This window comes from Helianthus annuus, chromosome 14, assembly GCF_002127325.2.
Source record: "Helianthus annuus cultivar XRQ/B chromosome 14, HanXRQr2.0-SUNRISE, whole genome shotgun sequence".
In the NCBI taxonomy this organism is placed as follows: Eukaryota; Viridiplantae; Streptophyta; class Magnoliopsida; order Asterales; family Asteraceae; genus Helianthus; species Helianthus annuus.
In genome coordinates this window covers 148,504,516-148,576,604 of record NC_035446.2, presented here as the reverse complement: position 1 = coordinate 148,576,604, position 72,089 = coordinate 148,504,516, and the positions used below count along the sequence as shown (strand labels likewise).

Below are 72,089 nucleotides of genomic sequence, written 5' to 3'. Positions count from 1 at the left end.
TGACCAAGGAATTGAACCTCTTTTAACCAAAATTCGCACTTGGAGAATTTGGCGTATAGACATTCAGTATGAAGAAGTTGAAGGATAAGACGCAAGTGTTGCTCATGCTCTTCTTGTGTCTTGGAATAGATAAGGATATCGTCGATGAAGACGATCACGAAACTGTCCAATTACTCTTTGCACACGCGGTTCATCAAATCCATGAAAACAGCAGGTACGTTGGTCAAACCAAAGGGCATGACCACGAACTCGTAATGACCATAACGTGTACGAAAGGAGGTTTAGGTACATCTTCTTCGAGGACTCGAAGTTGATGGTACCTAGAACGAAGATCGATTTTTGAAAAGCAGGTCGCGCCTTGCAATTGATCGAAGAGGTCGTCGATGCGAGGAAGAGGGTATCGGTTTTTGCCAGTAAGCTTGTTGAGCTCACGATAGTCAATACACTTTTGGAATGACCCATCTTTCTTTTTGACGAACAAAATGGGAGCGCCGCAAGGAGAAGTACTAGGCGTATAAAGCCTTTATCAAGAAGCTCTTGGAGTTGACTCGAGAGCTCTTGCATCTCAGAGGGTGCTAGAAGATAGGGAGACTTAGCGACAGGCGTTGCGCCAGGCACTAAATCGATGCGAAAGTCAACAGAACGAGCAGGAGGAGGACAAGGAAGATCGTCGGGAAACACATCAGGGAAATCATGTACCACGGGAACGTCGCTTATACTTGGGCCTTTGTCCTTCTTTTCCACAATGTGGGCGAGAAAGGCGAAGGTACCCTTGCGCAAGCATTTGTTCTCTTGGATACACAACATAAGCTTAAGACCTTGAGGGAATCACCGTTTGGAAGATGAAGACGAATAAACTTCTCCGAACAGACAACTTCAGCACGAACTCGCCTAAGCCAGTCCATACCTACTATGAAGTCGAAAATACCCATTTGCATAGGTATAAGGTTGATTGAGAACGTATGATCGTTAAGGATCAAAGAACAATTGGAAAGAACAAAATCGACAGCGATGGTTTTACCATCAGTGACTTCGACAGCGAAAGATCTTGGCAACTTAGAGCGTTTACACTTAAGCAAAGATTCGAATTCTAATGACACAAAACTCTTATCGGCGCCAGTATCAAACAGACAAGAAGCATAAACATGGTTCACAAGGAACGTACCAGTAATGACGTCGTTCGCGTTTTGAGCCTGAGCAGTAGTGAGAAGAAAAGCTCTGCCTCGAGCGGGTTGTTGAGCATGATGTTGTTGTTGCTGTTGCGGTGGCTGTTGCTGTTGTTGGTGTTGATGCTGGTTTCGTTAGGGACAGACGTTAGCCATATGGTTGGGATCACCACACTTGAAACACGCTCGCACAGGAGCGACTTGGTTCTGAGCTTGGTTGAGGATAGGGTTATGAGCTACCATGGTTTGGTTTTGATTGGCCATAGGCGACCTGCGGCAGTGTTGAGAAAAGTTCCCATTTAGATTACAGTTGGCGCACTTGCGGCACGGAACGTTAGAAGGGTGATGGTATTGGCATTGGCCACACTTGGGTTGTGTCCCAGTGTAACCCTTGCGTGTAGGGTCAACGTTTGAAACGGCAGGCATGGCTTGCAGGGGTTGAGGGTTTGGCGGAGTGACAACCGCACAATTCTGGCTCGAGGCCTTCCGCTTCTTACCTCGGTTTTTCTTGGTGGATGAGGAGGGTTCAACAGCGGGTTCAACGGTGGCTTGATGGGCGGTTTTCAGCGGGGCTTTTGTGGCATTTCTACGCATGACGTGTTTGCTATTCAAACGGGCGGCCAAACGAAAGGTTTCCTCAATAGTTGTTGGGCAAGCAGCCTCTATAAGGTTAATGAACGAATCGGGTAAACAATGGATGTATTTGTTGATGGCTTTTTCAGGTGTATCAACTTGGCTAGGACACAGGATGCTAAGTTGTTTGAAACGGAGGGTTAAACCATCATTGTCGTCATCCACTTGCGTAAGGTGCCAAAATGCACTTTCCAGTTTTCTCAGCTGATGCGGCAGACAAAATTCCTCCTTCATAATCTTCTTCAATTCAGCCCATGGCAAAGCGTGGGCGGCGTCCTCACCTCTTGTGCTCCGTTCAGAGGTCCACCAATCAAGCGCCCTTGATCGGAACACCCCTGTAGCATTTTGGGTGTGTAATTCATCAGGACAACCACTCTGATGAAAAGTGATCTCCATGGCGTTGAACCAAGTGAGTAGTGCGGTAGCACCATCCTTTTACAGTGAATTCCAATGGTTTGCAAGCCATGAATTACTTGAGGAGAAAAGGTGTCCTTGGCTTCTCTACCTTGGAGTCCACAGAGCCATGAGGTGAATCGGGGTTGGTTTGAATGCGGCTAACGATGTTGGGGATAACTCGAGCCATTTGATTGGCCATTTGTTCAGCAATGAGGCCTACAAGTTCCTTTTTGGAGATGGAACCTGAGCGAGAACCCTTCTTGGACTTCGTCTTTTCGGAGGAACTTGAAGAAGGCATCTAGAAGTTGAAAGAAAAGAAAAGGATGAGACTTGATCATAAATTTTAAAACAAAGTTTTTGCATGTAAAAGTATGTAAGTGTTCAAGTGTCACGTATAATTCACATAAGCATAAGGTTGCAACATGTAATCACAAGTATAATCACGTAAGAATGCGTAAGAAGGAGTATAAATTTAGCTTGTTCACTAGAATTATTTTTGTTTTTTATTGCGCGAGACGTGCGAAATGTGTAACGGTTTTGAAATGAACGAGGTAACAAGTATAAAAATCACATAGAAATTGAGTCACATAAAAGAGAGGCTCATAAAACATAGGATTGTTTCGGGTTTAGAAACGTCGACTATTCCAAAGTGAACCGAAAGTCCTTTCAAATTAGAGAAACGTGTTTTGGCCTATAGATAAGATACTCTCGTCGAGAAGCGATTAACGGTATCTTACCCTTCCAGTTACTACACGTCTCTAATCGATTAAAACAATCGAAACTTTGGCGAGATCGAAAATAGAGGAATGGGACTTAATCGACAAGGTGTGGGTTTCACCCCTAACTTGACGATTTCGTACCCAAATGTGGTTGGTACTCGTCGGGTCAAAATATAGTCCACTAGAGTTTGAATTGGAAATTTACCATTAAGATGTGAATTTCACTCCTAGCTTAATGGCGAAATTTCGTGCAAAATAAAAATAAGCAGAATGAGAGTCGTTCACCAAATTATGGGTTTCACGCCTATTTTGGTAAACTCGTCTCTTTTGTATAAAGAGTGTCTTCAAGTCTTCAAGTGTATTGTGTAAAATGTCTTAGGAAAGACATTATGTATATATTAAGACCAAAAGAAGAGGAAGAAGCAAAGAAGGAAGAATAAACATTTTAAGCAAGAAGCAAGAATGGTCAAAAATATGGTTCCTACTATAGACTAGGTCGAACATGGCAATTCTACCTAATTCCCTATAGTTATGGCTCTGATACCAATTTGTCACACCCCAACCAATGGCGGAATCATCGGAGCGGGACGAAAAAGATTGCAAGAGACTCATAACACTATTTTGTGACAATATTTTAATAAACCGATTTCATTTCATAAAGTAAATTTTCAAACGTTACAAGGAGTTCAAATAACAACAAGTTCAAATGAAATACATAACAACATAAACAAAATTGACACAACATATTAAACCTAAACGTCTATATGTGTATCTAGGCATCAATGCTACTTCATTTCATAGCATCGTCATCCTCAACCTGTAACATGTTTAAAATAAAGTTCAATGCAAAAGCAAAGGCGAGTATACAAGTTTGATACGTACATAACATAAAAAGATGATTAAACAATTCCTCATAGCAAGCATGTGATACAAGATAAACATTAAATTCGGCATGTGTCTAACATATCAAACCAATGATGAAACACAATATGCTCATGACATAACCACAAGTCTACGGGTGGTGCGTTAATCCTATAACGCAATATATGTCACGGATAGGCTCGTACGAAGTTAATGATAAGTCTAGCACAATATGTAATTAACCCAAGTTTAAAGTATCAAGCAGTCACATATACAAGCATGTTATAGGAACGTTTGTGCATTTAAGTAAAATGTTCATGTGTAAGTTTTGGTAAGTAAACATGTTACTCCCCCAAAAGTTGTAAACGTAAAGAGGGGAATTCGAGTATACTCACGGTTTTGCAAGTTGTTCCTACTTGAAGCCGCGAGTAGGTTGTTGTGGAGACTAGCTAGTTGGAGCACCTTGTCCTTCTACACGAAGAAAACATAGGTGTGTGAGTTTGGGGAAATCGAAAGATTATAGATTCGGAATTAAAATGGCATGAAAATAACATATGAAAACAATCATCTATTACATATGATGTTTAGATGATATACCTACTTAACTTGACAATGCCCATTTGTTCAGCATCAAGTGTTCGGCTTAGTGATTATGTTATATAAGTATTATTATAATATATCATATATGTCAAGCATGAGGTAGAAGATTAACATCTTCATTTAGGTACCTCTAAGTATCATGGAAGTCATGTAGGAGGTAGGAAGAACAAGTCTTCCATTTAGGCACCTCTAGATGTTCACCACTACACTTGATGTTATAAACATTCAAGGAGGGTCATGAACTTACTAGTAACAATAGAATAAGGACAACTAATCTATGAGAAAAACATCAAATAGTGTGTGGATTTTCAAGTGGAATAGCCCAAGCTTGTTCCATAATCACACAATCATCAAGCTTCAAGCTTGAACACTACTTGTGGGTTAAACCCTAACCAAAACAGAAAGTTTGTGAGGTTTTATCCTCTGATTTTACATGTCTCAACTTTTTTTAAGCCTAACTAACCATAGAAGTGGTTATAAGCATAAGGACATAGGTTTGAGATGAGTTTCCTCAAATTTAAACAAGTTTTAGAAAGATTGAAACATGAACAGAAAAATCAGTGAACTTTGGAGCCCTGTTGGCAACGTTCCAGGGACTGGTTTACTGAGAAAAACCCATGTAAACGAAGCTAAGGTTAATCCAAGTATGTAGGAAAAAGAATGGAGTGAATCGGACAAGAATTGAGTGAGTTATGCTCACTTTAGTGAAGCTTGCCGAATCTGCTCGAACTTGTATTTCCAGCTGAGTTTTGAGAGGTTTTTGAGTGTGTTTAAGGGTTGTAAAAGTGGAAAAGTGGCTGAGATTAGAGTGGTATTTATAGGGAAGGATTAGGGTTTAAGTTGGTTGGCAATTAATATGGTTAGTTGGTTGATTAACGAATAAAAATAAAATTAAAAAAACATTAAATCAGCCCCTAACATATCCGATCGAAAGGTTTTATTCAGCCATAAAGTTGTATTTTTGTTGCTTTAGAATATTAAATATATTATTTACAAATTCCATTATGTGTTGATGATGATTTAATATGTAAAGGTTGGAGGTTGAATGAAAAAAAAGAACTTTAATTGCTGTTGTCTTCCGATCGCAGATCTGGATTGCCTCTTTTCTTTTTTTTTTTTCTTTTTTTTTTAACAATCTAATTCATATATTTGCAATGTAATTAAGTGTCACATATTATTTATTCATGTCATGTAACGAGGCCTAAACGTGTGTATGTAACATGAAATCAAGTGGTAAACGAGTATGTAAGAAGGAAACAATATGTGTCTTTTAACACTAAGTATGTGCAACATATGTCTAGGCATTAATCAAGTGAAAACTGTATGGTTTAGTCTTGTAATTAACTAACCAAACATTCGCATGTACGGAATGTTTAAAAATTACGGATATGTGACAGTTGTTTTACGAGTTAAGCTTACGTTTATCATGAATCAAGTATCAACAAACGTATCTATCAAAGTATAAACAGTGTATAAATGATGTATATTTCATATAAAAGATCCATTTCATTACGATCGAAGTCTCAGATTTACAATGGTTTGAAACGAAATGCGAAATACAAAAAGAACAAGCTTCCAAAAATAGAAATACAAAACACGTTTTCTAACTATGGGAAGTTACGAGAAATCAGGGCGTTACAAGCGTGCCCAAGGAGATTATTCAACCACATCTTAGATGGTAATGCATCTACATGCAATTTTACAATGAACGAGACGTTTTACATGAAAAGACACTATCTTCAGATGGAATAGATCATGAATGGACTATAACATTTAAACGTTTTATACACCCACAAAACAAGAGATAATGTCTAGACAATATGCCACAAGAAAGGATGTTGATAGAGCCTTTTTGTAACACCCGTAAATTTTTGTCCAATTGTGAGGCGACACATGTCCCGACTTTCCAACTAAGGAAAAGGAAATTTATCGTTCCACTATTTCCAACTAAGGAAAAGGAAATTTATCGTTCCACTGTGTAACGATACATATTTAGTCCTCTAATTATTTCCAACTATGTGGAAGGAGGAAGAAATTATATTCTACGTTCATTGAAACGTATTTCGTATCTCCGACTAATCCCGATTCTGGGAAGGAGAGAAACTTGTATCGTGTGTTAACTAAAACGCATCATGGATCTCCGACTAATCTCAACTACGAGAAAGGAGAGGGACTAAATATGCCAAATGGCCAAGATGTAAAGTCCAATGGCTTAAAGTGTAAAAATCTGAAAATTTGATTTTTGAGGTCCCTTACGGACCGCAAGGCTTAGCCCTTACGGTCCGCAAGGGGTTTAAGTCAATTTTGTGCGCTGAAGGTCCTTACAGACCGTAAGCGGTCAACCCTTACGGTCCGTAAGGGGTCATCTGGCAGAATCAGAACTTGCAGCCTAAGGGAATATCATCTCCAAATGACACCTAGCCTGAATTGCCACCATTTCTCCTGGTTCTTACATCTCATAAACACTTGTTAACATCCTAGAAACCTCCTGGACACATGTCATGATCTTGTGTTCCATCCACAACTATAAATAGCAAGCAATGTTGAACATTCAATTTGCTCATTTTCCTTAAATATTTCTCTACTCACTCTTGGAGTGTTTCCTAGCCAAGGAAGCCTCCCAACTGAGTTCATACTCACCTTGGATCACAAGTAAGTGTTCCATTTCAGTTAATTTTATTTTATAGGCTAGTTATTAGCCGAAAGTTAAACAGTTTAACTTTCTGTTTTACTTTCGGTTATGGCCATTATGGTCAAGCCAATGTTCGATCCGAACGTGGCTACGTGACCGTAATAATGAAGGTTATAATCCCCTGGGATCATACCTTCTAAAGATCATATTAAGTAGGTGAAATGACGAGTCAACTTTTTATTAAATAAATGGTCAAAATCGTAAACTTTGCAAATTACGCTAATCAAGTTTTTAACTATTAAAACTTGAAGTTTTGAAATTATATCAGTTTATAAAACATGCTAGGACATGTCTAAGCATGCCCAACTCGTCATTTCTGATTTAGAGCTTATTTCTATATCGAAAGTCAAGCAGTTTGACTTTTGCTTTGACTTTCGATTCTGACCCGTTTGGTCGGTTTAGGCCTGTTTTAAATTAGTTTTAGGACCATGATATTATGGAGTAAAACTCACTGAAGTTATACCACATGGTCAGTCCTTTTGATGAGTTTTATGACAAGTCGCAAATATATTGTTAAAAATGACCACAATGCCCCTATGTCGTCAAATGAGCTAAATGAATGATTTTAAATTAAAACGGACGTATAATCTGACTTTAAAACCCGTTTTACTTCATCTAAATATGTTTTTTGATACTAAGACTTGTCATATGCCCATCCGACCTTCAAAACCCGTTTTATGTGCATAATTAGTTATACGAACTTAGTTCGCATAAACTAGGCGTAACGGGTCTAGGTATTTCAAAACCTTTCCAAACCAGAATGTTTGGTTAAATAACCTTTATCCAATGAGTCATTGCACTCGGATAGGTGTAAACCACATTCTATTTGATTTACGCTTAATCAAGCGAACCTACTCTTAAGTATCGGGTCATATCTAAAGGGACTAACCTTTGGCCCGTATACATTCTAACAAATAATAAATCTGTTCATTGCAGACTATAGTACCCCCAGATAATCGGAGTTTAATACTTAGACTTGCGGCTTTTTTCTAAATTATAATTATATTGATTGGAAGCTAGCAAAAAGTTAAATACTCTTAACTTATTTTAGTTTTTAAACTTGGGATGACAATTATGCCACTTGGAGCGGGTATTACATAAATGGGTCGTCTATGTTGCGCATAAATGTAAGAATCGGGTTTATTCCGTTTTACTTGATAACTGAAACGATTGGAGGTTAATGGTATCGTGTCCGGACGTCCCGACTCATATACTGATATGTCCATACGGAATAGCGTGCAAGGGTAGGCATACCGACTGTAAGACACGTTTTATTCAACTTTGGTGAGTACCTTAATCATTATAGCACTGAAAATAACCGAGTCATATCTCTGGTTCCCGATTGTATGACAAGTATGTAAATCTGGTAACAAGAATAAATCCCAAGAAATATTAAAAGATCACCTACGAGTTTTCTCTATGTATAAAACTCTTATTGAAAAATTGTTTTCAGAACGAGTCAGTTAATTGTATTTACCAGCTTAAAGCTAACGTATTTTCAAAATATTGAACCGCATGTACCGAACCTTATTATAGGCTGTGAATCCGGGTCCGCTAGTGCTGCAACCCCCGGCCCCTATCCTTGGGAACGGGCGGCCGCGAACCAGTATCGGTGTTTACAAATTCGAAAGCGGAATTTACATCAGGACCATAGTTAGGAAATATTTTATCAGGGTAAAATACCACATTTTTTATAATAGTAAATACATGGGAAATTCCCAAGTTTCCATTACAAACATATCTATAGGGATAAACCCTAATTTATTGAAATGAAACATCTTCTTTATTTATGTAACTTTTATAGCCACTTTTCCAAGCCTTCAGTGCTGTCCAGCTGGCTTCTAATTGGCTTTCACATTTTGTTACCTGAAACGCGTTTAAAAACATTATATCAGCAAGAAATACTGGCGAGTGAATCCTAGTTAAATCAAGAAAAGTTTTATCATTTTACATCATTGAGGGCAATCCAGCAATTACATTTGTTTACATCTACTTTAATTACCACCCACGGTACTGTCAATCCTGACTGGTGGTAATGTTACTACTCACAGTGTAGTAACAAATTTTGTATACAAAACCCCAACATACCGACGATAATTGTAGAATCACAAATATTCAATTACTGTGAATTATGATGTAAAAACAATTGAGGTTTTGTAAAAGCAGTTTGCAAAAAGAGGAATTACTCACAAAAGGTTTATAAAAAGAGAAATCACTCACAACACTAATTTAGGTATTTCCCTTTTGACTTCCTGGTTATAATCTATTAATTTAACAATGCACACGTGTTAGTATAATAACCCAATTTACATTAGTTATACCCTCCCCGAGATAGAACTCCAACGACTGAGTCAGGCAGAGCCTTGACATACGTTACGGAGCACTAGATCAATCGGGCAGCATATCTAATACGTAACCGGGGGTTATAATACTTACATCAAGGCAGAGCTTCGCTATTTTAGTGGGTATTATACCCGATATAATAATTTCTATTCAGAATTTTAGAGAGAGAGATCGAATTTGAACGATTTGAAACTGAAAGCCGAAGCCCTCTATTTATAGGGTCTGATCGACCCTTTCTCGTGCCCCGCAAAAGACGAAGACTAGGTCTTCGCGCCCCACCAGAGACTCTAGGGTAAGCCCTAGCTTTGCTGACTTGACCCTAGCCTCGACACGCATGACGACACGTGGCAGCACCGGGTTAAGCCTGGTGGCCAGGCTGTCACGCCCCGCGACTAAGTTAACCAAGGGGGTCGCGACCCGTGAGCGCCCCCTGAATTTTGTTTTTATTTGATTTTTGTAAAAATAAAGGTATTTCGGGTCGTTTTTCGTATACGGGGTGTATTTTAGGACGTATAGGGACGTTCTAAATATTTTAAGAGGGTTGTTATATCCTCCCCACCTTGTTTTAGAACTCGTCCTCGAGGTCTACTGGAACAGGTGTGGATATTTCCTCTGCATCTCTGATTCGAGCTCCCAAGTGTATTCTGGTCCTCTCTTGGAATCCCATTTCACTTTGACTAGAACTAATCTCTTGTGTTTGAAATTCTTGATTTTCCTGTCTTCACTCTGTAGGGGTCTTTCCACAAACGTAAGTTTCTCATTTACCTCTATATCCTTAAGAGGTACCACTAATGATTCATCTGCTAAGCACTTCTTGAGATTACATACATGAAATATATCATGTATTCCTGCTATTTCCTCTGGCAGTTGTAGCTGGTAAGCTACTGGTCCTATTCTTCTAATAATCTCAAAGGGTCCAACATACCTGGGGCTTAGCTTTCCCTTTTTGATGAATCTAACTACTCCTTTCCATGGCGAAACTTTTAATAATACTTTATCTCCTACTTGAAACTCCAATGGTTTATGCCTGTTATCAGCATAACCCTTTTGTCGATCATGTGCTGCTTTTAGTCTTTCCTTGACTTGTATAATCTTGTCCGTTGTTTCTTGTACTATCTCTGGTCCAGATAGTTGCTTTTCTTCAATTTCTGCCCAACAGACTGGAGTTCGGCACTTTCGTCCATAAAGTGCTTCAAATGGTGCAACATTGATTCTAGTATGATAGTTGTTATTGTAAGAAAATTCTATTAATGGTAAATGATCATCCCAATTTCCTCCGGAATCGATGACACAAGCTCTAAGCATATCTTCTATTGTCTAGATTGTCCTTTCACTTTGTCCATCCGTTTGAGGATGATAAGCGGTGCTTAGATTTAACTTGGTTCCCATTGCTTTTTGGAAACTTGTCCAAAAATGAGAAGTAAAATGGTTATCTCTATCAGACACAATAGATAAAGGAATTCCATGCAATGAAACTATTTCATTTACATATAACTTGGCTAATTGTTCCATACTGAAAGTTTCCTTCATTGGTAAGAAATGGGCAGACTTGGTTAACCTATCTACAATCACCCAGATTGTATCATTACATTTTCATGTCCTGGGTAATTTGGTAACAAACTCCATTGTTATCAATTCCCATTTCCATATTAGCATTTCTAATTGCTACAATAAACCTGAGGGTTTCTAATGTTCAGCTTTGACCTGTGAACAGGTTAGACACTTGGCAACATAAGCTGCTATATCCTTTTTCATTCCTATCCACCAGAAATTCTTTCTTAAGTCTTGATACATTTTATCACTTCCAGGTGTATCGTATATTTAGACTTATGGGCTTCTTCTAATATTCGGTGGCGTAGGTTTCCTTGTTTGGGTTTCCAGATTCGTTTCTTATGGAATCTCCAAATTCCATCTGTTCCTTGTTCTAATTCCTTAATCATTCCTTTTAATTTTTCAGTATCATCCTTGAATACTGATTCCTGTACGGCTCTAATGTGTTCATTTAAATCTATCTGCAGATTTAATTTAAGATAACATACTTTTCTTGGCTTTTCATGATACTTTCGACTTAAAGCATCGGCTACTACGTTAGCCTTTCCTGCATGATACTGGATATTACAATCATAATCACTAAGAATTTCCATCCAACGTCTCTGTCTCATATTTAACTCTTTTTGCCCAAAAACATATCTTAAACTCTTATGATTGGTGAAAATGGTAAACTTACTATCATCAAGATAGTGTCTCCAAATTTTCAGAGCAAAAATGATGGCTCCTAATTCTAAGTCATGGGTTGTATAGTTTTCTTCATGATTATTAAGTTGTCTAGAGGCATAAGCTATAACCTTTTGACGTTGCATCAACGCACATCCATAACCTAATTTATAAGCATCACAATAGACTACAAAGTTTTCAGTTCCTTCTGGTAATGTTAGTATGGGTGCGTTGGTTAATCTTTGCTTAAGAATTCTAAAGGCTTCTTCCTGTTTTGGTCCCCATTCAAACTTAACAGACTTACAGGTCAGTTTTGTTAAGGGAATGGCTATTCTAGAAAAATCTCGGATAAACCTTCTGTAATAACCTGCCAGTCCTAGAAAACTTCTCACCTCCGTTGGTGATTCAGGGACTTTCCATTTAGTAGTTGCCTCAATTTTTGTGGGATCCACATGAATTCCTTCCTGATTAACTAAATGTCCAAGAAATTGCACTTCTTCTAACCAAAATTCACATTTCGAAAATTTAGCGTAAAGCTTTTCTTTTCTTAGCAAATTTAGGAGTGCATGCAGATGCGCTGCATGTTCCTCTTTACTCTTAGAGTAAATGGGAATATCAATTATAAAGACAATTATGAATTTATCCAGATATGGTTTACATATTCTGGTCATCATGTACATAAATGCGGCTGGGGCATTGGTTAAACCAAATGGCATGACTGCAAATTCATAATGGTCATACCTTGTTCTACAAGCAGTTTTAGGAATGTCCTCTTCCTGTGTCTGAGGCTCTCATGATTGTGCTTGTTTGTAATAAATGAACAATGAATGAATATAATTCAATGACATATGCAGCGGAAATGAACACAAACTTTGTAAACACAATCAAAGAAGAAAATAGTTATGTAAATGCAAGCTTTCCATTTAAGTCGAAAGGTTACAAATCAAATCATAAGATTACAAAGCATGCTTACAAACTAAACTCCCCCTCAGCCTGATACTCCAAGGTTGATTGCATAAGATGAAAGGATTGGAGGAGAAGAACTCACTCAGTTAATCAAATGTAACAGTACAGGGTACTGTTACATTTATAGGCAAACCAAACCACTGAAGCATCTCAGCTGACGTCACCATGAAAGTGACATCTAACAACCTAACAAACTTTATCTACTGATCTATAACTACTGACCATACAGACACTGATTACATTCTAAGCACTGATGTGTAAACATTGATTCTTCATTCCACTGTTGTAGTGAACCACTGATGTTGTGCATCACTGCTTTCTTCAAAGGGTGATCAGACCTTGAATGGGCAGTACTTCAGTTCTTCAACAGTGCTTGGATTCCATCAGTAGATTGAGCTTCAGTCTTTAATCTTCATCAGTACTTTAGTAACAATTGTTCTTTTAGGCAGTGCTTTGAAGTCTGTCAGTTGCCAGATAACCACTGTCAAGGGGAAAGCTTAATGCATGCAGCTGCTTATGATGAATCCACTGAAGTGAACCAGTTTTGGCTTTCATTATCTGTTCCTCTGGTAGGGTTCAATCCCAACAATCTCCCCCTGGAACAGATAGTGCCAAAACAGTTCATTATTTTGGATCTTTATTTTCTCATCAGAAGTTCTCTAACTTGCCTTTTAAATTCTTGTTCAAAATCTAGAGAACTTGTATCACCCTCATCCCTGCATAGTGTAAGCTCAAGGAGATCTTGTAGATCTTCAACACCCAGGCCTAGTGCTTGATCCCTTGATATGTGCTTAACTTCTCCATTGGATCTGATCAGGGTCAATACATGGGTCTTTTGATCAGACATCCATTTTAGTACTTTTGAACCCAATGGGTTTCTTGGGAGAGATTTATTCACTAATGAGTCAGGGGATTGTGGCCTTGTGAGAAGTTGTTGATCAGTACTCAGTGCTTTTGCTGGTTCAGAGTTTTCAGCATGATCAGTACTTTGAGCTTTTGATAGTTCAGAGTTTTCAGCTTGATCAGTACTCTGACCTTTTGCTACTTCAGAGTTTTCAGCTGACATTTGTTTAAAGGCCTTTTTATGATTTCATTTGCTGCAGCTATGTCTTCTGCAGTTTCTTGTTCAATCTGCTCTTGCCTTTTTCTTTGTTCTAGTTCAATGGCTGTCATATCTGCTGAAGTGTTTGGTGATGCAGGTTTGTTCAATACCTTTTTGACAAGGTTTTGAAGTTTTGCTGAGCTATCTTCATTTAAATCCATTTTCTTGATGGCTTCTGTAAAGTACTCAGCTTCCTTTTCTTTTTCTTCTTCATTGGTCAACAGTTTCCCTTTTTCTTGGTTTATCACAATGATAGAGGTATCTGCTGATGTGATCAGTGGTTTAGGATCAATGACCTGTTTTGACTCTTTGTGTTCAGGCTTCTTTGGTAAATTAGGATCTGTCTTTTTCCTTCTTTTCAGCCTTTCATAAGCCTCATCAGTATACTGCTTTGTCCATTTTGCTATGGCTTTAGCAGTATCCACCTTTGCATCCACCAACTCCTCCTTCTTTTTTTTGTATTCTGAAGTAAGTTTATCAATGGCCTGCTTGTATTTGCTCCAGTTGGAGCTGTTCTTTTCTTACTAGGATCATTCTTGATTCTCTTGATCCTGTTTACCTCATGCTTTAGTGCAATGAGTGGCCATTCACTGAATTGTTCCTCTTTAGCTGAATGGAACTTTTCTTTCATGATAAATTCAAGAAACTCCTTTCTCATTACCTTTTGTAGGGCAGCATCAGGTGGCATATTTGACATGTCTTTGCTCAGGTCTTTTGCATAATCTTCCATTTGTTTGACCTTAGTGAGTAAAAACTCCATTCTCTCATAAATGGCTTTATCACCTTGATCTTTGCATTCAATTCTAGCTCTTATATCTGCTTGCCTGGCTTTGAGTTTTAGATACTCACTCATGTTTAATGGATTCCTAAAGCCAATGAGAGAAGGAAATCTTCTTTCCCAAGGATCATCTATCGTATAGAATTGTTTCATCTCATCCTTTATATCTTCCAATTCCAGTGGATATTTTTCAGCAACAGATTCAATTCTAGTGGAGGATATTTGAGTGGGTGCTGGTATATCATCATTATTCTTTTGAAATTTCCTTTTTCTTGTGTAAAGCTTTTTGGGTGAAGGGGGTTTTGTTTGTGATGTGAGAATGGGTTGTATGGAGAGAGCAGTGGTGGATGATTGGCAAACAGTTGTTGAAACAACTGGTGTTTCAACCACTGTTTTCATTACAACTACTGATGTGTCAATAGATGTCTTCTGCTTTTGAGCAGGTGGTGGTTTGATAGGTGGTGATGTAGTTGAAGTGATGGCTTTTGGTGGAGAGGTGAATTTAGGTGAAGGTAGGACAGTGGTCGTGGTGTGTGTTAGAGTAATGGTTTTGACAACTGCTGAACCCACTGGAGTATCAGCAGTTGTTGAGACAACAGTAGTTACATTAGCTGTTTGGGTAGATGGTTTAGATGCTTGTTTTTCTTTTTCTGGTTCAACATAAAGGCCATCATCTATTCCCTTTTTCTTCAATTCCTTAATTTTCTCCCCCTTCTTGGCATTATCTGGGGGGAATTGATCAATGAAACGAACATTTGAAGGAGCAGAGCCAGTGGTATTTAGCATTTGGGCTTTTATAGCCTTGATGTCTGCTTGTGTGTTTCTAAACCGTGACTCAATCATGTTTCTTAGTTCTTGCACATATATTGCGTGTTGCTGATCTGCCATTTGTCTTTATTTTTCGAGCAGGGGGTTGAAATAGATTCCATAGCTCATTTGCAGCAGATGCAGGTTGTGCAGGTGCTTGAGTTGGAATAGCAGCGAAATGTGCATTTTGAGCTTTTAACAGCTGTTGCACCATGTATGTATTCATTATAATGCACGTATATAGGACGAACGATTTGCCATAAGTAACTGATCGACTCACAGTGATGATTAAGATGACAAACCTCCACCATGTTATGCATGAGATGAGGAGCCACAATTGTATTTTTTTAATAGTACCTATATGGCTATATATAGTTAATGACATGCTTGATAATTCAATTCATCACCAACTTAAAGAAGATGTTGTGGAACATATTTCAGAGAATCAGAATTATTTTAATTGTGATGCGTTGATTTATGCATTCTATAGTTTTTTTAATCCTAGTTTATTGTCTTTCTTATTTATATAAGGGTTAGCTTACTCGACATACCAGAAATTTAAATTACCCCTCAAGTGCTTGTAGTACTTTTTTTTTTATTTTTACTACTGGGTTGGTGGTCCGATGTCAAGACAAAACCTTTTAAAATACTTAGACGTAGTTTAGTTCGTGGAATATTTGTGAAGGAATTAGAATGTTTCATTGAAATTTAGTAAGTTTGAAAGATTTATATATATATATATATATATATATATATATATATATATATATATATATATATATATATATATATATATATATATATATAAATGAAAACCACTTTTATTGTGAAAACTCGAAAACTAACTAAAAAAGCCTAAAAAAAACCTAAAAAACATACAAATTTTTTTTTTTTTTTTTTTACAATTTTTTTTAGAAAAATCGCTACTTTTTATATATGGAAAAAAAATTTCAAAAAAAAAAAAAAATTTGGTTGTACTGCACATGTGCACTAATACGGAAAGCCTAAACCACTTAACCCACCCCCCACCGACACCCCCCAAAAACCTAAACCCCCCACCCCCTCCCCCCCCCCAAAAAAAAAAAACCTAAATTCACCCTCCCACCAAAAGCCTAACCCCCCCCCCCCCCCAAAAAAAAAAAAAAACCTAAACCCCCCACCCCCACCCTCCCGAAAACCTAAAACTAAACCCTAAACATAAACCCGAAAAAAACCTAACCCCCCACCCCCACCCCCCAAAAACCTAAACCCCCCTTCCCCCCACACCCAAAAACCTAATCCTAATCCTAAACCTCCAAAAAAACTAACCCTAAAAGCTAAACGAGAATCAAAAAGCTAATTTTAAGCATGTAATGCACATTGTAGTATATGTTATATTGCACATGTGCACTACTATAATAATAGTATTGAAAACAAGACGACACCATAAATCTTTTTTTATGTCATAAAAAATATGCTCGAATATACTTGAATGAAAGATAAGAAAATTTGTGATCTTATGGTGCCATTTTTGTTTTAAAATGATAACGTATGGAGAAATGGGAAATGTTTGAAAAGTTATATATTTTTTGTTCCAATTTTACCCCTCCTTCATTAAAAGTCTTCCCCCCCCCCTCCTTTTTAGTGGGTTTTCTAGTTTTCACAATAACTAGTGGTTTTCATTTGAACCTTCCCCTATATATATATATATATATATATATATATATAGTGTGAGGTTCATTGGGGAACACTTAAAAAGTGGGGAACAGCGGGGAACCGACTCAAACGAACTCCGATTGGACTCATTTCAGTTGCGTTGGAACCGGCTCGTCGAACCCTAACTAGGATCTTTTAACCCTGAACCCTAAATCATAACCCCTAAACCCTAAATATGTTAGGGTTTGGCTTTTAGGGTTTTTCTTTAGGGTTTAGCTTTAGGGTTTAGCTTTAGGGTTTAGATTTAGTGTTTAGGGTTTAGCTTTAGGGTTTAGGGTTTAGCTTTAGGGTTTAGCTTTAGGGTTTAGCTTAGGGTTTAGCCTTTAGGGTTTAGTTTTTAGGGTTTATAGTTTAGATTGTACGGTTTATCTTAGGTTTTAGCCTTATTTTTTTAGCTTTAGGGTTTAGAGTTTAGGAGTTAGGATTTAGGGTTTAGGGTTAAAAGATCTTAGTTAGGGTTCGACGAGCCGGTTCCAACGCCGCTGGAATGAGTCCAATCGGAGTTCGTTTGAACCGGTTCCCCGCTGTTCCCCAATTTTTAAGTGTTCCCCAATGAACCTTCCCCTATATATATATATATATATATATATATATATATATATATATATATATATATATATATATATATATATAGGGGATGGTTCAAATGAAAACCACTTTTATTGTGAAAGCTCGAAAACTAACTAAAAAAACCTAAAAAACACACAATTTTTTTTTTTTATAAAAATCGCTAGTTTTTATATATAAAAAAAATTTTTCAAAAAAAAAAAATTGTGTAGTGCACATGTGTAATAATACACATGTGTAGTACACATACATATGTGCAGTATTACACATGTGCACTACACAAATTTTTTTTTATATTAAAAAACCTCCGAAATTTTGATTGCAAAAAAAAATTAAAAAAAAATTTTTTGTATGTTTTTTTGGTTTTTTTTAATTAGTTTTCGAGTTTTCACAATAACTAATGGTTTTCATTTGAACATTCCCCTATATATATATATATAGTGAAGGGTTCAAATGAGAAGAATTTTTTTGTAAGAATAAATAAGAACAAACTTCAACCAATAATAATGCTTCATTTTACTTCATTTAATTTTTGTATTTAATATGGGTGTAAGGGTATATTGGTAAAATTAGATAGATCATTAATTCTTAGTGTTCCTTTTTAATAGCTCACTAAATTAAATTTGTAACTTATTTAAATAAATATATATTTTCAAAGAAGAAAAAAATTAATTTAAAGTGTAGGATAAATTATGAGGTGAGTAGGATGAATTACGAGTTGTGTAGGATAAATTTCAGTATGTGTAGGATAAATTTCAAAAACGTGTAGGATAAATTTTGATGTATCTAGGCAAAAATTTTAGTGTGTAAGATGATACTCTTTATGACTAATTAATTAGTCAAAAATAATAATAAATGAGATGAGAGAAAAACTATTTAATGTTTTACAATTGTACCCTTTATTCTTTTTCTTCTCAATTTAATTTTCTTCTCAAATGAACCTCCCCCTATATATATATAGAGGTCGGTTATCTTGAGAACACTAATAATCGCGAGAATCGTGAGAACGAATGAAAAAACCAATCAGAATCATTTTTTAATACAAACTTCAATATAATTAAAATACAACATTTAAAAACAGAATTTAAAAACCAAGGGTGAATTGGTAAATATTGTGAGAACGCCAAAAAGAATTTAAAAAGAGTTTAAAATGAATTTAAACCGAGTATTTAAATAAGAACGCTAAATATTGTGAGAACCGTGATAATTAATTAAAAACCACGAGAACTTGGCCAAAAACAATTCAGTTTCACAATTTCTTTTTACATTTATCATTATTATTCGAATAAAATATTAGAAATTTAATTTACACATTTAAATTTACGTGAATTGGTAAATAAAGAAAATTTACACATGTGTAAGTTTGCCATTTACACATGTGTAAATTTCTTATTTTTACACATGTGTAAAAAATCTAATAAGATAGATTTTGAGAGAAGAAATGAATTATTTGATGTTGTATCTTAATTATAATGAGGTTTGTATTAAAAAAAACTGGTTTTGATTGGATTTTTCATTTGTTCTCACTGTTCTCGCAATATTTAGCGTTCTCAAGATAACCCTCCCCTATACACATATTGGAAAACTTAGAAACTTTAAATTAAAAACAAAAGAATAATTAAGCATATTGGTTTTCTTATATATAACTCTGAGAAGAATGAAAATTCTTGATAATTACCTTTTATTTACCCATGAAAGTGTGTGTGTGTTTTTTTTTCTAAACTATGAGTTTACACTTGTTACATGTGTGAGTGGGAACGTGTTCCTATTTTATATGTGTGCCAACAATTGAACATATCACGACGAATACTCTATGGTCTGGTTATCCGTGGTTGCTTCATTATTATGGTGAAAACAAATAAACACACAATGATAATGAGTTAGGACAATAGTTTCTAAAAGCATATCAAGCTATATTCGTTTGTACAACTCTCTTTTTTTTTTTTGTCTACACGTTTTTTTTTCTCATTTGCAGTATTTTTGCTTTTTTTTCCATCCCATAATTAATTAAACAAGACTACCATCTTTATATTTTCAATTTCAGGCTATCTAAAAACACGTAACACCATGCGCAAAAAGAGAACATTCGAGCAACAACTGTTTTTAAAACTTTATGTTAAGTTGTTAACCATTATCAATTAAAATATCATCAAGTTATCAACTCAATAATCTTTATTAACGGGTATATTGGAAGCGCCCAAGAAAATAATTATTTCTTTTAGGTTTTAATATTCACACACTCCTCCTCTTTATATCTTTCTATATATAAAAAGAGAATAAAAATGATGTGAGAATGAGAATTTAGGGATGTAGGAACATTTTTTTTAAAGGTAAATTTCATTAAAAAACAAACGACCCTAACATAGGGGGTGTAGGAATATAATAAGCTTTTTTTTTTTTTAACTGGTAATATAATTATCACAACTTGTCATCGTTAAACTATGATGGACTCTCATTGAGTAAAAACACATATTTCAATCCTAAAGTCATTTATTGTTAGAGTTATTCAAAAAGCTTGTGTCTCGGAGCTTGCTCGGAAAAAACTCGTTCGAGATGGCTCGGTTTGAAAGTGAGCCGAGCCAGCTCGGCTCGGTTAGAAAGTGAGCCAAGCTCGGCTCGACTCGTGACGAGCCAAATTGATTCGGTTTGGCTCGCTTGGTAGCTCGGCTCAGCTTAGCTCGAATTATTTTACTTATAATATATTTTATTTTTATATACATGTAATATATTACAAAAAAAATATTATTATTTACATGTATTTAGGCTTGTAGGTTGATATCTATGACATATTTAAAGGTTGATTGTTGTGAATATAAAACTTATTATGCGTTGTTGAACGTGATTTTGACTTGTAATGTATTAGGTTGAACTTATTTTGAATATATTCTTTTGAAGTATTGAATAATATTTTATAATACTGAATTTAGAGAGCTATGTATTAATTTTTATTTTTAAAATCGAGCCAAAGCAAGCCAAGCCCAGCCAGCTCGGTTTAAAACCAAGCCGAGCTCGAGCTTAGATTTTCAGCTCGTTTTCAAATCCGAGCTGAGCCAGCTCGGTTTATAATCGAGCCGAGCCCGAGCTTGCCCTAACTCGGCTCGGCTCGGCTCATGAACCCTATTTATTGTGTATGAGTAGGGCTGTAAACGAACCGAACGAACACGAACAAGGCCATGTTCGTGTTCTTTCGTTAAGGAAATTAACATGTTCGTGAACTGTTCATGAACGCATACCGAACATAAGTTTATGTTCCTATTCGTTCGTTAAGTAAATTCAGTTGTTCACGAACAACTCGTGTATAACAACCCTCCTAAAATATTTATAACGTCCCTATACGCCCTAAAATACACCCCGTATACGAAAAACAACCCGAAATACCTTTAAATTCATAAAAATTAAATAAAAACAAAATTTATTACTCACTCGTGGGGCGCGACACAGACCAGAAAGTCCGTCGCGGGCCGCGACCGCCGGGACACCAGGCGCAGCCCGGTGCTGCCACGTGTCGAGATCGTGGCAAGTCTAGCAAGTCAACTCAGCAAACCGAGGCCCTACACCCCCTAGCTCGCGGGCCGCGCAGACCCTTGTGGTTTCTTTCGCGGGGCGCCAGGGACTACCTGGACAACCTTATATATAGAGAAGATCGGCCTCAGTTCACAAATCGTTCAACTTTCAAAACTCTCTCTAAATTTCTGAATATTAGAAGTAGTATTGGGTATAATACCCCCCCCCCCCTAAATAGCAAAACTATGCCTCGATGTAAGTATCATAATCCTCGGTTACGTATTAGATACGCTGCCCGATTGATTTAGTGCTTCGTAACGCATGTCGATGCTCTGCCTGACTCAGTCGTTGGAGTTCTGTCTCGGGGAGGGTATAACTAATGTAAATTGGGTTATTATAGTAACGCGTGTGCATTGTTTATTTAAGTAGATTATAACCAGGAAGTCACAAGGGAAATACCTAAATTAGTAATGTGAGTGATTTCTCTTTTTGTAAACCCTTTTTGTGAGTAATCTCCTTTTTGTAAACCTTTTTGCAAACTGTTTTTGCAAAACCTCAAATGTTTAAATTATATTTCACAGTGATTGAGTATTTGTAATTCTACAATTATCGTCGGTATGTTGGGTTTTGTATACAAAATTTGTTACTACACTGTGAGTAGTAACATCACCACCAGTCAGGATTGACAGTATCGTGGGTGGTCATTAAAGTAGATGTAAACAAATGTAATTGCTGGATTGCCCTCAATGTTTTAAAATGATAAAATTTTTCTTGATTAAACTGAGATTCACTCGCCAGTATTTCTTGCTGATAAAATGTTTTTAAACGCGTTTCAGGTAAAAAATGTGAAAGTCAATTAGAAGCCAGCTGGACAGCACTGACGGTTTGAAAAAGTGGCTATAAAAGTTACCTAAATAAAGAAGATGTTTTATTTCAATAAAATAGGGTTTATCCCTATAAACATGTTTGTAATGGAAACTTGAAAATTTCCCATGTATTTAATATTATAAAAATTTGGTATTTTACTATGATAAAATATTTTCTAACTACGGTCCTGATGTAAATTCCGCTGCCAAATTGATAAACACCATACTGGTTCGCAGCCGCTCGTTCCCAAGTGATTAGGGGCCGGGGGTTGCGACATCGTGAACACTAGTCTCGAACACAAACGAATGCAAGCAAATAACAACGAATGTAAACGAACATTTAACTTGAAAATAAAAAATAAAAAACATTGTTATCCTTAAACATTGGATATAAGTAGTTAAATACAACCATTAAATAATAAATCAAAACACAAGAAGTCTATTACACCACTAAATGATAAATCAAGGTTAACTAACCTATACAGATTATCCCAAAATATGTTTTTGAGTGTCCAAATTTTAGCTAACTTAGAAATAGACATGGTTTAAAGTTTTCAATATGTTTAGATAAAAGATTTACTATTTATTATTTTTAATATAATCAAACGAACACGAATGACCATGAATAAACGTAAACGAACATATTACCGAATGTTCACGAGCGCAGTCGAACGAACGAAACTTGTGTTCGTGTTCGTTCGCTAAGCTAACCGAATGAAATTTTTTGTTTGTGTCCATTCTTTAAGCTAATCAAACGAACATGGTTCACGAACTGTTCACTGAACATTCAGTTTGTTTACAGCTTTATGTATGAGCAAAATACATAAAATGTAGCATATGGATTGTAATTTCATATGAAATGCATTATTAGCTGGTTCGGTTTGAAATCAATGCAAAGACAATATATAAGCATTAAAAACTAGACCACATGTGTTGACTCCCTAAAACACTACAAGGTTTATAAAATGTAAGGCTTTACCTTGTTACTCATACACAATACAGTATTTTAATTTCATGAAAAAAATAGCTATCCTTGAAGCTCATACCCAAGTGTTTAGTTAATTAGGTCACAATATTTTTTTTGTTGCCACGTGTATAGGTTGTTGAGTAAAGAAATAGGCCATTCACTAACTTGGTGTTATTTTTAATAGTGAATTTTGATGATTTTTTTTTCTTTCAATTCAGCCTTATCTTATGCACTCACCTTATCTTTATGATATGGGGATTATATTGAGGTTAGGCATTTCCATGTAAGAGATAAAAAGAATATCTAAAAGGGGGTAAAACCATTTTCATAGTGATCCAAGTGATATTTAATTGTACTTCCTCTAAAATGCTCCCATAACGCAAGGAGACTATACTTTTTTTTTTCTTTGAAAAGGTGGAGATCGATTGGAAACCCACTACCGACTATGATTCAACCTTTTTTTATCGGAAGCACAGCCACCCGGGTTCGAATGAGGGGGAGTGCAGTGCAGAACCCTTCCTCTCACCTCGTGGAAACTTAATCCCGACTAACAGGCTCGAACCCGTGACCCCGGTCAGGAACCCCACCAAGGTGGGTAAACCTTACCACCTCACTTGCAGTTAATGGGGATCGAACCTGAGCCTCATTTGAGAACTCAAGCACTTTCCACTACTGGACCACAAAGTCACTAGCGACTATACTTATGAAAAATAAATCATGGAGCGAGAAAGAAGAGGTGTTGACCAAGGTTTGGGTTGACAACTAAGAAGACCCGATATATCGGAATCATCAACGATCTGCTTCATTTTCGGGAAAGGTCCTTAAACAATTTCAATCAACGATTCCCACCACCGATCGTAATGTCCATCACTTTAATTAATAATGGAAGGATATGAACACAAAGATCAGCAAGTTCAATGATATCTACAATGACATGTTCGTTAATTTGCGAAGAAGTCAACCATATTTGGATGTATTAAAGGCGACAACTAAAGATTATATGGACAAACATTAAAAAAGGATTTCATCATATTGAGGGATAGGAAATTCTTGTAAATCACTCAAGTTGTCATTCCTCACATGGGCGTCGAGATTCACCAATCATAAAAAATAAGATGTCTGATTCAAACACGCAATCAACAATTTTAGATGCCCAATTTCCCCACCGCTAAAGATGGTTTCTTAATCTAACACTTTAAATAAAGAAGACGTCGATGACTACTAACAAGTTTGAGCAAAGAAGTTGCACCTTAAGCAGGAATAATAATAAATTAAACTCCACATGATGCAGTCACAATAAAAGGCATTGCGAGAACAATAAAAAGTTTTGCAACAAAAAGAAACAAGCGATGCAAGAACAACAAAAGGAAAGTAGGTATGGAGTTCTTACTAGTAAAATCACATGGTCATATGAGGGGAGATTGCAAACGATGCTAGCACAAAAACGTGAAGCAACATTACGTCAGGGATACGAATGGAATGTTGTTTTCAATTGTTTTATTAAGTCATGCAATTTGTTTATAATTAATAAATGGTTATTTTATGATTTATTTTTATATACTCTTATATTAGAAAAACGCAATAGCAATATTTTAAAAAAATATATTAAGTAGACCTCGCAAACGGGTCAGGTCGGGTCAAAACGGTCAATTATAAAAAAAGGTTGTTTTGGTTCGGGTCGAAACGGGTCCGGGTCAGAACGGGTTTCGGGTCGGGTCGGGTCAAAAAAATTTCCCGGTTCATTTCGGGTTGACCTGTATAAAAAGCAGGTCTTGTTCGCCTGTTGAATTAAAAACAGTTGTGAATGTTTTGATTAAAAAGAGCTGAGAGGATCGTAATGAATGTTTCGATGTGGTTCGTCTGTTGAAATTAACCGGTGCTGGTTTATGTAAGCTGCTGTTGGCTTCATGATCATCATATAGTTGTTTTTGTTTCTGTTTTTCAGATGACGGTGCATCAATCCAGTCGTTTTTAGCTATGTTAGTTGCATCATGATAACTGTTTTGATCTGATTCAGCATTAGAATTAAGCTGCAGCTGTTGATAGTAGCACGAGATATTATAAAACGGTAACGTGCAATCATCATGTTTTGGGCTGGCCGGAGATAATAGTAAGCTGACTTGCTCATTTTATAATGCAAGTCTAGTCTGAACAACTATTATCAAGTATGTACTTACGTAATATTTAATGAAGATGAGCTAGCTAGGATATTTATAAATGGTAATGGGCGAATGTGCAGTTACCTTGGTACGCGTCAAAACGGTTCGATTCGAAACGGTACGGGTTGAAACGGTTCGCGTCGAAACGGTACGTGTCGAAACGGTACGCGTCGAAACGGTACGTGTCAAAACGGCACGGGTCGAAACGGTACGGGTCGAAACGGTTCGCGTCCAAACGGTTCGCGTTGAAACCCGTCTCGGCCCCGAAACTCAATTCGAACTGAACCCGTTCCGATCCAAAACCCGATACTTGTGCCGGCTCGAAATCCATTCCGATCTGAAACTAGTCCCGTTTCTTTAAGACACTAACCCACATCGACCCATTTCTTTGATGTTGTCAACCCGCTTTGACTCGAAATAACAGGATGGAATTTCAAGTGGCCCATTGTGACCCATTTAGTTAAAATATCTTTACCCAAACCAACCCATATAATTTTAAAAGCAACCCAAACTGACCCACTTGAAAGGCTTTGGGTCAAGATTGCCCCTCTAATATTAACTTAAAAAAAGTTATGTATAGATTCAAATTCATCATATTTCTAAAGTCTCAGGTTTAATTCCTATATTAAGTTCTTATTTTTATGTACTTATCGGTATAAATTCAAATTCATCTACGTTTCGATATATATTTTATTCAAGAACGAAGTCAGGTTAAATATAATATGTTTTCGCGTTTATTTTTATGTACATTTCGATATTGTCTACGGTTTAATATAAATTTGTTTGGAAACGAGTCGGTTCAAATATAAAACGTCTTTATTCAACGATATAAATTTGTGCTATTCTATGTTTTGACATAAAGTTAGTTTGGAAACAAGTCAGGTAGATTATAGTCTATAACTTTTGTGCATGCTTTTATAACTTAGTGACATCTTAGGGGTTAGATAAGACTTTGGAATTAGTCCTGAGTTTGATTCCCATAAGAGGGGTTTTCCCATATTTATTGGAATTTCCTCCCGAATTGGTGTATAGGCATTATGCCTAGTGAAGATGGATATGATGGGATGATTTCGCTGGTATCACAATGATACTTTAATAGTCCGTCAGTAATCCAAATTTGTCGTTCAAGAAAAAAAAAACAACAAAAAAATAGTATATGTTAAAGTTTGAAAGTTTGCGAATGTTTGTAGAGTAAGATTATGAATGATGTATGACCTTAATTTAAGGCCCTTTGAAAAACATTTATTAATCAAATAATGATGATATAAAATGGAATAAAAAATAAATACATACAGATATGATAATAAAGGCTGGCTCGAGGCAGCGCGCACCAGAAGCATATAACCCTGTCATTTTCGATTTCCGAGCAAACCAAAACACACCCCCCTCCCTCCCTCTCTCTCTCATCCCTCCATTTTCTCTCTCTAGAAACTTGTTCTTCTCCTGAACAACTGAGAAAACATGTTTAGGGTTTCCCTTCCCCTCATCTCTTTGCTTCCTTCTTCTTCACACCAACAAACCAAAGAAAGAGAGCCTTAGCCAGCTTACTTTCTTCCAAGTTTTCAACAATCTTTATCTTCATTTTCTCAGTTTTGTTGTTTTTGTAATTTTTTTTTTCAATTTATGGAAAACACATAGTTGTGTAGAAACAGAGTGAGTGAAGCACATCTTGCTTTTTCTTTTGATTTTTCCAAAGAATTTGAAATTTGATTTTGGGTACTCCAAAAAAAAAAAAAAAAAAATAGCATTGTGAAGTCAGTGAATATTTTGAGGAAAAAACCTTGAAGTTTTGTCTGTATATTAGTCATATATTACTTTCCCTTTTCCAAAATTTGGATGTATGAACTGAAAATCCTCCAAAAAGCAAAGGCTTCTCCTTCTTTTCTGTGTAATTTGTCTCTTTAATTCCTCATTTTTTTCCTTTACCACCTCTTCCTTATCACAAGTCACAGTTTCTATACTTGTTTTTTGGTATAAAAATGGCTATGGTTGTTCAACATCAACAGCAGAGAGAGACCAGCAGTAGCAGCAGCAGCATGAAGCAACAACAACACCAACACCAGTTGGATAATGGGAAATATGTAAGATACACTGCTGAACAGGTTGAAGCTTTAGAAAGGGTTTATGCAGAGTGCCCTAAACCAAGTTCTTTAAAGAGGCAACAGTTGATCAGAGAATGCCCTATTTTGTCCAACATAGAACCTAAACAAATCAAAGTCTGGTTTCAGAATCGCAGGTGAAAAAAAAAATAAAATTAATCTTGATTTGATGTGTTGTAAATCTTGTCAGTAGATCTTTATCTTACTTGAATCTAGTACCATGCACTTGGTTATAATCTGGGTTGTTACAAAATTTGATTTTTTTAATACCCTTTTAGTTTTATGTGTTTCTTGTATGTTCGGATCTCTGGATTTGATCTTATATAACCCATGTTTCTTGAAAAAAACAAAAGGATTTCAAGATTTCTGTATGTTTTGAGGTGATTTACTTTATTTGCAAATCAGATGCCGAGAGAAACAGAGAAAAGAAGCTTCTAGACTCCAAATGGTGAATCGAAAATTATCCGCCATGAACAAGTTGTTGATGGAGGAGAATGATCGCCTGCAGAAACAGGTGTCTCAGCTTGTATATGAAAATGGGTATATGCGCCAACAGTTGCACACTGTAAGTCAAAATTGAATAATATTTGTTATTAATTAATGTTTTCAAAAAAATTGTATCACTTATTTTTTTGTATAATTGACTGCAGGCTTCAGCTGTAACCGATGCGAGCTGTGAATCTGCGGTTACCACCCCCCAGCATTCTCTTCGAGATGCTAATAACCCAGCTGGGTAATTCTTATATAACAATCTTTATGAGTATTTCTTTGTTGTTCGGTTGTCTTATTACGTTTTGTACATCTGGCAGACTCCTCTCGATTGCGGAGGAAACTTTGACAGAGTTCCTTTCAAAGGCTACAGGAACTGCTGTTGATTGGGTCCAGATGCCTGGGATGAAGGTTCGTGTCATTTCTTTTCAAAACAGATTCATATATATATGTATGCATGTATTTTGATTATTAATTATTGTTGTTTGTTGGTTATGTTCCAGCCTGGTCCGGATTCGGTTGGTATCTTTGCCATTTCACAAAGTTGCAGTGGAGTGGCAGCTAGAGCCTGCGGTCTTGTAAGTTTAGAGCCCACAAAGGTAAAACTGTTATATAAACCTGTTCTTCTTTAGAAGCTAATTTGAAGTTTAATTGCATCGTTCAATTTTGTTTATTTTTAATAATCTTCTTGTTTAGATTGTGGAGATCCTTAAAGATCGTACATCTTGGTTTCGAGACTGCCGGAATCTTGAAGTTTTGACGATGTTACCTGCCGGAAACGGTGGAACTATTGAACTTGTTTATACGCAGGTGAATTTCACTATTTCAGTCGTTTTTACGTTTCTATTATTTTTGGTTAAAACGGATTAGCTGATCTTCAAATTTGCATTTAGGTCTATGCTCCAACCACACTGGCTCCAGCACGGGATTTCTGGACTCTCAGATACACTACAAGTTTAGAAAACGGTAGTCTTGTGGTAAGTTGATTCCACCATTCACCACAATCACCTTTTATATAATTTACTTCTGATGCATATGTTGTTCTCTAAGGTGTGTGAGAGGTCCCTTTCGGGCTCTGGTGGTGGCCCAAATGCTGCAGCTGCGGCCCAATTTGTAAGGGGAGAAATGCTTCCCAGTGGCTACCTGATTAGACCATGTGATGGTGGGGGGTCAATTATTCACATAGTTGACCACCTTAACTTCGAGGTATAAAATAAATAAGACTGTTTTGTGCCTTATCGGCCCATTTTAAACGAAAATTATTAAAGCAAATCGTTCTTTATATGTAGCCGTGGAGTGCTCCCGAGGTTATTCGTCCACTTTATGAATCTTCTAAAGTCGTAGCACAGAAGATGACCATTGCGGTGAGTATAATCATTTATTAAAACTTGTTATTTAACGTCACGGAAATGATAGTAACTTTTATTTGGCTTCGAATGTAGGCCTTACGTTATATTAGGCAAATAGCCCAAGAGTCGAGTGGAGAAGTTGTTTATGGACTCGGAAGACAGCCTGCGATTTTGCGTACCTTAAGTCAACGATTAAGCAGGTACATGAGTACATACTTTTATGTGATGGTGGAAAAGTCAAACTCGCATTGTATGAGAATGAAAAAGTCAACGTTAATGAATGGTTTTTTTTTTTTTTAATTATTATAATGGTACTCAGAGGATTCAATGATGCTATTAATGGATTTAATGACGACGGGTGGTCGTTGATGAACTGCGATGGTGCTGAAGATGTGATAGTCTCCATTAATTCGACGAAAAATATCGGCAACTCGACTAATTCATCGAACCCCCTCTCGTTTCTTGGAGGAGTTCTTTGTGCAAAGGCCTCGATGCTGTTTCACGTGAGTGTTGTATGGATTTTGTAGTGATAAAAATGTGAATAATGTCCGGCTCTTGATGTTTCTTCTTTTTCTTTGGTAGAATGTACCCCCGGCTGTGTTGGTCCGGTTTCTACGAGAGCATCGATCAGAATGGGCCGATTTTAATGTTGATGCTTACTCAGCTGCTTCGGTAAAAGCTAGCCCATATGGATATCAAGGCACACGGCCCACGAGGTTTACAGGTAGCCAGATCATCATGCCACTTGGCCAGACAATTGAACATGAAGAGGTACCTTTTATTTTTGTTTTTTTCCTTTCAAAAAAAATAACCGTTTATATAAATTTGGTGAAATTGTCATATGAGACACCCAAATGTTAGAGTTTAATTGATCTATGTACAGATGCTTGAAGTTATTAGACTCGAAGGTCATGCAGTTGGTCAAGAAGATCCTTTTGTGTCGAGGGACATTCATCTCTTACAGGTGCTTAATCAGCTTCTTTTAAATTCATTAAAACTAGACAAGGTTGCAATTTTGACCCGTTTACTTATTAGCGGGTCGAATAGGGCCGTGTTTTTATCTCACATGGGTTGAAAAGTTGAAAAGTTGACCTAAGTGTAATTTTTAATGCATGCAGCCTCCTAAATCAGTATGCTCAAATATTTAAATTGTTACAGTAATAGTATGGTTACTCAATAGTGTAATTATTTTCTGTAGTTATGCAGCGGAATCGATGAGAATGCAGTGGGAGCTTGTTCGGAACTTGTTTTTGCTCCAATTGATGAGATGTTTCCAGATGACGCGCCTCTTATACCATCTGGTTTCCGAATCATTCCTTTGGATCCTAAATCAGTTGAGTTCATGTTTTTCTCTAAAGCCCTTTAAAGATTTCTTGACTTTTGTTGACCAGAACATCTTCTGACCAGGGTGACCCGAAGGATGCGATAGGAACAACACACCGCACCCTTGACTTGACTTCAAGTCTCGAGGTAGGCCAGTCAACAAACCACGGTCCATCAGATAGCATGAGATCGGTCTTGACCATCGCGTTCCAGTTCCCTTTTGAGAATAATCTAGCTGATAGTGTGGCAACCATGGCTCGACAGTACGTTCGTAGTGTGATCAACTCGGTTCAGAGGGTTGCCATGGCTATATCCCCTTCTGGCTTGAGCCCGTCAGTCGCCCCTAAGCTGTCTCCTAGCTCACCTGAAGCACTCACTCTTGCTCAGTGGATCTGCCATAGCTACACGTAAGTTGGTTCATCTCAAAAAACAACCTTAAAATTCTCAAAAAACAAGAATACAAACGTTTTGATGGTCCTTTTGTTGCGTCAGTTACTATCTAGGGACGGAGTTGCTAACTTCCGGTTCGGTTGTTGGTGACTCGTTATTAAAAGATCTTTGGCAGCATCAAGATGCCACTTTGTGCTGCTCTTTAAAGGTAATAAAAATCTCACCCACACCAACAGGCACGGGTTTCAATGTGATCACTAAGTTTTGTCGGTTTTGGTTTGTAGTCGCTTCCGGTTTTCATTTTCGCCAACCAGGCAGGGCTCGACATGCTGGAAACGACCCTGGTGGCGTTACAAGACATCACACTAGACAAAATGTTCGATGAAGCGGGTCGGAAAGCCCTGTTTCCAGAATTCGCAAAGATAATGCAGGAGGTATGTGTTTTGGGTTTTCGGGTCGGCTTGTTTTAAGAATCTGAAAGTGAAAATGTGGGTTTGTTTTCTTCAGGGTTATGCGTATTTGCCGGGTGGGATTTGCATGTCAACAATGGGACGTCACATTTCGTATGAACAAGCGATCGCTTGGAAGGTACTTGCTGGGGACGAGACGACGGTGCATTGCCTTGCTTTCTCGTTCGTGAACTGGTCGTTTGTGTGAGGGTGGGTAGTTAATGTATGAGACAACTACGGGCGGGTAGTGTTTGGAGCTCCCGATTTTGGTATGTAAAAATGTGTTATGTTAAATCGGTGGAGTGATGTTCAAGTGATGGTATGAATTGGAGATTTGTTTAATTTAATGTGGTGTTTAGTTTGATTTCGTAACGGTGTATTGGGAATGGGCTGTAATTTGGGGTTGGACCAACTTAATCCATGCATAAATATTAGGATGAAGACCCAAAATTTATTTATAATTTAGAGCTAATTATGTTTTTCGTCCTTGTGGTTTGTCAGGAATTACTATTTTAGTTCATTAGTTTAAAAATTGCCAAAACAGTCCTTGTGGTTTCAATTTCGTAACTATTAGAGTTTACCCTCACTAACGTCATTCATATACTCTGTCAATTTATTTGAAATGACCATAATGCACCTATTATTAAAATTAAAATAAATAGAGTTAGTTGTGTTTTTCGTCCTCGTGGTTTGTTAAAATAACCATTACAGTCCATTAGTTCTAAAAATTGTCAAAACAGTACTGATATTTTCACAATTTCCACCTTCAACTCACCAACAATGGCAGTTAACAACGTCATCTATCTAATATCATTTACTCTACTCTTCGCTCTCCCTCTCTCTGTTTTCTCAATTCTAGCCGGAAGATCACCTACTCTGGCTCCATGCCCTTTCCACTTCATCCGTCTTAAACGATCACCACCTCCACCACCCATTATGCCCACCATCGTCATCAAACTACCACCTACCCTACCCCCACACCCCATATCCATCCTCTTCAAACAAATCATCGGGCAACTCTTTTTCTGCTTATGAATTCTACCAATTTTGACCACTACACAGGGCACCACCCATACCTCATCTCTACCCCTCAAGTTTTTCAGGTAAGTCTTAAGTTTTACGTCGATTGTGATGGGAAAAATTAGGTGGCCGGATCTGAAGAAACGAGGAGGATGAAAAGTAAAGTGAAGGATAATGGTACTTTTTTGGCAGTTTTTAGAACTAATGGACTGTAATGGTTATTTTTAACAAACCATTGGGACGAAAAATATAGCTACTTCTTTATTAATTTTAAATTTAATTTTAATAACATGGGTATTATGGTCATTTCAAATAAACTAACAGAATAACTGGATGGTGTTAGTGTGGGTGGACTGCAATAGTTATGAAAGTGAAACCACATCGACTGTTTTGGCAATTTTTAAACTAATGAACTGAAATGGTGATTGTTGACAAACCACAAGGACGAAAAACGTAATTAACTCTATAATTTAATTACAACCTATAGTTTTTATTTCTCTATTTTGTTTCATCTATGTTTAATCTACTCTTCTTTCCGAGTAACAATATACAAAAAATACGAGTGACAATTATCTAAATGCAAAAGGAACTTGGTAAAAAACCATTTTTAAAGGGTTATTAGGGAAACATAAAGAAACAAAATATTATTTGTAAAAAAGATAAAAAAAATTAGTTAATAATGAGTAAGTATGAAAGTTTGGTAAATTTCAAAGATTTAGTGAACATATAGTTAGAATAGTCATTTTATAATTTATTTTTAATAACATCAATAAAAATAGGCGAATCTGAGTTTGATACATCTATTATCAATGGAGGAGATTTAATGCAATTTTGATTTTGGATTGGTTAAATACGCAATAATAAATTAACATGATACATGTAATTTCGATTTTGAGTTAGACATGGACGGGTGTTTGGCTTAGTTTTTTGAAACAATTTATTAACTTATGAGTTTTTTCAAACCAATAAGTTAAAATAATGTTTGGACAAGTAAAAAGAACATTTTGAAACAACTTTTTTTGTTTAAGGTGGACAAGCTAAGGTTTCTTAACTTTTCAAAATAACTTTTCTACTTATATAAAAAGTTGTTTCAAAAAATTCTTTTCACTTGTCAAAACATTATTTTGACTTACTGTCTTGAAAAAATCAATAAGTCAATAAGTTGTTTCAAAAACCTAAGCCAAACACCCCTTAGTTGGATTTACAACGGTATATATACAATTCACCTTTTTTTTTTAATATGAAAACGGGTTGTTAAATAATTTGGGTTTTAGTTTTACTTTTGACTTTCTAAAAATTGTATTTATTTTTCTAAGTTGTTAGAAGTTGACACTTTTAACTTTAGTTGTAATTTATTGACTCTTCTAGTCTTCTTATAAACCAGGTTTGAAATTTGGAGAAAAAAGAAGTAAATTTATATATTTATAAATTAACTAGTCTAACAAAGATATAAATATATATACTTACAAAATTTTCATTTTCAAACTAAAAAAAGAGAAAAAAATAAAATAAAACAAATATAGAAAACCCAAACCCAACCGTCCCGTCCCACCCCACCCCGTTTGGTGCCATCCGTGAAGAGATACATATATGTAAAAACCACCTACAGACGTGTCACGCAGTAGGTTACATAAAACTTATTTTTTTTTTCTGTTTTTATAATATAAAAATGTATCTAATACTAATAAAAGGGTCAACTTAATGCCACATGACATTCTCATACTAATAAAAGAGCTTACATAATGCCACATGACATTATTCTATCCTTCAATTAACTAATATTATTATTATTATTAATATTAATTAACTAATACAAAACAATGAAAAATTCCCTAACAACTTAATACTAATAAATGTTTTTATTGTCTACTTAAATATTGATCATTTACTTTTGAATGATCTAAAATATATAATTAGTTATTAGTAACAATTCTACTTATAATAAACAATTTCAAATAATGTTAATGTGACAACATATTCTTATTCTTTAAAAGGATTTTTTTTACTATATGTTTAAAACATCGATTAAATAAATTATTATTTTATATTATAATAAAAAATGGTAAAGAATAGGTTAGTCCAATACTTGAAAACCGGTTTACTTCCATGCTTTAAAAACACTTTTAATTTTATTAGACTCGTGTAATACACGGGTTTAAGGATAGAAATCTTCATAATAATTTTGATGCAAGTCTATACTCATCGGATGTCCTAAATAGAGTTATATTGATCAGAAGAATAGTTTATGTAATGGAACTGTACTACAGGTCCTATCACTGGGTGATCAGGTTATTGAGGCACTCATATTATCCAGAAGTAATACTGGCACTTGAATGTTTATCCCTATATTTCGTTTAATACTGCCAAACAGAAGGATACGTATTGAAAAGAAGACAGTTTCCTCTCGCCCTATGTTTTGCCATGACGATAAATAAAAGTACAAGATAATTTCTCTGTAAAGTTGGTTTGTTTCTAAAAGAATCGGTTTTTACGCATGACCAACTCGTACGTCATCTATGGTAAAAAAAATTCACCTATCTAAATTTATGAAGACAACATAAAATTAAATAAGTTATAATTTTATATCCTTAAACTCGTGTACTACACGGGTCTAATAATCTAGTACGATAATAAAAATCTAAAATCTGAGGTAAGCATCATCACATTTTAAAATGAGTTACCAACGGAAAAAAGCACGTTTAATGCCATCTGTAAACCAACGTCACTCACACTTAAATGTCATAATAATATTACTACTGTGTATTATATCCGGGTGGGTATTTTATTATATGAAATCCGGACCTCAATTTATCATACAGACCCACCCGCCTCCTCTCCCCCCTTGCAACCAAACCACACAGACAAATTTCGGAGCTCCATAAATCTTAGGGTTTTTGTTCCATAAATCGAATCCTCTATAGGGTTTGCAGTTTTATACTTAATTAATTAATCATGTTTTGGAAACTCACTGCTTCTTCACCTGTAAGTTACGCATATATGATTCATTTCTTACTGTTGAATTCAATCAAACGAAACTGTTAATAACTTGTATTTACTGTTATGCATGATTTTCTTTTTTTTCTTTTTTTTTTTTATATAAATTTGAGTTTTTATTTGTTGCTTAATGATATATATGTGTTATGCTAATAATACACAAATTGATTCATGTATCTTAGGAGTTATTAGAAACTATAAGTTAGTTTTAGATAGAAAGGATAACACATAAATATTTCCTTGGTTTAAGAAGATGCGTAGTTTAAGTTAGTTTTACAGTAAAGAGTGAATGTAATTGAAAATAAAAGAGCATAGCTTTCAGTGTAGAACATAACAAGTCGGTGAAAAACAATTCCAACATGTAAATCAAATGCTTTGAGTGTAGGAAAATGAAGTAACTGATCCAACGATAGCGCTAAGAATCTTGTCGTATTTGATTTTGAAGTTATATGCTACATAGCAAATAAGTTCTTGGTTGATAAATCACGCCGTGCATGTTCGGTTTCGTAATGAGATTTTTAGTGCATCAATATGATATAGTGTATAGTTATATCGGTAATCAATTATATATGTTTACTTTAGGTTGGTCCTGACTCCTGAGCTTCCGTAAAGAGTATATTATTTAATTTCTTTCTCCTAACAAAAGGTTTATCGTGTGGCTTAGATTGAGTCGGTGTTGGACAAGGAAAATCTCACATTGGAAGAGCTCTTGGATGAAGAAGATATTATTCAAGAATGCAAAACATTGAATAGCCGCCTCATTAATTTGTAATAACACCTCATTAGTAATTGAATGTTATCGATTTGCCACTATATAAGAAATCATAATCTTGATTATAGTAAATTTTACGTAGAATGTTACTAAATACAGTACTTGTTTCTCCAGCTTGCGTGACAGAGCCCAGGTTGAACAACTATTACGGTATATCATTGAAGAATCACAGGAGTGCGTTGATAGCAAACGTACATTCAAGTAGGTGGAAAATTTGATTATTTGACCATTCCGGAGTGTTTATTTCTATCTTTATCTTTGTATCAACTGATAGTTCTTTCATAATCCAGGTTTCCTTTCGTTGCTTGTGAAATATTTACATGTGAAATTGACGTAATCTTCAAAACGTTAGTTGAGGAAGACGAGGTGCGTTATTTTTTCTATTTTCTAGAGCGTTCAGAAACTGATTAAATATTCATCTAATTCCATTCAACACTCTTAAAAATTGCAGCTAATGAATTTACTTTTCTCCTTCTTGGAGCCAACTCGTCCACATAGTCCCTTGCTGGCGGGGTTCTTCAGTAAGGTTGTGATATGTCTCATGTTACGGAAGACCGTCCCACTTATAAATTATGTTCAAGTAAGTAAATTAACTAATTATCTTGTTGCTAAATTCGTTTCGTTTTGGCATTTATGGTTTTCTCTTCTAGCGTATCGTTTTGGCATTTATGGTTTTCTCTTCTAGCGTATCGGACATAGGATTGAGTTTCTAACTGTGTATGCTACAGGTTCATCGGCATATTCTCCAGCAGCTTGTTGATTTAATAGGAATAACTTCAATAAAAGAGGTTAATTTTTACTATATTATTCAACTAAAGGCACGTGCGTCGGTTATATTATTTATTTATACGCAGGTTTTGGTGAGACTTGTTGGAGCTGAGGACCATATGTATCCCAACTATGCGGAAGTTATGCAATTGCTGGCGGAAAGCAATTTCTTAGAGATGATTGTCGATAAACTCAATCCATCCGTGAGTAAAGTTTTTTTTTTCTTTTTTTTTCTTAAATATATCAACATACGTCATGACACTTGCTCTATTATTTTCCTTTGTATTTTCAGAATCCTCCTGAAGTACATGCTAATGCAGCCGAAACATTATGTGCTATAACTCGAAGCGCTCCATCTCCACTGGCCGCTAAGCTTTCTAGCTCAAGGTTTGTGTGACATCATATGCTGGATCACTGGTTAATTACTACTTCAATTACACGACGTTAATGGTTTCTTTATCTTTTCTCAGCTACGTCACAAGGATATTTACTCATGCGTTTGAAGATTCACTTTCAAAATCTGGACTTTTTCACTCTTTAACCGTGTGTATATCCTTGTTAGACCCTAAAAGATCAGCTCCTTCATCGTTATTTAATTCTTTTCGAGGTCAATATGAATATGAATCACATGTGCAAGTTAACCACGAGACTGTAGGTGCAATGCTGCCACAACTTGGTGCGTTTTGTACTTATCATGTCGGTTATTCTTCAAATGAAATTTATATTAAGCTTCTCTGATTGCCGTTATGATTTTAGGTGACTTGTTGACGTTGTTGAATGTGTCACTCGATGAGAAAATTTTACCATGTTCATATGGCCTGTTGAAGCCTCCTCTAGGGAAACATCGTTTAAAGATCGTGGAGTTCATTGCGGTTTTACTTAAAACCGGGAATCAGACTGCCGTAACGGAATTAATTGCATCTGGAACTATTCAAAGAGTTCTCGATCTTTTTTTCGAGTAAGACTCCCTTATACATTTTTAGTAGTTGACTGTTATAAAGCTCAACTATGGTTGACTGCAGTTAAAACGAGGTATCTTTATACATCTCTTTGACTTATATAGGTACCCTTTTAATAATGCTTTGCATCATCATGTTGAGAGTATAATATATTCTTGCCTGGAAAGCAAAAACGACACCATCATCGATCATCTATTTCAAGACTGCGGTTTGACCGCAAAGATTCTTCAAACAGAGAATCGTTCCACCGTTTCCAGTGAACTTAATCAGCCAACTATATCAGCTTCTGGGAGAAATGCACCACGGGTCGGGAACATTGGACATGTTACACGCATTGCTAATAAGATCACGCAGCTGGGAAATGGTGATACGCGCATCCAGACACACATTAAGGTGTACTGTTATTTCATATAAAAAGTTGTTACAATTTGTATTTATTAACTGTAATGGTCTTACCGAAACGTTTACTTTCTATGTGATCTAGGAAAATAGTGAATGGAACGAGTGGCATACAACAGTGCTACAAGAGCGTAATATAATTGAAAATGTGTATCGATGGGCCTGCGGGTATGCTTCTTTTATTAATGTAGCTACTTTTAGAAACTGGATGAAATATTGGTTTCTTGATGGTAAAATGTTTGTATAATTTATGAATATTTCAGTCGGCCTTCTGCACTACACGACAGAAGTAGGGACAGTGATGAGGATGACAGAGACTATGATGTGGCCGCTCTAGCAAATAATTTAGGACAAGCGTTTAGATACAACTTATATGACAATGACGAAAGTCAAGAGGGCCATGATACCGTTAATCGAGATGATGAGGTAATTTTTCAATTTAATTTATTCATTCCCGCATATATATATATATAGGACAAAGATCCGTTAGGAACCACCCTTTATTGCGAGAACCGCGAGAACCAGTGTGAACACAAACAGTAATACCTAAAAAAATCTAAAAAACACCCAAAAATTTTTTAGATTTTTTGGGGGTTTAGTTTTTAGCATTTTAGCGGGGGGGGGGGGGGGGGGGGGGGGGGGGGGTTTAGGTTTTTGGGGGTGGGGGAGGGGGTTTAGGTTTTTTTTTTGGGGGGGGGGGTGGTTAGGTTTTTGGGGGGTGGGGGTTAGGTTTTTTTAGCTATTTTAGGTTGTGTTCACATTGGTTCTCGCGGTTCTCGCAATAAGGTGGTTCTCGCATGAACCTTACCCTATATATATATTAATATGTAGTGACAAAATTTGATTTTATGGTTTGATCCTGTTTTTGTAGGATATTTACTTTGACGATGAATCTGCTGAAGTTTTCATGTCATCCCTGAAGTTGGGTGATGACCATGGAAGGTAAGCTTCCGGTATTTAATTTTTAATATCTTAAAATAAGTAATATATTTTAGTTTTATATGATTATTAGATTTTATTTTATTATTATTATTTTTGTTGTTGTAGCAGTATGTTTACAAATTCCAATTGGTTTGCTTTCCAAGACGAGAGTATGGGCGATGATGTGGCTATGAGTGCCACGTCACCTTCTGAACAGATGGACGAGATCGACTTAAATAGTACATCAAACGGTGGTAACAACAGCAGGGAGGAAGAGGATGAGGAGTTAGCTGATGACAAAAATTCCAACAATGGTACCTCTATCTCCAACTCCAATCCCTTTATCGAAAGCAATATAGTAAATGATATAAACTTCAAAACCCCCGATAGCGAGAAAAGTAGTGCTCCTGTAGATGAGTCCATGCTTGAATGGGTAGCAGGGGCTGAGCCCGGGTCGGTTTCAGGGTCAGGGGTGAACCCGTTTCTTGATTACTTAAATACCTCTAGTGTCGATTCCAATGCACCAGCTGACCCCTCTTCAGATTCAATTCAAAGAGCTGTCGTGGCGGCTAGTTCGGTTGAAGATGTGGAATTTGAAGGAGCTGAAATAGGTTGTTCAGAGAAGGCCATGAATCAGGCCCTTAAGGAGGGTACTGTTGGAGAAGCCGGGCCTTTAAAAAAGCAGGCAATCTCTAATGAGCTCGAAAAAGGAAACCCGGATCAAAGTGGGTCTGAGTTGAGTGAATTTAACGACACTAACTACTGGAGGGTTGACCAGCAGCAGTAGACATCAATGTACAGTATAGTTTTGTTGTTACAGATTTTGTGGAGATGGTATATCCTGCTTTTTCTTTGAACTAATCTTATGTAGAGAACTATAAAATTGCATAAAAACTTGTGACTTTTACTTTAGTTACATTAGACATTTATCTAACCGTGTATCCACTTTTTTCCTAACTTTGTCAAAGACTATAAATGCACCATAGTAATATCATACTCAAATATTAAAGAAGTTAAACTCTGATTTTTATGGTATAATTTATTTTAAAAATATCAATGTATGAAAAAGTTATCGTTGTTCAAAAATCACGAGAGAGAAGTTGGTTTAAAAGTTAACAATATTTTTTTAAAAGAATATATCATATATCTTAAACTTTTAATATGTAATTACCTTTTTGGTTTTATAAGATAATGTATAGATTAGTAATAACAATCGATTATTTTAGAGTTAATTGCCATTTTAGTCCCTGAGGTTTGTTTAAATTTACCATTTTAGTCTAAATAGTTTTTTTTCGCTTCTGGGTCCCTGACTTTTCCCTTTTGTTGCCATTTTGATCACATGCCCTAACTCCATCCAAAAACCTCATTTTTAACCAGGGGTATTTTTAGGATTTTCATTTTAAATCTTTTCAATTGCCATTTTGATCCAGTTCTAAAAAATCAAAAAAATTCTAAAAAATAAAAAAAAAAATTCTAAAAAAAATCATAAAAATAAAAAAAATTCTAAAATAAAAAAAAAACTAAAAAATCAAAAATATTCTAAAAATAAAAATATCACAAAAATAAAAAAAATTCTAAAAATCAAAAAAATTCTAAAAATCAAAAAAATTCTAAAAAATCAAAAAATTCTAAAAAAATTAAAAAAATTCTAAAAAATAAAAAAAATCATAAAAATTCTAAAAAAAACAGAATCAGAAACAAGTCATTGCAGAATCAAACAAATTTGCACACAAATCTGTTATGTTCACTAAAAAACAAATCATATTTGCTGCTGTGTTTGGTCGATGATATAATTCATCAGTAAAATCTGTTCGAGTCCGTGTCCACTATAGAATCTGATTAAAATCAGATTATACGTTGTTACGTTCGTTGCAAATCAGTTTGTCCGCTGCAAATATTAGTACAGATTGTTTGGTCGAAGTTGAGTAGTGTTGTTAAGTTGCTAAGCAGATTTGTTTAAATTGATTAGGAAACAAGGTGGTCAAATATCAGCAGGGTACTGTTTCGTTTGGTTCTATACCGTTTTATTCGACTTTGTTTGTATGAATCAATAGATTCAGTACATTCAAGGTTTTGAGGTACATACGGTTCAAGAAAGTTAATCCGTATTCACAAATCAGATTTGTTTTATCCGCAAAAGTTTGTAACGGATCCAGAAATCAGTTCTTTCACTGCAGATTTTGTCAGTTCACTACACTATAAGATTCATTCGCTGATATATAATTCAATTTTTTAGAATTTTTTTGATTTTTTAGAATTTTTTTGATTTTTTAAAATTTTTTTGATTTTTAGATTTTTAGATTTTTTTTATTTTTAGATTTTTTTATATTTTTGTGATTTTTTTATTTTTTAGATTTTTTTGGATTTTTTAGAATTTTTTTTTATTTTTAAGAATTTTTTTGATTTTTAGATTTTTTTTATTTTTAAGAATTTTTTGATTTTTAGATTTTTTTTATTTTCATGATTTTTTTGATTTTTTAGATTTTTTTTTGATTTTTTGGAACTGGATCAAAATGACAATTGAAAAGATTTAAAATGAAAATCCCCAAAATACCCCTGGTTAAAAATGGAGTTTTTGAATGGAGTTAGTGTATGTGATCAAAATGGCAACAAAATGGAAAAGTCAGAGATCCAGAGGCGAAAAAAAACTATTTGGACTAAAATGGTAAATTTGGACAAACCTCAGGGACTAAAATGGCAATTAACTCATTATTTTAATATGTAATTGGTTTAGTGTATAGATTAGTAATAACAATCGATTAAATGAGGAAGGATCAAATTACGTATTTAACTTGGATTAGTTTTATTTTTGCAAGAGGAATAATATTCCAAAACTATCTTTATAATCAAAGAAATAAGAGGCAGTTATTAGTGGTTATCAACGGTCCAAATTAAGTCTTAAAAAAACCCAAATTGTTACGTGGCTCTGGAGGCCTCTAGAAGCGTCCACATAATCGCGAATCTCCTATATGAGTTGAGTTAGGGGGGCATGAATTAGCAGCGTGTTAGAGGAAGATGATCGAGGTGGTGTTGAACGACCGGTTAGGGAAGAAGGTTCGAGTGAAATGCAACGAAGATGACACAATTGGCGACCTCAAGAAGCTTGTGGCCGCTCAGACCGGAACCAGACCCGATAAGATCCGGATTCAGAAGTGGTACACTATCTACAAGGATCACATCACCCTTCAGGATTACGAAATTCACGATGGCATGGGCCTCGAGCTCTACTACAATTAAAACCTTATGTAACTAATGCTTTCAATATAATAATTATTCATCATAAGTAAGAATGGTTATTATTTTGTTCGTGTAAACATTCGGTTGGTGGGTATTAATTTTGTTCGTTACACTAACAATATAATACAGGTATTTGGTATAGAAATCGAAAGAGATATACCCAAAAGAATATTGACTCGTTTGTACATCACTATTTATAACTCAGTGGTTTGGGTAAAATATAATTGAGATAGGTACGCGCACATCGTAACAAAATTCTCAAGATTTTATAAAAACGCCACATCTAAGAAATTAAATGGATTAATGGAATAAAATGAATAAAAAGAAAACAAAAAACACGGGATGAATATAGAACAAAAACAAAAGATTGTCAATTTAGAATTTAAATAAACTTAACTCTTGTTACATCTGAAAATAGTGCTTGTGTAAGAGTTGATATGGTTCTAACTTTTTAAATTAGTTTTTCATATTTTTTCTTTATTTGTGAGCTGTGAAATAGACACACCAGACACCACCCAGTTCCAGTTGGTAAAACAAGTGGTTGTATGTATGTATGTATATGCACATGGCAATGAATTGAGGTTCAATCAAACACTTGTTCTCTCCTGAATATGGCAGGCAGGCAACATGTGTCTCTAGATAATTAAAAGAATCGGGGAAAAAATCATCTTACTTGTCTGCAAAACAGAACATTTTTTTTTTTTGTGATTTAATTATTTCCAGGACCAGTCCAGCGTTACACTGACCACCCATCACGTTGCACTCCGATATATGCTAATTTTATATTTTATAGAGTGATGAATTCACACGTCACTTAATTACTATATCCAATTGATATTCAGGTTGAAATTCTTAAATTTTGCTTCATTTTTCCATTAACACTCTCTAGTTTCAACTTTCAACACAAAATGCTTATCAAACTATTTGAATTTCTTAACAAACTTAATGCGGTTTGTGCAATCGTTACTAATCAAACCAAAGGGTTTGTGTGACGAGTTTGAAACCAATGTGTCTTGTCCGTCACACCAACTTCAAAACCAGCATCGACAGCGGGCATGGATATGGTAGGTAGAAAGTTATAATCATACATTTTACTTAACATCAACGAAAGGGAACCCGCCCCAAATTAGCACGCTTCTGGTACTAGCTAAAGTTGGGTGGTACAGATATTATATAGCAAACAAAAACCAAATGAAAAGAGAATATGTATGTATGTATCTAACATGAAAATCATATTAGGCATCATGTCAACATGTTTTTAACATAAACGGCTAAGTTGATAACAAAAATTAAATGCAATGCAACATTACATTACTATGCAAATATGGTCATATGGCCTGCCTGGTGGTTCGACGAGTCAACTCCATGTTCACCACTTTGCAGACCTGTATTCCATTTTCTACAACAAAACAAAGCAATCATATATCAGAAAAATTAATAATGTATAGTAGATGTCAGTAAGAAGAATTAAAAAAAAGTAAGTATAATTGAAGATAATCTTTTTTTTTTCACCTTATATCACCATGGTTGCATGCATCCAATGGAATTGTCAGCCTTCTAGCCTTTCTCACAAATTCACTGGACCAAGACAAAATATACGTAAACAGGCTACAAAATATTGAAATACCATATGAAAAAAGTTACCTGAATGGTTCATCACCGATTCGTTTGACATCACCTGCTGAATCTTTATACATCACATCGCTAGAATTATCAGTTCCAAACAAGTTTGCTAGTGTTCCCTTAAGTTGTTCATAAGACTCGAGAACAGAAAGGTCAACGGTTCGCCCAACATCTTCTGATTCCAGAAACACTTTGCAGTGACTGGTACCGCTATCCAATCCATGATCGGTACGATTCACATTCATATCAATCTGCTGGTCAATGTGTATCGGCTGACCAAATAGTAAAAACATCGGTCTCTTTACCTTCTCATCACTTTTGTCCAACTTAGGACTAGAAGTTCCCATGGTAAGCAAGCATGATACATCATCATCATTGCCATCACCATCATACGCGCGTGAATCGAGGTGGTTGAGAGTCGAAGGAAAACGACCCAACTGAAGTTTGTGGGTGGTAAGGTTGAGATCCAAAAACGGGATCCCAAATCGAGCATGCCTGGCTCCCTGAATGCTTGAAAAAGAACTAAGGGGATTGCTTGAAAACGGGTGGGTCGGGGTTCGCGCCTGCGGAAAATCCGGGGGTTGCGGTAACCGTAGCTTCTTTCTCTGTGGGGAGAACGGTGAGAGATGAACGAGTGGCATACTTGACACCACTTCAACTAGCCATGGACTTACTCTCTTCACATTTTGCAATAAATCTGGTTCATCCCAACTAACCTGCATGTTACATAGCAATATAACCAAAATATTATATCAATCACATAATTCTTAAATGCTAACAGAATGCAATGATGTATATGTTACCTGTAGAAGCCGCCATGGAGAATTAGGCCAGTGAAAAGGATCAGCAACTTCAACAGAAGATACGGTTCCCATGAACCAGCTTATACGTGACGAATCCTCTGTTTCAAATGCCATTTTGAACCTCATTCCAGCACACCATTGTCTGCTTAGTGAAGCAGTAAAAGAAGAAGCTTTCACACAAAATTCTGGAGTGTTTGCACGTGGGTAATACGCAACGTCAAACGGTTGACCGTTGGCAGCAAGGGATGCAGCTTCGATAACATCTTCAGGTTTCACTTTCCCCCATCCGTTAGAATAGATATCTCTGTTACTGCTGTTTCTTATAAAGTTGCTCTCATTGTCATGCAAGAAGGAAGAGACCCCACCGTAGAAAGAAGCAGAGTTTCCGGAGTAAGAATTCCAACCGGATTGGGAATCAGAGCCGCTAATCCCCCCTCGTTTAGCGCGTCTAATTCCAACACAAAGATCTCCATTCTCTGCCCTCACAAACACAATGGAATCACCAGCAACTAGTTTCTTGTGGTTCACGAAAGTACTCCACCCGGTAGTCAGAAGATGTCTTCTAGGAGTTCCCCTATAGATATGCCTAAACTTCCAAATCTCCCCATGAACATCCTTAGCGATCACCGTCTGAACAGGGGGCTCAACTGAATAATCCAAACGAGGAAATATCGTCTCCGCACAATACCGAGGGACAGAAAACCCCCCACCATTGTTGGCATCAGACTGTGTTAACGTTTTTGCAAAAGAAGAGGGTTTCTCTGAAGAATTAAACCCTCCACCTACTAAAGCCCCATCGTCAACATCCCCACTGTAACACACATCACCATTTCCTAGCGGAACCAACCTAATTTTAGCGTAAACCAGGTCTGTTTCCAAATCTGCTTGAAACTTAACATCAATCACCCTGCAAAGAACGTACGCCGGAACCCTAGGAACAACACTAAAATCTACATTACTATGTGAATGTTCAGCATGACCCTGAGGGAAATAGTAAACACTCGAATTCGGCAACGGCATTTGAATCATCCCACCGGCACATGCGTGCCAAAGTTGAGGGTTCACCCCCTTTTCAACCTCCCCCATGCTTCCCTGCTGCTATCTAGATCCCTAACCTTCAAAATATGTTCTAAAATCACTAAAATCAAATGCAGATTCCTAATTAGGTCCCTTCTCTATCTCTGTTACTGCTGTAATTAAATTTTGGCAATATCAGACAAATAGAAATAAACATACACACTTAAAATACAAATACTACAAGCTGAAACAGTACTCACATACAAACACATAACATAAATTAACTTAAAAGTCTAGGTCAAAAACAGGAATATAGTACGTAGCGCATGCGTTAAGAGTACAGAGAGTTGAAATTGAAATATCTGAAACTACAATGATTATCTACCAATAAAACCCTAACGAACTCTGTACCTTCAATTGCACCTCCATTAATAACCGATCTGCAACAAATCACACATTTAGCGGCTCTACAGCATCACATCCATCGTTGATGCTCCGAATCACTCGGACATCTTCAGTACGTACTCATACACACAGTGACAGACACACGAAAGCACCAGAAGAGTGATGAGCCATTGCAGGTACCTCCAATACAAAAGTTAAAAAACTTCCACCCACACACACACACACACACACTTTCTCTCTCTATAACACTCACTCACACACTTTCTCTCTCTAAAACACACACACTCACTCTTAACCGCTAAGCCCTACCAGTAATGTGAAATTTTGTGTTGTCTGTTGCATCTCCTTTCTATACTTTCTCTCTCTAAAACGGAATAAGTCATCTTACAAGTTAATGAATTCATTTAATACATTATTATTGTTATCATTTTAATTTATTTGTTGGTAGAAAAAATGAAATTTAATATCTAGGCTTAAATAAAGTTCATTAAATAACGAAGGATAAATGTTCCTAGTAATTTAACATAGCATGCTTGAGTGGGTGTGTATAGAAAATAATTTAAATAATAATGATGTCCGAAAATGTCACTCTGTCGTACTCTACACTGTATGAAAGATACAGTTGTGATTTTCTGTAAATTTAATTTTATATTTATGCTTTATATTTGGGAAAAATAAAATACCAAGAGTACCATTTACTCTCGTGTACAATCTTGGGCCATACATATCGGTCAAATGATAACATTAGTGAAATTGTGGCACGTGTCTTTTGATCACTCACATTCATTAATCAAACATATATAATGGTTAAGGGTGTCCGGAGTGGGCGGCAAACTCACTCGGTAAAGCGGTTTACCGTGTGGTAACACCGTCGTTGATGGGTTTTGGCGATCGGTAAAGATGGAGAGGCGGTGAAGGGGTATGGCCCCAAAAAGCCGCGCAAGCCTTCATCAAGGCTGCGCGCAGGGTCATACTCCTTATTCAACAATTCTCTTAGTAGCAACCTCGTGCGTGCTACGCCACATTCCACTAACAAGGCGCGAGGTCCAGCCAGAAGGGAACTACAATTACGACACTTAGCATTCTGATAAAGAGTCCTCAGTACCTGTAAAACTGCGCAACCTAGTTCTATGATCAGCAAGAATCGCCTAATGGTTGCAGCGCAAGACCAGAGTCGGTAGATACAAAAGGTCCAGGTGGCAGGAAAAAGGAGCCAATCCGCATCCTGCAGGCTCTGTTCAATCGTGCACCACGATCGTCTGACGTGCAGAAGACGAAAGGTACATAAGGACGCCTACGTGGCACCAATCAAAAGGCAGAGACATCTGCCCCACGATCTCCACTTGTCTGCTGATGGCAGAAGGACAACAAGGCCGACAGCAGCGACACGTGGCTCCAATCAAGGCGTGCCAGCGCCGGAGAACTTCTAGAAGCCATTAACGGTCGACACCAGTGAGACAAGGAGCATATCCGCTATGTTGTCGCCTTCCGGCCCAATGCCCATCAGCCCACATCCTCTTACACCTCTCTGGCTATAAATAGAGACCTCACTTCACAGGTTAAACATTCAATTCCCTATACTCTCACTCTTAATACTTAATTATTTTCCCTAAGCAGTCGCTTATTCTCACGCCGGAGCCCGGTTAAGAGGGAAACCCCCATATTCCCCTCTTAACGAGTAACGGTGTTCTGTTTTGCAGGATTAGACGTTCCAGACGAAGCTTAGATAATCATTAGAAGATTAACCATCATGGTAGAAACATAAACCCAACTGATTAGTCTCAATTAGTTCTGTGTTTCTTCAGGCGGTGAACCTTCACTGAAGCGGGGAGAGGGACGGAAGGAGAGAGAGAGAGGGGGTGTGTGGTGGGATCCATGCCTTCTCAACCAATCACACATTTTTCCTTTTTTTAAATAGTTTACCAATTCATGAAGTGTCTAACCATTACCAAAACTTTTCAGCATAGTTTAAACTCTTAAGGTTGAATGATATGACACACTCTCATTGGTTGATTTTGAAGTTTACTACTCTCAAGTGTTTAACTACTCCTTATACCCTAAGTGATGCTAACCATGCATTAAAAAAATTGTCATGTGAAAGCATTTGATTGTCAAGTGATGGTAATCATGCATTAAAAAAATTGTCATGTGAAAGCATTTGATTGACTGTCTAAAATTGAATAGGAGATGGGTTTTTGCGTCATGAGGGTGAGGGCAGCCACGAAGAGCCTCTCACAACCACTCACTTGAGCGTGACGTGGTGTTTGTGTGGTAGTGAGTCTAGCGTGGTAAAGCTCATAGTTGGGACTATGTATCATTACTTATGGTTTCACATTTAAAATAAAAGAAATATATGGAACAATACATCGACTAGGTATTATAGAAAACATTAATCTAATGGAAAAGCCCAAACATATTCAAGACAAAGGAATAAAATTCAGGTATGGAACCATATAAAAAGTGTATAGTTTAATAGTAAAATAAGAGTGTGTGAGTTGCCTTTTTATAAAAAAAAGGTATGGAACCATATATGTGATTATTCTAAAACTTAGGTATGAGACAACATATAACATTTGTTATAACCCGACTTGATCCTCTAAAACCGAACATATTAATATTTATAAGCTTGATAAGCGTTATTTGGGTTTTTATTACATTTCAAGTTGGTTCGTATTTGATTGAGCTAAGATAGGGTTTTGGTTAATGAGAAATGAGAACCCCGATGGTTATTTTTTAATTAGTTAAGCAAAGGTGGCTTTATTCTCCAAGTTACAAAAATTATGGGTGGAAGAAGATTGAAAGGGGGCGTTTTTGTTTTTGTTTTATTTTTTTTATAAAACAAATCAATTAAATATAAAAAGAAATTTATATTAATTAAACCAATAAAGACAATAACAATCCTACTAAAAACGTAAAATAAAAAAATACATCGTTTAATTTTCATCCTCGTTGTATCGCGGAAGACTCCATATGTGTTCAACCAAATCCGCTTAAAGGTTGTGGGGCGTGGCACTAAGCGAAACAGATTTTCAAGAGAATCCACAACAACTATTAAATGACGATATCTTTAATGTTACTATCCCATACTACTAACAGATAAAACAAAAACAGTCATTACATATAATAAGCTAAAAAACAAGTCTATTCCGACAACTCTGATTTTATTGTGGGTTTCTAGACTTCCTAACTTGATCAGCATAGCAAAGCATTCTATCAACCTGTCACATACGTCAAGATAAGGTCAATACATAAAATGTAAAGGTGAGTACACAAGTTTGAATAGCATATAGTATGAAAAGCGTTTACGCATAACCAGCGTGCATCACGTAACAGGCGAAGCACGTATGCCACACCCAACCGATGGCGGAATCATTGGGGCATGGCACTGAGCGAAACAGATTGTCCAGAAGTTTCCACAACAACTATCATTACTATTTAGTTTAATTAATACGTCCCATACCGTATCCCAAATAATAAAACAAATTATTACAGATAACAATTAGTCAATAGACTTGTCGTCACTTTTCGACTTTCAGGGTCGTGTTTCTGCCTCGATTCTTGGGCATTCAACACGCATTCCCTAGGTCATGCTTGTGAGTTCAGGTCGTTGGAGTCCGTCGAGGCTTTGGTGAGAAAAATAAAATCCGGAACAAGTTGTCAAGGTTAGGGTTTCACCCCTAGCTTAGCAACTTCTTCCTTGTTTTAGTAAAAATTGAGGAGATTATTCATCAAAATATGGATTTCACTCCTGATTTGGTATAATTCTCCTCGTTTGTTATTGAAAGAAATGAGAAAACCATTGATAAATTGGTAAAATCAGCATTGATCAGACAATTTAGTCGAGAGTTTGCGGTTTTCACACCTAGTCCCGACTAAATCGCTTGACTTTGTTCGAAAATTTGAGTGCGTGATAGCGAAGAGTAACAGGATATAGCACAAAAGCTTGGTCTGTTGGTTCCTAACTATAGTCTAGGTCTCTAAGACAACGACCCGGACTAGGTCGTGTCTAGCCTAATTCCCTATAGTTATGGCTCTGATACCAATCTGTCACACCCCAACCGATGGCGGAATCATCGGGGCATGGCATTGAGCGAAACCGATTGTCCAGAAGTTTCCACAACGACTATCATTACTATTTAGTTTAATTAATACGTCCCACACCGTATCTCAAATAATAAAACAAATTATTACAGATAACAACTAGTCAAATATTCTGTTCCGACAACTCAGATTCAAATATGAATATTGATCAAATGCTTCTAGAGACTCGATCTGCAAGATCTACAGACAACTATGCTCTAGACGCTTATTCTAAGATCGCCTTCCTAGCAGATAAGCATCCTAATTTCCTGTCACATACGTTAAAATAAAGTCAATACATAGAATGTAAATGTGAGCATACAAGTTTGATAATAGCATATAGAGTTCAAAATAGTTTACGCATAACCAGCACGTACACAGAGGAAAACGAAGCATGTTAATTATCGACATGGATCTGTCGATACCAATGACTGCGGGTTGACTGTCCGAGACAGTTCGCAATACATGATTACCACCGTAATCCATGCAAGTAATTGTCCTTAACAACCCCCGTGTGAACGGGTGCTGAGTCCAAACTATAGTACTACGTCGTTAAGGCAGGTAGACAGCATTCCACGTGTAAACATAACAACAAGCATTCATTTAGTCACGTAATACATGCAGAACGGTTAGCGTTTAAATAATTGAGTAGTGTGTTCGATTGTGATTTAGATAAGTAACGTATGTAACACCCAAAAGTGCTAAAGCAAAAAGGGTTCGAGTATACTCACAGCGATTGATTGATGGATTGAAGGGAGCGCTTGAGAGTAGGGTTAGCCTGAATAGTTCGATAGCATAACGATGAGTAACGCGTTAAATGGAAACAAGTGATGATGGGTCGAACAGCCTGGTCGATCGAACTGTAGGTTCGATCGAACGGGTTGTTCGTTCGGTTAGACAGTCCGTTCGGGCAGCCTGTTCGATCGGCCGGTAGGCTCGATCGGTTGGACTGTTCGAGTGGCTTGTTTCTTCCTTTGAGTAGGATGTGTTTGTGTATGATGGCTTGTCCTTTTGAAGTTTTCGTTGTAGTATTTGAGAACAATGAAGTGTTCTTACCTTTCCGGTCGATCGATCGAACAGGCCGTTCGATCGGCCGACTTAACCGATCGGTTTGACACTTCAGTAGTAAGTCCTCAGCAGGATGTCACCTGATCGGACAGCATGTTCGATCGTGTGGCACTCCAATACGTCGAACGAGTTGAAAATCGATTAAGTGTTGAAGCATAGTATCTCATGATCCGAAGAGTAATTCAACCCAAACCGTGGTTCGATCGAACCGCACTTCGTTCAATACTAGGCTCCATGAAATTGTTAAAGTGTGGGGCCATGTGCTAGCCGATCGGCTGGCCTGGTCGATCGGCTGACATGTCCGATCGGTTGGGCTGTTCGTTCGAACAGCCTGATCGATCGGTCAGCATTCTGACCTGGTCGGCCTGTTCGTCTAACACCTGGCTGTTCTGATTGTTTGACGTTATATCGAGGTATTTTGACAACGAGCTGAACCATGGCACATTCGTTCTTACTTGTTTCCCCAGCTCGGACAGGAATCACCCAATGTCCGGCCAGTGAACGGTTCAGAACGGTAGTTTAACGTTTAACCCGAAGTCAGTGAACCTCGTAGATAGAGTCCGAATCTTGAACCACACAACCATTAAAATGATTTGTGAGTTGGCTCAAGCTTCGTTTCTACCGGTTTGAAGGCATTGAGTGTAAAAGAGTTGAAAGAAAGTTGGAAATCCTTCTTTCAATCATTCACACCATGTAAATGTTCAGATCTGTTATAGATCTTAGTTTGTTTGTGTGGAAATCGGCTAGATCTAAGTGATTCTTGGTGGATTGAGGCCAAAACATGAAGTTCTTGAAGAACACCATGATGACATCATCCTAGAATACTTAGATCTTGATGATTTCACGGTTAGAAATCAAGATTTGAAATATAGAAAGGTGTAGGAGTGTGCATAGATCAAGAAAGTACAAGATTTGGGATGAAATCTTACCGGGATTGAGAGAAATCTGAGAAATAGTGAAGAACACGAGCTGGTCGGTCAGAGGGTTTCCAAAAGTGGAAAGAATGACAATGACAAGCCTATTTATAGGCTTCCAAAAGGGGAAAGAGCTGGCCGATCGGCCAGGCATCCCGATCGGATATCCTGTTCGATCAGACAGTCCGTCCGATCGGCTGGGCTGTTCGATCGGTTAAGAGCCTGATCGATTCACAGCCTGCTTTGAGCGTTCGGTGCGACGATTTCTGATATTTCGATTTCGATTGAACGCGATACGAGTATGATAGAGTTTCCTATTTAAATTACTTTTAATCCCAACCACTATATCTACATACAAGCATCTATATTTCACACTATCCTTTCGCTACCATTCATCATAATTTGATTTCGATTGAGTTTCGAGTTTCGATTTGATTGATTACCACACATAACATAAAGTAAGCACGCACAGGTAACACGTAAGGCACACACACGCGTAATATAACACCAAATTCGCATAATTCGAGTTTCGAGTTCAATTGATGATTCGATTAGCTTGATTATTGATTGATTGACTTTATCGCATTGTTACTTCCTACTATTCACAATCGTAAAGCGTTTTGCGTCGATTAAACATTCGATTACTTCGATTCCTTTAATTAACAACACTTACTCCACAAAATACAAGTAATAAAACATAAAATAGACTAATTACAGTCAAAGAAGTCAAACTTGACTTTGACTTTTACATTCGATAACACGGGGTGTTACAGCCTCCCCTTGTTTAGGGAATTCGTCCCAAAATTAGGCTGAAAGCTGCACAGCACCGTGAATGATCTTACCAATTTCTCGCTTCAGATCTTCATTTAAACAACTGCGGGTACTTAGCCCTCATGTCGCTTTCGAGTTCCCAAGTAAACTTTGCGCCTCGTTTGCCTTCCCATCGGACTTTCACGATAGGGATGCGCGAGCGTCTGAGTTGCTTGGTTTGGCGATCCATGATTTCGACAGGCTTTTCTACGAAATGCAGCGTTTCGTTGACTTGAAGGTCGTCGAGAGGTACAATCAGATCATGATCAGCTAGGCATTTTCGGAGGTTTGACACATAGAAAGTCGGGTGGACGTTACTAAGTTCCTCCGGTAGTTCGAGTCTGTAGGCGACCTTGCCGATCCTTTCCAGAATCTTAAAAGGTCCAACATATTGAGGCGCTAGTTTCCCTTTCTTGCCGAATCTGACCACACCCTTCCAAGGTGATACCTTTAGGAGTACGTAGTCGCCAACGTCAAATTCAAGGGGCTTGCATCTTCTATCGGCGTAACTTTTTTGTCTATCCCTGGCTTTCGACAAGTTATCTCGAATCTGGAGGATTTTGTCAGTCGTCTCTTGTAGTAGCTCGGGACCAGTTAGTTGCGAATGACCGATCTCGTGCCACACAATAGGTGAACGACATATTCTTCCATATAAGGCCTCAAATGGTGCCATTTGTATGCTGGCATGATAGCTGTTGTTGTACGAAAATTCGACTAACGGCAGGTATTTGTTCCAACTACCACCGAAGTCTCTGACACACGCACGGAGCATGTCTTCAAGAGTACGGATCGTCCTTTCAGTCTGTCCGTCGGTTTGAGGATGGAATGCGGTACTCAGGTTAAGCGTCGTACCAAGAGCTGCTTGAAACGTTTCCCACAATCGCGAAGTAAACCGAGCATCACGGTCTGAAATGATGTCACGAGGCGTACCATGATTACAAATGATCTCGTCGGTGTTGATTCGGGCTAGTCGTTCTACCTTGTAGTCTTCCCGTATTGGCAAAAAGTGGGCTGATTTGGTCAGGCAATCAACTATAACCCAAATGCTGTCGTGACCTGATGGCGTGGGCGGAAGTTTGGTTATGAAATCCATAGCTATACTCTCCCACTTCCATATAGGGATTGGAGGTTGTTCGAGTAAGCTAGAAGGTCATTGATGTTCAGCCTTAACTCTCGCACACGTCAGGCAACTTCCAACATAAAGAGCGATATCCCGTTTCATGCCCGACCACCAGTACTTATAGCGAAGATCCCGGTACATTTTATCGGCACCGGGATGAATAGAATATCGGGATTTGTGGGCTTCGTCCATTATAATCTTTCGTAAGTCGGTCCACTCAGGGATCCAAATTCGGTCCAGATAATAGAAAATCCCATTTGCTTTGCTTACCAGCTGAGCTCCATCGTGATAGATCCTCTCTATCTTCAAAGTGCGTTCGTTAAAACAAGCATGCTGGGCTTCGCGGATGAGGGTTTCGAGATCGTGCTGGCTTGGGTATTGCGAATATTGAGCAAATAACTCCGTCTGCTGAGCGCATCGGCAACAACATTTGCTTTGCCTGGGTGATAACGAATCTCACAGTCGTGATCGTTAAGAAGTTCTACCTATCGTCGTAGACGCATGTTAAGTTCTTTCTGGTTGAAGATGTGTTGTAAACTCCTGTGATCGGTGAAGATCGTACACTTGGTACCATACATGTAGTGTCGCCAAATCTTCAATGCAAAAACAATTGCGCCTACCTCGAGATCATGGGTTGTATAGTTCTTCTCGTGGATTTTGAGCTGACGAGATGCGTAAGCTATAACCTTGTCCTGTTGCATGAGAACACAGCCAAGACCAAGGTTGGAAGCATCACAATAGACAATGAAATCGTTGTTTCCGTCGGGCAATGTTAGAACATGAGCATTACAAAGCATATGCTTGAGGGTTTGAAAAGCAGACTCTTGTTCGGTTCCCCAAACAAAAGGCTTGTCTTTATGAGTAAGGGCGGTAAGCGGCACAGCGATTTTAGAGAATCCTTCGATAAATCGTCGATAATAGCCCGCTAGTCTGAGAAAAGAACGAACTTCGGACAGGTTCTTAGGCGTAAGCCAGCTCTTAACTGCTTCAATCTTCACGGGATCGACATGAATACCTTGACTATTAACGATGTGACCCAGAAACTGAACCTCCTCCAGCCAGAATTCGCACTTGGAGAACTTGACATAGAGTTGATTCCCCTGGAATAGCTTGAGAACCAAACGTAGATGTTGCGCGTGTTTGGATTTCGACTTGGAATAAATCAAGACATCGTCGATGAACACGATGACGAAACGGTCTAGAAATGGCTTACACACATGATTCATCAGATCCATGAAAACCGCGGGTGCGTTGGTTAAACCAAAAGGCATAACAACGAATTCATAGTGGCCGTATCGAATTCGAAAAGCGGTTCTAGGGATGTCTTCCTCTTGAATGCGTAATTGGTGATAGCCTGAATGAAAATCGATCTTCGAGAAACACGTAGCACCTTGCAGCTGATCAAACAAGTCATCGATTCGAGGTAGAGGATAACGGTTCTTGATGGTTAGATTATTCAATTCCCGAAAATCAATGCACATCCTGAACGACCCATCCTTCTTTTTAACGAAAAGGACTGGTGTGACAGCTTGAACTTTAGACTCACTTTGATGTAACGTTACGTACCTATATGACACTTTGAGTTAATGAATGTTACGATGTTACGTACTTATGTGGACTTGATTGTATAATTGAATGAATGATGTGTTATGTGCATTGTGTATATTGTATGTATGTCAATAACCCGAACCACACATCAAACCCGATCGCACAACACTCACACTCGCATAAGCCTAAGCCTTTGGGCCGTTTTACTTGTGTTCGGACTTCAAGGGCTGCCCAAGTAGGGGTCGGCCCATTGCTTTTCTTTTGCACGTACAAACATACACACATGAGGGGATTTCACCTCATTCGTTACAAAACATAACACACACAAAAACCCTAGACTCTTTCTCTCTCTCGGTTGCTTGGAGCCCGACGGCAAGAGCATCCCCTATTCGGATCACCCTCTTCTCCTTCCCTAATCCGGTTAGTGATTTATGTTGTTGATTGTATGTTATTGTTTGTATGTTGTACCGGAGATGTTTGCTTGATACCCGAAGGATTCTTGTTAACATGTTGCTTATGTTAATAGTTAATAGTGGTTGTTAATCGGCTCACATGTATGGTTACTATGATTGATTATGTTATTGCATCATGATTAGGATGGAAAGGATGTAATCGGCTGTTATGTATTGTCATAATCGGATGTAGTTGGTAATCGAGATCCATGTCAGAATGTTATGTATTGTTAAGATGTTGTTTATACTATGATTAGATTAGGGTTCATGGGTTTTGGGGTTGCAATTGTTCTGTTTGATCGATAATGGGTTAACCGAATAATGGGAATTTTGTTAATTGATAATTGTTGTATAAAGAAACTGTTGATTGAAAGGATAAGTATGGAAACCATTTAAATTAGTTGTAACCGATTGCTTGTTATCCGGATATGTAAAACCAATCGCACAACTAGGCTGAATCACACAAGCCCACTCGCACAAACTGGTCCGATCACACAAGCTGATCCAGTCGCACAAGGCATTACCCAGTCGCACAAGGGGAATGTCGTTTAACGGTTGGGCCTTAGAAGCCCAGGACCCAAGCGCACAAGCCCAAACCGCCTGATCGCACAACACCGAGTGGATCGCACAAGTTGGTGTGGATCGCACAAGGTGTTGGGCCACACACATGTTAGATGTTGTTAAGATTGTTGGGCCGGACAGCCCAAAGGTTCAGACGCACAAGCTCATTTCCCTGATCGCACAACCCAACTGTCGCACAACACGAACTGGATCGCACAATGCCATTTGTATGATAATTATTGGGCCGTGAATGTTTAAACTGTTTGTTTGTTTGATGGGCCGGGTATGGATTGGGCTCAGTCATGAGATCGCACAAGATGGTTGGGCTCGCACAAGCTCTTTGGCCCAACCATCCGAATCGCACAAGTGGTGTATTTAATGTGTTGACAGTTTACGTGCATACGTGTTTGTTATGATGTATACATGCACTACTTGAACCGAACCTGACTAGTGTGATAACCCTGTTAGGACGTGATTGATCACTGTTAGTTCAAGAACCCTCTTTTGTGTATCTGCCGAGCAAACCAAGGTGAGTTCACACAGCTAAGGCATGGGATTCCTGGGTTGGGAATTGGGTTGGAATGTTTGTTGTGGAATGATTACTCGTACTTACGCAATCACTAGACTATAGACCATCGTCCTCAGGATAGTCAGGACACTTACGTAAATCCTGCGTAAACTAGTATCTGCCATTGTCTCCCGGGTCGGGAGGACACTTACGTAAATCCTGCGTAACCTAATACCCACTACTGTCTTCCGGGTCGGAAGGACACTTACGTAAATCCTGCGTAAACCCCACTTGTACCACTGTCCTCGGGGAAGGGCACTCACGTAAATCCTGCGTGACCTTGTACGTATTCCTGTTCTCGGTTTAAGAAGAACACATGGTTGCAAATAGTCTAGTAAGTACCATAATGGGAAGTCCCCGTTAGTAAAGATAAATGTGGGAATCCCCCACTAGTAATATATATACGAGGCTTGGGAAGCCCCATTAGATGAACTTACGCATTACTGTTATGAACTTACTTTCTGTGAACTCGCTCAACTAGTTGTTGATTATCTGCTGCATGCCTTGCAGGACCTTAGGTACATTCTGGGAGCTTGCACAGGGAGGAGCAAGTCGTTGTGGGCATATGGATCGTGATTACTTATGGCATTACATACATTAATACTTATGATTGGGTTTTTACATTAATGCTTCCGCTACACTTAATTACGTTGGTTTGATAAACACCTTTCGTATTGAGGGTTAATTATTACTATTTATTACATGTTCAATATGATTGGTGGCTTGATCCTGGTCATGTCACGCCTCCAAGCGGTGATACTCCGCATGCTGATTTTGGGGTGTGACAGATTGGTATCAGAGCCATTGGTTATAGAGAACTAGGTTTTAATACGGGAAAACGTTTTTTATTAAAACCAGACTATAACCAGAACAATGCTCTCAACGATCCACAACGACGCTTCGCTCCACGTGCAAGACTCGACATCCTAGGTAATAAGGTTCATGATTATTGCCTGCTTGCTAGAACTATATAGAACTTTGCTCGCATTACACTTAGATACACATGATACTATTACATGAGAATACCTACGTGCTTACACTTTTCTGTCATCGCCCTACTCGCGAACCATTCTCACATATGCTACTTTTACAATGAAGATCATGTCTGGACAAATTAACGTGACTCAAGCCCAGCTAGAGGCTCTAGTTCAAGCTCAAGTTGCTGCGGCACTTGCAGCCGCACAAGCAGGAGGTATATCCTGTGGTTATAGCACACACTAGGATCTTTAGATCCTACGCTCCTAAACTAGCCCCTGTAATTAAACCTTGTCCTATTCGTACACAATAGGTCAACTAGCACAGCAACCAGCCTGCAATTTCAAGCATTTCATGGACTGTCGTTCCAACACCTTCAACGGCACGGAGGGAGCGGTTGGACTCCTCCATTGGTTCGAAAGGCTCGAAACTGACTTCGAGGTGCATGATTGCCCTGAGTCTCGTAGAGTAAAGTTTGCTACTAGGACACTCGAAGGTGCTGCATTAACCTGGTGGGAAGCACAGGTTCAGATGTTAGGGCTGGCAGCGGCTAATGCCACTCCCTGGAATGAGTTTAAGGATTTAATTAAGGAAGAGTTTTGCAGTCAAGAGGACATCCACAAACTAGAGGTAGAGTTCCTCAACCTACAGATGGTGGGGTCTGAAATTGAAGTTTATACGAGGAGATCAAACGAGTTAGCCACATTTTGTCCTACTATGGTAGACCCTCCCACCAAACGCATCGAACTGTATCTCAAGGGTCTAGTGCCCGAAATTCAGAGTCATATGACCACAGCTAACCTTGGTACTATCCAGCAAGTCACTCGACTGGCTCATCGTCTCACAGACCAGGCTGTAGAACAGAATAAACTACCGAAACGTGCTAAGACTGACACTGCATATGCTTCTAGAGATAACAAACGCAAGTGGGATGAAAACCTGAGCACGGGATTAATTTTGGTCCAGCCTCTGACGCAGAAGCAAGAGATAGATGACTACCATTGGCCCAGACATCAGTTTTCTAGTAATCATGGGCAGAAAAGATATCGAGGGATTCATCCATGGTGCAACATCTGTAACAGACACCACAGCGGACGGTGTCGCAAGGAACGATGTCAGAGATGTCTCAAGATTGGACATGAAGCTAAGGATTGTCGAAACTCACGCCCTGTAAGTCAGGGACAACGACAACAACAGCCTCAAGCCCCACAGGCTCAGTGGCAGCAGCAAAGTTTTAGAGAATGTTTACAGTATGGTACAAAAGGTCACTAGAGAGACACTATCCACAATTGAGCTGGAATCAGAATCAGGACCACGACCATGGAAGCAGGAACGACAATGGGGCTAGCAGCGGGGGAAACAGTGGAAACAATGACGCCCATGGCCGTGTGTTCGGGATGGGTCAGGGTGATGCAAGGGACGATCTTAACGTAATAATGGGTAAGTTTCTTCTTGTCGACTTCTATGTTACTATGTTGTTTGACTCGGGTGTGAATATCAATTATATGTCCTTGAAGTTAGTCGAATGATAAAACATACACCAACTCCCTTAAACACCCAACGTGTCGTAGTGTTAGTTAATGGTAAGGTCTAGAAGCTGTACTTAGTTCAGGATTGTAATCTTATCCACGCTGGTCAGACGTTCCCTACAGACCTCATTCCTATAGTTCTGGACAACACCTATAGCTCACGCACCGTATCGCGTAACTTCAACTGAACTGGAAGAACTGTCAAAGCAGCTACGAGAGCTCTTGGAAAAGGACTACATTCGTCTAAGCTCTTCGCCTTGGGGAGCTCCAGTATTATTCGTGAGAAAGAAGGACGGTACCTTCGGGATGTGCATAGACGACCAGGAACCCAACCAGGTGACGGTGAAGAACCGTTATCCTCTTCCACGCATAGACGACTTATTCGACCGGTTGCAAGGGTCGTGTTACTACTCCAAGATAGACCTACGGTCAGGGTATCATCAGCTGAGAGTCCGGGATGAGGACGTCTCCAAGACAGCACATAGAACTCGTTACGGTCACTACGAGTTTCTTGTCATGCCGTTCGGGTTAACGAACGCGCCTGCCGTATTTATGGACCTTATGAACAGGGTGTGCAAACCCTATCTTGACGAGTTCGTCATTGTTTTCATCGACGACATCCTGATCTACTCCAAGAGTCAGGAGGAACACGAGCAGCATCTACGCCTTATTTTGGAACTTCTTCGAAAGGAACAGCTGTACGCTAAGTTTTCGAAATGCGACTTCTGGCTTCGTGAAGTCCACTTCTTAGGCCACGTAGTGAACAAGGATGGGATCCATGTTGATCCATCCAAGGTAGACTCGATCAGAAACTGGCCTGCACCACGTACACCAACGGAAATACGCCAATTCTTGGGTTTGGCGGGATACTATAGACGGTTTATAAAGGATTTTTCAAAGATTGCTCAGCCGCTTACGCTACTGACACGGAAGGGTGTCACCTACCGTTGGGGAGACCCCCAGGAAACTGCTTTTCAGCACCTAAAGGATAGACCTTGCAGTGCACCTATCCTCTCCTTGCCAGAGGGCACGGATGAGTTCGTAGTATATTGTGACGCATCCATCCAGGGTCTTGGATGTGTGTTGATGCAGCGCGGCAAGGTTATTGCCTACGCCTCGCGCCAACTTAAGATTCATGAACGGAACTACACGACGCACGACTTAGAGCTGGGAGCTGTTGTTTTCGCGCTTAAGATATGGCGACACTACCTGTACGGTACCAGGTGCACGATTTACACCGATCACAGGAGTCTCGAGCATATCCTTAAGCAGAAGTATTTGAACATGCTTCAACGACGATGGGTCGAGTTACTTAACGACTACGAATGCGCCATCAAGTACCATCCAGGCAAGGCCAATGTGGTGGCTGACGCCCTTAGTCGGAAAGACACTTTACCACGGCGCGTGCGAGCGCTACAGCTTACGATTCAGTCTAGCCTTCCTGCACAGATACGAGATGCTCAGGTAGAAGCATTGAAACCAGAAAACGTTAAGGCAGAAGCCCTACGCGGCTCACGACAGCGGTTAGAACAGAAGGCAGACGGCGCCTACTATGTAACGGGGCGTATTTGGGTCCCACTTTTTGGCGGTTTACGCGAGCTAGTAATGGATGAAGCTCATAAGTCCCGCTACTCGGTACATCCAGGATCGGATAAAATGTAGCACGACATCAAAACTACTTATTGGTGGACTAGCATGAAGGCCCACATCGCTACGTACATTGGAAAATGCTTGACCTGTGCGAGAGTCAAGATTGAATATCAGAAACCAGCTGGCCTACTTCAGCAGCCTAAGATACCTCAATGGAAATGGGAAGAAATTTCCATGGATTTCGTTACAGGCCTACCTAGATCCCAGCGTGGGAATGATACCATATGGGTGATCGTGGATCGACTCACCAAGTCTGCACACTTCCTAGCTATAAAGGAAACGGATAAGTTCTCCACTCTCGCAGACGTCTATCTTAAAGGAGTTGTTTCGAGGCACGGGGTGCCCACATCCATCATTTCGGATCACGATGCACGATTCACGTCAGAACTATGGCAAGCGATGCATAAATCTTTCGGCTCACGATTAGACATGAGCACATCATATCATCCTCAGACGGATGGGCAGTCTGAGCGAACGATTCAAACTCTTGAAGACATGCTTCGGGCATGCGTTATAGATTTTGGCAACGGCTGGGAAAAGCATCTCCCTTTGGTGGAGTTCTCATATAATAACAGTTATCACACCAGCAGACAAGCCGCTCCATTCGAGGCATTGTACGGGCGTAAATGCCGGTCACCTCTCTGTTGGGCAGAGGTGGGGGATAGTCAGATCACGGGTCCGGAGATTGTTGTGGACGCCACGGAAAAGATAGCACAAATACGACAACGCATGGCGGCAGCACGCGACCGTCAGAAAGCCTACGCGGATAAGCGTAGAAAGCCTTTGGAATTTCAGGTCGGGGACCGGGTTTTACTTAAAGACTCACCCTGGAAGGGTGTGGTTCGTTTTGGCAAACGGGGCAAACTAAATCCGCGGTACGTTGGACCGTTCGAAATTATTGAGAAAATCGGCAAAGTAGCCTACAAGTTGAACCTACCAGCTGAACTCGGGGCAGTTCACGATGTATTTCATGTGTCGAACCTAAAGAAGTGCCTATCAGATGAAACTCTTATCATTCCTTTCAAAGAAACTCACTATCGACGAGCGGTTGCAGTTCGTCGAGGAACCAGTTGAAATCACGGACCGGGATGTGAAGGTCCTCAAAAACAAGAGAATCCCTCTTGTTCGAGTACGTTGGAACTCCAAACGTGGCCCAGAGTACACCTGGGAACGCGAAGACAGGATGTAACGTTACGTACCTATATGACACTTTGAGTTAATGAATGTTACGATGTTACGTACTTATGTGGACTTGATTGTATAATTGAATGAATGATGTGTTATGTGCATTGTGTATATTGTATGTATGTCAATAACCCGAACCACACATCAAACCCGATCGCACAACACTCACACTCGCATAAGCCTAAGCCTTTGGGCCGTTTTACTTGTGTTCGGACTTCAAGGGCTGCCCAAGTAGGGGCCGGCCCATTGCTTTTCTTTTGCACGTACAAACATACACACATGAGGGGATTTCACCTCATTCGTTACAAAACATAACACACACAAAAACCCTAGACTCTTTCTCTCTCTCGGTTGCTTGGAGCCCGACGGCAAGAGCATCCCCTATTCGGATCACCCTCTTCTCCTTCCCTAATCCGGTTAGTGATTTATGTTGTTGGTTGTATGTTATTGTTTGTATGTTGTACCGGAGATGTTTGCTTGATACCCGAAGGATTCTTGTTAACATGTTGCTTATGTTAATAGTTAATAGTGGTTGTTAATCAGCTCACATGTATGGTTACTATGATTGATTATGTTATTGCATCATGATTAGGATGGAAAGGATGTAATCGGCTGTTATGTATTGTCATAATCGGATGTAGTTGGTAATCGAGATCCATGTCAGAATGTTATGTATTGTTAAGATGTTGTTTATACTATGATTAGATTAGGGTTCATGGGTTTTGGGGTTGCAATTGTTCTGTTTGATCGATAATGGGTTAACCGAATAATGGGAATTTTGTTAATTGATAATTGTTGTATAAAGAAACTGTTGATTGAAAGGATAAGTATGGAAACCATTTAAATTAGTTGTAACCGATTGCTTGTTATCCGGATATGTAAAACCAATCGCACAAATAGGCTGAATCACACAAGCCCACTCGCACAAACTGGTCCGATCACACAAGCTGATCCAGTCGCACAAGGCATTACCCAGTCGCACAAGGGGAATGTCGTTTAACGGTTGGGCCTTAGAAGCCCAGGACCCAAGCGCACAAGCCCAAACCGCCTGATCGCACAACACCGAGTGGATCGCACAAGCTGGTGTGGATCGCACAAGGTGTTGGGCCACACACATGTTAGATGTTGTTAAGATTGTTGGGCCGGACAGCCCAAAGGTTCAGACGCACAAGCTCATTTCCCTGATCGCACAACCCAACTGTCGCACAACACGAACTGGATCGCACAATGCCATTTGTATGATAATTATTGGGCCGTGAATGTTTAAACTGTTTGTTTGTTTGATGGGCCGGGTATGGATTGGGCTCAGTCATGAGATCGCACAAGATGGTTGGGCTCGCACAAGCTCTTTGGCCCAACCATCCGAATCGCACAAGTGGTGTATTTAATGTGTTGACAGTTTACGTGCATACGTGTTTGTTATGATGTATACATGCACTACTTGAACCGAACCTGACTAGTGTGATAACCCTGTTAGGACGTGATTGATCACTGTTAGTTCAAGAACCCTCTTTTGTGTATCTGCCGAGCAAACCAAGGTGAGTTCACACAGCCAAGGCATGGGATTCCTGGGTTAGGAATTGGGTTGGAATGTTTGTTGTGGAATGATTACTCGTACTTACGCAATCACTAGACTATAGACCATCGTCCTCAGGATAGTCAGGACACTTACGTAAATCCTGCGTAAACTAGTATCTGCCATTGTCTCCCGGGTCGGGAGGACACTTACGTAAATCCTGCGTAACCTAATACCCACTACTGTCTTCCGGGTCGGAAGGACACTTACGTAAATCCTGCGTAAACCCCACACGTACCACTGTCCTTGGGGAAGGGCACTCACGTAAATCCTGCGTGACCTTGTACGTATTCCTGTTCTCGGTTTAAGAAGAACACATGGTTGCAAATAGTCTAGTAAGTACCATAATGGGAAGTCCCCGTTAGTAAAGATAAATGTGGGAATCCCCCACTAGTAATATATATACGAGGCTTGGGAAGCCCCATTGGATGAACTTACGCATTACTGTTATGAACTTACTTTCTGTGAACTCGCTCAACTAGTTGTTGATTATCTGCTGCATGCCTTGCAGGACCTTAGGTACATTCTGGGAGCTTGCACAGGGAGGAGCAAGTCGTTGTGGGCATATGGATCGTGATTACTTATGGCATTACATACATTAATACTTATGATTGGGTTTTTACATTAATGCTTCCGCTACACTTAATTACGTTGGTTTGATAAACACCTTTCGTATTGAGGGTTAATTATTACTATTTATTACATGTTCAATATGATTGGTGGCTTGATCCTGGTCATGTCACGCCTCCAAGCGGTGTTTGGGGGTGTGACAACTGGTGCGCCCCAAGGAGAGGTGCTCGGGCGAATAAAACCTTTTTCGAGTAATTCCTGGAGTTGGTTCGAGAGTTCCCTCATTTCGGATGGTGCGAGTCGATAGGGAGCTTTGGCAACGGGGTTAGCTCCAGGAATGAGGTCGATACGAAAGTCGATATCACGACTTGGCGGTAGTCCTGGAAGATCATCAGGGAACACCAGAGGAAATTCACGGACCACTGGAACGTCTTTAACTTCGGCCTTCTTTTTCTTTTCCTTCTCCGCTACTACAATGTTGGCCAAGAAAGCTTTGTATTCCTTGCGGAGATACTTGCTAGCTTGGATGCATGACATGAGCTTGAGACCTTTCGAAGCTGTTTCACCGTACACACATAATAGATCACCATTCGCGAGCGAGAATCGAATCATTTTACCAAAGCACACAACTTCAGCATGGTTTTCGTGAAGAAAGTCCATGCCTACTATGACATCGAAGCTTCCGAGTTGCATCGGAATAAGGTCGATTGGGAAGATGTGATTGTTGAGCTCGAGAGTACAATCACGGAGAACAGAGTTAACGGCGACAGTTCTTCTAGTAGCGACTTCGACTTCGAATGACGAAGGGAGATAAGAGCGCTTATGACTAAGGAGTTTCTCGAATTCAAACGACCGAAAGCAGTTATCGGCTCCTGTATCAAACAAACACGATGCATAAATACCATTCACAAGGAACGTACCATTAACCACGTTGTTGTCAGCCTGGGCTTGACGGGCATTGATGTTGAAAGTTTTGGCACGGGCTGCTTGCTGCTGCTGTTGAGGCTGCTGCCGCTGCTGTTGGGGCTCTTGTTTCACCACCCTGTTCGGGCACATGTTTGCAAAATGGTTAGGATCACCACATGCAAAACAGACTCGAGCATTGACCGCGGGTGCTTGAGCTGCGGTTTGGCCTTGAGGGGCTGGGAGTAGAGCTTGATGAGCGGCGACAGGAGCTGCGGTGTTTCGGGGACCATAGCGACAGTTCGCAGTGAAATGACCGTAGAGATTGCAATGAGCATAGAAGCGACAGGCGAGTTCCACCGGATGATGATATGAGCATGTCGAGCAGAGCGGGTGGGGACCTGTGTAAGCACGCTTTGCTGGCGGTGCATTGGTCACTGGAGCTGGTCGGTGATGAGACTGCTGCTGAGCCTGTACGGCTTGCAAAGGGGCAGCAGTCGTTGTGACAGCACAGTTCTTATTGCTGGAGCTGCTGTTGTTGTGCTTCTTCTTGCGGTGTGATGACTTGGATGGTTGAGCAGTCGTGGTGTCGGCGGTTGGTGCAGTTGTAGCTTGATGCAGAGACTTGGATGGCTTATCCCAGAAACCAGATTTTACCCGCTTGTCATTGATCTCGGCGGCAAGCAAGTAGGTCTCCTCAATTGATAATGTCTTGGCGGCGTGAACAAAGTCGGCAACACAATCAGGTAGAGCTCGAATGTACTTCTTGATGGCCATGTCTGGCGTCTTCACTTGATCGGGACAGATAATGCTAAGCTACTTGAAGCGAGCAGTCAAAACAGCGTTGTCTCCGTCCTTCTGCTTGATGTTCCAAAACTCGTCCTCTAGCTTTTGGCATTCATGGGGAGGGCAGAATTCGTCCATCATGATGGCCTTCAGCTCTTCCCAAGTCAGCTCATAAGCTGCATCATTCCCGCGTTTGTTTCGTTCGGCCGTCCACCAGTCTAGAGCTCGGGACTGGAAGACGCCGGTCGCATTTAGGGTACGGAGATTTTCAGGACAGCCGCTTTGGCGTAGAGTGACTTCAACCGAATTAAACCATTGAAACATGGCGGTAGGGCCATCTTCTCCGGTAAACTCTTTTGGCCTGCATTCCTTGAACTGTTTGAAACTGAAAACAGTCTTGTTAGCGTCCTTAGGAACTTCAGTTCGCGACTCCTCAGACGATTTGCTGACGTTTTCATACACCTCGCTCACAGCTTTTGCCACTTGCTTGGCGATGATAGCAGCGAGACGCTTATCTCTCTTTTCTTGGCGAGTAAGAGGGGTTCGGTGTCCAGATGACGACATGGTCTGCAATAGACATTGTCGTAGGTCTCAGACACAACAAATCGAATCTCACCTCACACGTCTACTACTTACTAAAGCTCAGGAACACGATAAGGCATGAATCACATAAACACATAGGCACAAAACACAGATTCACGTAATCACAGAAGCATAGAAGCACGTAGAGCACAGAATCACAGAAGCACATAGGCACATAGGCATTCAATCACAGATGCAGTCAGAATACAGAAACCTATCCTTCTAAGTTCGCTTGTCGTTCGTATGTTCGGTCGCGATTAGCATATCGAGTAGCATCGTATAGTCGTATAGCGTGTCGAGTAGTATAGTATAATCGTGTATCATAGCATAATATTGTCTAAAACCGCAGCGACTTGTTAGCGTCTTGAGATAGAATAGCAATACGAGTCGTGTGTGTCGATCGAAGTGATAGCAAAAATTCAACACATAACAGGTAAGTACACTTAAAGCACATAAAATCGACGAATATCAGAGTCGCTACTGCCAACTCAGAAACACATAAAATTGAGAATTAGATCGTCTATGGCTACTAGACATTGACTACCCAAAGCGATTCGACTATTCTCAATAGACTTGTCGTCACTTTTCGACTTTCAGGGTCGTGTTTCTGCCTCGATTCTTGGGCATTCAACACGCATTCCCTAGGTCATGCTTGTGAGTTCAGGTCGTTGGAGTCCGTCGAGGCTTTGGTGAGAAAAATAAAATCCGGACAAGTTGTCAAGGTTAGGGTTTCACCCCTAGCTTAGCAACTTCTTCCTTGTTTTAGTAAAAATTGAGGAGATTATTCATCAAAATATGGATTTCACTCCTGATTTGGTATAATTCTCCTCGTTTGTTATTGAAAGAAATGAGAAAACCATCGATAAATTGGTAAAATCAGCATTAATCAAACAATTTAGTCGAGAGTTTGCGGTTTTCACACCTAGTCCCGACTAAATCGCTTGACTTTGTTCGAAAATTTGAGTGCAGTGATAGCGAAGAGTAACAGGATATAGCACATAAGCTTGGTCTGTTGGTTCCTAACTATAGTCTAGGTCTCTAAGACAACGACCCGGACTAGGTCGTGTCTAGCCTAATTCCCTATAGTTATGGCTCTGATAACAATCTGTCACACCCCAACCGATGGCGGAATCATCTGGGCATGGCACTGAGCGAAACAGATTATCCGGAAGTTTCCGCAACAACTATCATTACTATTTAGTTTAATTAATACGTCCCATACCGTATCCCAAATAATAAAACAAATTATTACAGATAACAACTAGTCAAATATTCTGTTCCGACAACTCAGATTCAAATATGAATATTGATCAAATGCTTCTAGAGACTCGATCTGCAAGATCTACAGACAACTATGCTCTAGACGCTTATTCTAAGCTCGCCTTCCTAGCAGATAAGCATCCTAATTACCTGTCACATACGTTAAAATAAAGTCAATACATAGAATGTAAATGTGAGCATACAAGTTTGATAATAGCATATAGAGTTCGAAATTGTTTACGCATAACCAGCACGTACACAGAGGAAAAGAAGCATGTTAATTATCGACATGGATCTATCGATACCAATGACTGCGGGTTGACTGTCCGAGACAGTTCGCAATACATGATTACCACCGTAATCCATGCAAGTAATTGTCCTTAACAACCCCCGTGTAAACGGGTGCTGAGTCCAAACTATAGTACTACATCGTTAAGGCAGGTAGACAGCATTCCACGTGTAAACATAACAACAAGCATTCATTTAGTCACGTAATACATGCAGAACGGTTAGCGTTTAAATAATTGAGTAGTGTGTTCGATTGTGATTTAGACAAGTAACGTATGTAACACCCCAAAGTGCTAAAGCAAAAAGGGTTGGAGTATACTCACAGCGATTGATTGATGGATTGAAGGGAGCGCTTGAGAGTAGGGTTAGCCTGAATAGTTCGATAGCATAACGATGAGTAACGCGTTAAATGGAAACAAGTGATGATGGGTCGAACAGCCTGGTCGATCGAACGGGTTGTTCGTTCGGTTAGACAGTCCGTTCGGGCATCCTGTTCGATCGGCCGGTAGGCTCGATCGGTTGGACTGTTCGAGTGGGTTGTTTCTTCCTTTGAGTAGGATGTGTTTGTGTATGATGGCTTGTCCTTTTGAAGTTTTCGTTGTAGTATTTGAGAACATTGAAGTGTTCTTACCTTTCAGGTCGATCGATCGAACAGGCCATTCGATCGGCCGGCTTAACCGATCGATTAGACACTTCAGTAGTAAGTCCTCAGCAGGATGTCACCTGATCGAACAACATGTTCGATCGGGTGGCACTCCAATACGTCGAACAAGTTGAAAAATCGATTAAGTGTTGAAGCATAGTATCTCATGATCCGAAGAGTAATTCAACCCAAACCATAGTTCGATCGAACCGCACTTCGTTCAATACTAGGCTCCATGAAATTGTTAAAGTGTGGGGCCATGTGCTAGCCGATCGGCTGGCCTGGTCGATCGGCTGACATGTCCGATCGGTTGGGCTGTTCGTTCAAACAGCCTGATCGATCGGTCAGCATTCTGACCTGGTCGGCCTGTTCGTCTAACACCTGGCTGTTCTGATTGTTTGACGTTATATCGAGGTATTTTGACAACGAGCTGAACCATGGCACCTTCGTTCTTACTTGTTTTCCCTGCTCGGACAGGAATCACCCAATGTCCGGCCAGTGAACGGTTCAGAACGGTAGTTTAACGTTTAACCCGAAGTCGGTGAACCTCGTAGATAGAGTCCGAATCTTGAACCACACAACCATTAGAATGATTTGTGAGTTGGCTCAAGCTCCGTTTCTACCAGTTTGAAGGCATTGAGTGTAAAAGAGTTGAAAGAAAGTTGGAAATCCTTCTTTCAATCCTTCACACCATGTAAATGTTCAGATCTGTGATAGATCTTAGTTTGTTTATGTGGAAATCGGCTAGATCCAAGTGATTCTTGGTGGATTGAGGCCAAAACATTAAGTTCTTGAAGAACACCATGATGACATCATCCTAGAATACTTAGATCTTGATGATTTCACAGTTAGAAATCATGATTTGAAAGATAGAAAGGTGTAGGAGTGTGCATAGATCAAGAAAGTACAAGATTTGGGATGAAATCTTACTGGGATTGAGAGAAATCTGAGAAATAGTGAAGAACACGAGCTGGTCGGTCAGAGGGTTTCCAAAAGTGGAAAGAATGACAATGACAGGCCTATTTATAGGCTTCCAAAAGGGGAAAGTGCTGGCCGATCGGCCTGGCATCCCGATCGGATAGCCTGTTCGATCCGACAGTCCGTCCGATCGGCTGGGCTGTTCGATCCGCTAAGAGCCTGATCGATTCACAGCCTGCTATGAGCGTTCGGTGCGACGATTTCTGATATTTCGATTTCGATTGAAGGTGATACGAGTACGATAGAGTTTCCTATTTAAATTACTTTTAATCCCAACCACTATATCTACATACAAGCATCTATATTTCACACTATCCTTTCGCTACTATTCATCATAATTCGATTTCGATTGAGTTCGATTGAGTTTCGAGTTTCGATTCGATTGATTACCACACATAACATAAAGTAAGCACGCACAGGTAACACGTAAGGCACACACACACGTAATATAACACCAAATTCGCATAATTCGAGTTTCGAGTTCAGTTGATGATTCGATTAGCTTGATTATTGATTGATTGACTTTATCGCATTGTTACTTCCTACTATTCACAGTCGTAAAGCGTTTCGCGTCGATTAAACATTCGATTACTTTGATTCCTTTGATTAACAACACTTACTCCACATAATACAACTAATAAAACATGAAATAGACTAATTACAGTCAAAGAAGTCAAACTTAACTTTGACTTTGACTTTGTCTTTGACTTTGACATTCGATAACACGGGGTGTTACAATGTAACTACCAAACAATGATTACAACTTAACCACGAGACTGAGTTGTAGAGAATGCGCGACACATGTTCAGCGAACACGTGAAGTAAAGAGGTGTGATCCCTAGCAACCCCTGTCCACAACAGGTGCTGAATCCAAACTATAGTACTATCGTTGCTAGAGGTGGTATAATGTAACACGGTATAGCATAGTACAAGCATTCAAAGTTCACGTATAGCATGCGGGAGCGGTTAACGTTATAAAGTGCTTGCGCTGTGTGTCGTGTTTTGATATAGAACGTATGTAACACCCAAAAGTGCGTTAAATGAAAATGGGCTCGAGTATACTCACAGTGTGTGTTTAACAAGTAAACACATGCAGAATTGGATTGAAGGGAGCGCGTTGAGTTAGCCTGTGCACGGAAACAGAAGCATAAGTGTTGTTCGGTTGAGATTCAGTGTGTCGAATGGGTTAAGTGTTTGAATGGTGATCCGAACGAATGGGTATAACCCATCCGAGCAGCGGATGGTCATCCGGACGGATGGTCATCCGAGCGGATGAACTTTCGAACGGGTGGCCATTCGAATGAGTGTGTGGTATTTGTAATTTGTTGAAAAATCATTTAAGCAATGGAATATATAAGGGCCAGGTCATCCAAACGGATGGTCATCCGATCGGATGGCCATTCGAGTGGGTGATCTGTTATTTGAAAACTTGTAAAATTTTCTAAGTAAAAGTTTTTGAGTTTAACGGAGACGGTGTGACGACGTGTCAAACAACGGAATAACGCCAAGTCCAGCTCATTCGGTCGAATGGTCGCAGCCCATTCGACAAACTCGCCGTTCTTGATGAAGATTCATGCTTGACCCGTAAATCGGTCCATCTCTCCGGTGGAAAATCCGTTTTCAAGCCAGCTCTCGACCGTCGGTTTTGTGTGGAAAAAGTGAAGAAGAGACGAAAATAGATGAAAAAGTGTTGAAATCCTTCAAAACGTAGTTGAAAAGTGTGGAAATCCTTTAGATCTGGAACCAATCTTGATCAAATGATGCTCCACAACAGTTGCCTAAGCAAACCGAGCAGAATACACCTTCAAGAGGTCTAAATCAGTCGATTTCGAGGGAAAAGTGGGTGTTTATGTGTGAGTTTGATGGAGAAGATGATGTAGAAGTGATTAGTGATTTACAAGATTTGAGATGAAAAAGCTTACAAAATGGCCTTGATTCGCGATTGAAAGCGTCCGAGAGCAGGTGAGCGGATGGAAGTGTCAAATCAGAGA

At 38.8% G+C, this 72,089-nt stretch overlaps 4 protein-coding genes across 7 annotated transcripts; 3 read left to right on the top strand and 1 right to left on the bottom strand.

Annotated features, from left to right (window-relative positions):
* The first annotated feature begins 26,352 nt into the window (after nucleotides 1–26,352).
* LOC110904293 (homeobox-leucine zipper protein REVOLUTA) lies at nucleotides 26,353–31,575 on the top strand. Its single transcript, XM_022150137.2, has 18 exons — nucleotides 26,353–27,271; nucleotides 27,540–27,699; nucleotides 27,785–27,867; nucleotides 27,944–28,034; nucleotides 28,127–28,222; nucleotides 28,320–28,433; nucleotides 28,517–28,600; nucleotides 28,674–28,829; nucleotides 28,913–28,987; nucleotides 29,066–29,172; nucleotides 29,292–29,475; nucleotides 29,555–29,743; nucleotides 29,856–29,936; nucleotides 30,171–30,305; nucleotides 30,380–30,702; nucleotides 30,788–30,893; nucleotides 30,970–31,119; nucleotides 31,193–31,575. The coding sequence occupies exons 1-18, from the start codon at nucleotides 27,015–27,017 to the stop codon at nucleotides 31,340–31,342; spliced, it is 2,541 nt and encodes an 846-aa protein (XP_022005829.1). The 5' UTR covers nucleotides 26,353–27,014; the 3' UTR covers nucleotides 31,343–31,575.
* A 3,312-nt stretch (nucleotides 31,576–34,887) lies between these two features.
* LOC110904292 (serine/threonine-protein phosphatase 6 regulatory subunit 3) lies at nucleotides 34,888–39,921 on the top strand. Of its 2 annotated transcripts, none has more exons than XM_022150136.2 (15): nucleotides 34,888–35,136; nucleotides 35,813–35,916; nucleotides 36,035–36,121; nucleotides 36,211–36,286; nucleotides 36,372–36,500; nucleotides 36,649–36,708; nucleotides 36,775–36,891; nucleotides 36,981–37,075; nucleotides 37,159–37,364; nucleotides 37,445–37,646; nucleotides 37,752–38,040; nucleotides 38,132–38,214; nucleotides 38,310–38,472; nucleotides 38,918–38,988; nucleotides 39,097–39,921. In XM_022150136.2, the coding sequence occupies exons 1-15, from the start codon at nucleotides 35,107–35,109 to the stop codon at nucleotides 39,752–39,754; spliced, it is 2,370 nt and encodes a 789-aa protein (XP_022005828.1). In that variant the 5' UTR covers nucleotides 34,888–35,106; the 3' UTR covers nucleotides 39,755–39,921. The 2 variants fall into 2 exon arrangements, with proteins under 2 accessions (XP_022005828.1, XP_022005827.1); XM_022150135.2 differs by having other exon boundaries at nucleotides 39,094–39,921.
* Nucleotides 39,922–41,855: 1,934 nt separating this feature from the next.
* On the top strand, nucleotides 41,856–42,281 carry LOC110906072 (ubiquitin-like protein 5). The gene has a single exon (XM_022151391.2). The coding sequence runs from the start codon at nucleotides 41,983–41,985 to the stop codon at nucleotides 42,202–42,204; it is 222 nt and encodes a 73-aa protein (XP_022007083.1). The 5' UTR covers nucleotides 41,856–41,982; the 3' UTR covers nucleotides 42,205–42,281.
* A 1,134-nt stretch (nucleotides 42,282–43,415) lies between these two features.
* Nucleotides 43,416–46,433, bottom strand: LOC110904291 (auxin response factor 10). 3 transcript variants are annotated; one of them, XM_022150134.2, is made up of 5 exons: nucleotides 46,059–46,433; nucleotides 44,631–45,745; nucleotides 43,849–44,543; nucleotides 43,717–43,782; nucleotides 43,416–43,603 (listed from the first exon to the last, which is right to left on the bottom strand). In XM_022150134.2, exons 2-5 carry the CDS (start codon nucleotides 45,714–45,716, stop codon nucleotides 43,519–43,521), a joined length of 1,932 nt encoding a protein of 643 aa, XP_022005826.1. In that variant the 5' UTR covers nucleotides 45,717–45,745; nucleotides 46,059–46,433; the 3' UTR covers nucleotides 43,416–43,518. The 3 variants fall into 3 exon arrangements, with proteins under 3 accessions (XP_022005826.1, XP_022005824.1, XP_022005825.1); XM_022150132.2 differs by having other exon boundaries at nucleotides 44,631–45,820; nucleotides 46,059–46,432; XM_022150133.2 differs by having other exon boundaries at nucleotides 44,631–45,817; nucleotides 46,059–46,359.
* Nucleotides 46,434–72,089: the final 25,656 nt, after the last annotated feature.

Coding starts and splice junctions, on each gene's coding strand:
- LOC110904293 (XM_022150137.2), top strand. CDS start 27,015: ATGGCTATGGTTGTTCAACATCAACAGCAGAGAGAGACCAGCAGTAGC. Junction 30,306..30,379: donor TTCCTTTGGATCCTAAATCA/GTTGAGTTCATG, acceptor TCTTCTGACCAG/GGTGACCCGAAGGATGCGAT. Junction 31,120..31,192: donor TCGCAAAGATAATGCAGGAG/GTATGTGTTTTG, acceptor TGTTTTCTTCAG/GGTTATGCGTATTTGCCGGG.
- LOC110904292 (XM_022150135.2), top strand. CDS start 35,107: ATGTTTTGGAAACTCACTGCTTCTTCACCT. Junction 36,122..36,210: donor GATAGCAAACGTACATTCAA/GTAGGTGGAAAA, acceptor TTCATAATCCAG/GTTTCCTTTCGTTGCTTGTG. Junction 36,287..36,371: donor CGTTAGTTGAGGAAGACGAG/GTGCGTTATTTT, acceptor TAAAAATTGCAG/CTAATGAATTTACTTTTCTC.
- LOC110906072 (XM_022151391.2), top strand. CDS start 41,983: ATGATCGAGGTGGTGTTGAACGACCGGTTAGGGAAGAAGGTTCGAGTG.
- LOC110904291 (XM_022150134.2), bottom strand. CDS start 45,716: ATGGGGGAGGTTGAAAAGGGGGTGAACCCTCAACTTTGGCACGCATGT. Junction 44,544..44,630: donor CTCCATGGCGGCTTCTACAG/GTAACATATACA, acceptor TGTAACATGCAG/GTTAGTTGGGATGAACCAGA. Junction 43,783..43,848: donor ATCGGTGATGAACCATTCAG/GTAACTTTTTTC, acceptor GTCTTGGTCCAG/TGAATTTGTGAGAAAGGCTA.